The sequence below is a fragment of the Zalophus californianus genome, chromosome 4, assembly GCF_009762305.2.
Source record: "Zalophus californianus isolate mZalCal1 chromosome 4, mZalCal1.pri.v2, whole genome shotgun sequence".
NCBI lineage: Eukaryota > Metazoa > Chordata > Mammalia > Carnivora > Otariidae > Zalophus > Zalophus californianus.
The window spans coordinates 14,890,502-14,960,663 of NC_045598.1; the positions used below are offsets into that span (position 1 = coordinate 14,890,502).

General features: G+C 52.0%; 2 protein-coding genes and 1 long non-coding RNA gene across 4 annotated transcripts; all 3 read right to left on the minus strand.

The window, feature by feature from the left end:
• Positions 1 to 22,588: 22,588 nt before the first annotated feature.
• LOC113914118 lies at positions 22,589 to 25,545 on the minus strand. Its single transcript, XR_003517384.1, has 3 exons — positions 25,070 to 25,545; positions 23,671 to 23,747; positions 22,589 to 22,913 (listed from the first exon to the last, which is right to left on the minus strand). It is a non-coding gene; the product is annotated as an uncharacterized LOC113914118 (long non-coding RNA).
• A 1,063-nt stretch (positions 25,546 to 26,608) lies between these two features.
• Positions 26,609 to 30,608, minus strand: CAMK2N1 (calcium/calmodulin dependent protein kinase II inhibitor 1). Its single transcript, XM_027578999.2, has 2 exons — positions 29,478 to 30,608; positions 26,609 to 27,922 (listed from the first exon to the last, which is right to left on the minus strand). Exons 1-2 carry the CDS (start codon positions 29,641 to 29,643, stop codon positions 27,852 to 27,854), a joined length of 237 nt encoding a protein of 78 aa, XP_027434800.1. The 5' UTR covers positions 29,644 to 30,608; the 3' UTR covers positions 26,609 to 27,851.
• Positions 30,609 to 42,638: 12,030 nt separating this feature from the next.
• MUL1 (mitochondrial E3 ubiquitin protein ligase 1) lies at positions 42,639 to 51,978 on the minus strand. Of its 2 annotated transcripts, none has more exons than XM_027573692.2 (4): positions 51,676 to 51,978; positions 47,210 to 47,297; positions 46,464 to 46,584; positions 42,639 to 44,992 (listed from the first exon to the last, which is right to left on the minus strand). In XM_027573692.2, the coding sequence occupies exons 1-4, from the start codon at positions 51,793 to 51,795 to the stop codon at positions 44,263 to 44,265; spliced, it is 1,059 nt and encodes a 352-aa protein (XP_027429493.2). In that variant the 5' UTR covers positions 51,796 to 51,978; the 3' UTR covers positions 42,639 to 44,262. The 2 variants fall into 2 exon arrangements, with proteins under 2 accessions (XP_027429493.2, XP_027429501.2); XM_027573700.2 differs by lacking the exon at positions 51,676 to 51,978 and adding an exon at positions 51,228 to 51,624.
• Positions 51,979 to 70,162: the final 18,184 nt, after the last annotated feature.

Here is a 70,162-nt window from a genome sequence, read left to right on the forward strand (position 1 = left end):
GCTCCTGGGCAGGGCCAGAAACTGGAGCGGAACTACATGTGGCATTCCACCCCAAGGCCAGAGAGTGGAAACCCCCAACATCACTGATGGCCACCTCGTCCCCTCAGTTGGAATGCTTCCTCCCCATGCACAGGACGGCCCACCCCTGCCCTGCCGTGGTATCAACAGGCAGGACAGCTCCAGACCAGAGAATAGAGGAGTCCCTAACACAGAGGCCTCCAAACCCACACTCACACTTCCCTGCCTCCACACCTGAGCGCCCTCTTTCCTGCCAGGCAGTCGGAAAGGTGGGGGTACTGGCCCCACCCCTAATATTTCCTGGGCCCAGGGCAAGCATACCAATGGAGGTCATGTCAGGAGCTCCCCCCACCACACCTCCTCTCTTCCCAACACCGATTCCATCTCACTCTGCATAGGGCCTCAGATACGCATGAGGCCTCATGTGAATAGGGCCAAGCACCATCCACAGGTCCGACGAGTGGCCACCCCTTGGACTTAGGGATGCACACACCAGAAGTGTGGTCCAACTGCCAGAAGATGACCCAGGGAAGAGTCCCGGGCAGACACTGGAAGCAAACCTGGGGCCATTCAGCAGGGAATTTGGGGCCCAGACCCCAAAGCACAGTCCAGAGGAGGAGGTGTGGCTTCTGGGTGGACATGTCCCCTTGGCCTTACAGACTGGTTGCCCCATGGGGATGGGCCTGGCCAGAGGAAAGCCAGAGTGGGACCTTCTTTTTTTTTTTTTGAGATTTTATTTTATTATTTATTTGAGAGAGAGAGCACGCACATGTATGCACATGAACAGAGGGGAGGGGCAGAACACAGACAGAAAAGCAGACTCCCCACTGGGCAGAGAGCCCCATGCAGGACTTGACCCCAGGACCCTGGGATCATGACCTGAGGGTAGATGCTTAACCCACTGAGCCACCCAGGTGCCCCCAGAGCAGGACCTTCTAAACCACAGGCCCAGGGCAGGGGCCCCAGTCACCCAGTTCTGAGGGCTAAGGGTAGTATTGGGAGGTGGTGATTCTGGGATCAGGTGACAAGAGGTTTCGAATGCCAGGCTAAAGAGCTCAGCCCGCAATTCTGAAGGAAATGAACACCCACTGATGAGTTTTGGGGGCACAAGAGAGTCAGGAGCAGATCTGGATTTTGGAAAGATTCATTGAATGCGCATTTGTGGAACATCTACCATGTTCCAGGGCCTGGGTCAGAAGCTGGGGGTATGAACATGACCCCAGTGTGACTGTCAAGGAACCAGCCACACCGGAAGGGTAAAGAGAGAGTGCTTGATGGGAAAGGGGAAAGGGAGCACATGGGCTGAGCACCTGTTCTGCAGCGGGCTCAGTACTCAGCATTTTAGCAAAATTACCTGGGTTAATCCCCAATTTACAGATGAGGAAAGTTTGTTGCCCGAGGTCACACAGTTGAAAAGTTGAGTTTGATTGGAAACAGGGTCTGACTCCAAACCCAGGTTTTTGTCTGCTTCCACGGAAAACGAGGCTCCTGGGGGGAGTGAGGACTGGAAGACGGTAATGCCCCGCGGGACAAGGGGCTGATTGCCCGCCAAGGACCAGGCAGCCCACAGCCCAGCCAGCCAGAGGCATTACCTGCCTTGTTGAGAAAGAATGAACAACCCAGCAGAGCACTTGATTCCAGTGGGAATAGCCGCCCGATTTCCCTACGATTCCATCCCTCTTGCCTTCCTCCTGCCCCTCCCTGGCTGGATTTATTTAGAAGGATTGGATTGGAACTGGCCAAGGAACACCCAAAAAGAAGATTTCTCAGGATTTACTTATGTGAAGACCCTAGCCAGAGCGCCAGGAAATCTTCTCCAAGGACCACAACTCACAGGAATGTCTGTGTATATCCGTGCGTGTGTCTAGGTGTGTAGGTGTGCATTGTGTGCATGTACCTGTTTATCTGTATGTGTCTGTATGTCTTTGTGTGCGCCCGTGTCTGTCTGTGTTATCTGGGGGGTGGGGGGGGTGCGTGTCTGTGTGTGACTGTGTATGTGTGTGTCCGTGTGTGCATCTGTGTGTCCGGCTGGGTAGGTGAGCATCTAATGACTACAGGAAGTGCAAAGGCTCTATGTCAGTCCTCGGCCCTTGTGCTGTCTCTGCAGCTCACTGGCTGTGGGACCCCTCACCAAGTTGCCAAATCCCTTGGGTCTCCCTCCCTCTCCCGTGAAATGGGGAGAAGGCTGCTCTTGTCAGCTAAGTTTCAGGGAAGAGGGATTGAGTGATGTATCATGTGCATTGTTCCAGATACAAACTGAATGTTTGATAGGGTAGATTTTTTACACCGCTTGGCCCTTTATCTCCTACCTACTTCTTTCTGATACCACTTTCATTCATTCATTCAACCCCCATTACATGCCAGGGGCTCTGTTTTTAGGCAGTAAATACCCTCTCTCAGAGGTTATAAAAAAAGAATAGAAACCAGACTCAAATCATCCTGGTTTAAGTTTTTTTGGGTTTTGTTGTTGTTGTTGTTGTTGAGATTTTATCATTTTTTTTAAGATTTTATCTTTAAGTAATCTTTACACCCAACGTGGGGCTCGAACCTACAACCCCAAGAACAAGAGTCACATGCTTGGTCGACTAAGCCAGCCAGGTGCCCCATCCTGGTTTAAGTTCTTATTAATTCTTCCATTCAGTATTTCCGACGTCCCTTTCTAGCTGTGTGACCTCAGGCAAGTGATTTTCCTCACTAAGTCTCCATTTCTTAAGCAGTAAACAGGGCATGGAAATAATGCCTACATACCTTGTTTAAGCACTGGAAAGATGAACTGAAAACAATAGGCCTTTTTCATAAACACTGCACAAATACTGGTTGTCACTAATATAAGCAGCTGCACAGCCATTTACGGTACAAAGTTTTATGCGCGCCACTGGAGGAAAGCTTGGGTTATAAATGATATACCCGGTGGTAGTTCATAGGTGCCCCGAGGAACCGCATCATCCGGCTTGCAGGAATTTCGTACGAGGCTCTCCAGGTGGCGGGCTCTTCCTGACTCCGGGCCCACCCTGGCCCAGGTGGCTCTGCTTTCTCTGGGCTTCTAGGTTCTTCGTTCCTTGAGATGTTCTCCTCTTGGGTTGCTCCCACTTCTCAGATCTTTCTAATTATTTAGCCTCTGGCCAACTTACACTCTAGAAAGCATCAGTGGTTTTTGCCACCAGGATGCAGCCACTCCCTTTCTCCAGGCCCGCATTCCCAAGCAGCTGTCCCCCCGACCTGTTACCCTCAGGGGCAACAACACATCCCCCTCAACAGAAACTCTTCAAGAATCTGGGTCACCCAGGCTTACCTTCGAAAACATTTTTGGTTTACCAGTTGTCCAGCCTGGAATACTACCTTCTACCCCCTCTATATGCCATGGACACGCACCCCAAATTCTAGCAAAGCAGAAGCAGCTCAGGGTGTACCCTACCCAGCTCTACCTCTAATAACTGTGCATCTTGGTAAGCTGCTTCACTGCTATTCCTTCATCTGTAACATAGGAAGAATAATAGTACCTACCTCATAGAGTTTCTGAGAGAATTCAATTAGAATGTGTGAATTGCTTAGAATAGTGCCTAGCACATAGTCTGCACTCAGTAAATGTTAGTTATTACTCCATCCTACATGGCTCAAGTCAAGAAGCCTCCCCAGGACAGCCAATTTCTCCCTCTGAGCGATTGTCAACACTCATGTGGGTATTGACTTTTTCCTAGCTTCATCCCTTTCACAAGCGTGCACTGAGTTCCCACAGAGATCAACAAAGCAGGGCCCTGGCCCCAAGGCTCTCCAACCTAATGGGGAGGAGGAAGAAACAGGTCATCAAATCCTGAGTGCAAGGACGGAGAGAGTGAGGGGCAGGGGTGGGGAGGGCTGGAGAAGCCCAGGGGTCAGCTGGGTTTGGTCAAGAAGACTTCCTAGAAGAAGAGCTAACTGAACACAGTCTTAAAACATGAATAAGTATTTGGCCAAGAAAGGGAATAGGGACTCCTCAGACAGAGGAGACAGCCTGTGCTAAGGCTCTGGAGGAAGAAAAGGCCTGGCCCTTTGAGGAATTGCAAGTGATTCCGGGTGGCTTGAGCACAAAGGGGTAGGGTGAGGGGCTAGAGATAGGCTTGGAGGTAAACAGAAGACAGATCACAAAAGGCTTTCAATGCCCTGTTTAAAAGCTAGGACTTCTCAGTGCAACCTAGTATCCTGGACCATAGCCCGGAGCGGGAAAAGGACAATACTAGAAGAACTGGTGAAATCCGAATGAAGTCTGTAATTTAGCTAATGGTGTCATACAATGCTAATTCCTTGGTTTTAACAAACATACAGTGGTTATGTGAGACTAACATTAGAGGAAGCTGAGTATAGGATATATGGGAGTTCTCTGCAATATCTTTACAACTCTTCCGTAAATCAAAAATTATTTCAAAATGAACGTTTGGGGTTTTTTGGTTTTTTTTTTTTTTTTTTTTGAAAGGCTAGGACTTTATCTTGGGAATAATGGGAAAACCACTGAAGGGTTTATAGCATGGAATAAGCATAAGCTCAAATATGAGCACTCTGGCTACAGCGAGAGGTTGAAGGGGGCAAACCTGAACCCAGAGAGAGACTCACCCATAATCCAGGAGGTTCTGAGGTTGGAGAGGAGTGAGCACCTCATCAGAATGTGGAGTTTAAGAAATTTGGTTTTTGGATACCTGGGTGGCTTATTCAGTTAAGCGTCTGCCTTTGGCTCAGGTCATGATCCCAGGATCCTGGGATGGAGCCCTGGGATGGGCTCCCTGCTCAGCGGGGCATCTGCTTCTTCCTCTTCCTCTGCCCCTCCCCCTGCTCATGTGCTCAGTGGGGAGCCTGCTTCTCCCTCTGTCTGCAACTCCCCCTACTTGTGCTCTCTCATGCTGTCTCTCTGACAAATAAATAAAATCTTAAAAAGAAAAGAAATTTGGTTTTGATTGGATGAGAAGGTAAGGGGGTTGCTGAACCAAGACACTTGAGTTGCTGGTTTGCACAATGTGATCACCAGGATTCTTTGACTGCAAGTGACAGAAACACTGTAAGAGAAGAGGGCAAATGTATTAGCCACCCACTCACCCCTGCCCTGAAAACAAACTAAAGGGAAGCCAGAGGTGGAGCTGACTTCAGGAACAATTGGAACCTGGCCTCAGGCAACTTCAGGACACCCTCTTCCTCCTGGTGTCTTGGTGTCTATCCAATTGCAAAGAGCTCAGGACTCATATCTTTAAAGCCTTGTAACCTGCCAGGAAGGCATCAGGCTCAGGAAGAGTCCTCCCTGGGAACCCCATTTGGCTTCCTATAAACTTGGAACATCCAACCTTCCTTCCCCCAAAGCCCCAAGGGCTTCTGAGGCCTAATGCTCTTAGCATTGATTGGCCCTCCTGGCCCTCCTGGACACACTGACTCATCACCACCCACTCACAACAGAGTTGCACACCTCTTCTGCTCCAACCCTCCCCAGAGGAGGGAATGTAAGAAGAAGACTTTGGGCTGCCTCTGCAGGGTTTTCTTCTTCCTCATCTCAGACCTGGCCCAGATGGAATGTCCACTCAGGCCTTCTCTGACTCTCTCCCCTTCCCCAGGAGTTACAACGAGGGGATAGGACAGGGATGTGGTCGGAGATAGAGAAGATGAGGATTGGGGATGAGAAATGTTAGGTTGTTGGGGGACATGTGTACAGGTCAGCTTAAATCATTCCTCAGAGATATCTCCCATCACAGTGAAGCAAAAGATACAGGCTCTGGAGTCAGACACACAGCCCTAAATCTCACTGACATTCACCAGCCATGCGACCTTGGGAAAGTTGCTAAAACTCTGTCCATCTTACTTTCCTCATCTGAAATGTGGTCATAGTAATCCTACCTGGAGTCTTGGGAGATTTTAGTTTCATTTACTCAATTAGTTAACTTAGCACAGTCGATGAGCACTGGGAAAAGGGAAAATGAACTTGTAGTTCATTCTGTTTGGCTTATTTGTGCAACTTTCTTGGTTTTGAAAGAATGGATGAGGTTGCATGGGTGAATAGATGGATGGATGGATGGATGGATGGATGGATGGATGGATGGATGACGGATAGATGGATGATTACACAAATGAATGATTATAGAGATGGTTGGATGGATGGATGGTTGGTGGTTGGATAGATGGATCATGTATGGTTGCATGGGTGTTTGGTGGTTGGATGGATGAATGGATAGGTGTTGAATGTATAGGTGGATGATGAATAGAGGGGAGGATGAATGGATGGATGGATAGATTGATGGATAGATGGTTGGATGGATGGATGGATGGATGGATGGTTGGATGGACAGATGAATGTTTGGTGGTTGGATGAATGGATAGGTGTTGGATGGATAGGCAGATGATGGATGGATGGAAGGATGGATGGTGGGTTAGATGGATGTTTACTTTGTTAGATGGATAAGTGGTTGCATGAGATACTGAAATGTGTAATATATATAGTCCTTGTCCTCACTAGGCTCACAGTTCCATGGAAAACAAAGAGACAGAAACAGATTATTACAACAGAGAGAGGCAGAAAATCCAGCCAGGGGAGTGCAGGGGTAGGGGCAACCAGGAGTTAGCCTGTCAGAAGAAGAGGAGAAATAATGATGGTAGCTCCTGCCCTCACGGAACTCACAATCTAATTAAATAATTAGCCACTTCAGATTCTTTTTTGAAACTGAGCCAGGTATAAATAAATCTCCAAACAGAACAGTTAAGTAAACAAGGTGCTCTTTAAAAGGCAGTGAGCTCCGATGTATAATAAATCCTGATTCAAAATATCATTTTCTCCTTGGAACAACCTCAGAGTTAATTCCCCAAATTTGCCAGAGCACACACATTTCTTTGTCCCTGCTGCTCAGCCTCACCTTCTCTCTGGTCCGCCTGCGCTACTGTGATAGGAAAATAAATACCCAAAGCGCTCTCCACCCAGTCAGCCTGCCTGCCGCAGTGTGTTTCAAGGGGAAACAGATCCAATCCTCACCCTGAGAACTCTGCACGCCTCCCCAGAACAGGCCATCAGAAACAGGGATCAAAGGGCCACAAGCTTGTTTTCCCATTAGTGCTTTAGGTTTTAGTCCTAAATGGGAACTAGTTCATGGCATGAAATTTGAAAAATACCTGACCAAGAGTAATTGAAGGAGCCCCAGACTCAGCCCTGGTTCCAGCTCTGTCCATGGTCATTGTTCAGGCCACAGGGGGTGGTGGCAGGGGGGGCTGGTGAATGAGGTCCCCATCTGTCAAACAAAAAGATCCAACAGAATGATTTCTGAGCTCTCAGTTCTGCTATTTTATGTATATATATATAGTAATATATAGTATATAGTATATTATTTATAATATTATATTAATATTAATTAATAATTAATATACTATATTATATAAGTATATATAATATATATAATTATATATATATTACTATATATATAATAAACATTATATATATATTTTTTGTAGGTAAAAAATGAGGGGGTTTCAAGAGTTTTCAAAAGGGGCAAGCTCCTCCCTCTGTACTTAGCAACCCGACCCAGGAAGGTGACCGTGCAGCTCACAGCAGTGCTGCGGGGTTCAGATGTGAGCCCGTCCATGTGGACATTGACAAACTGTAAAGCTCTACACCAGTGAATGGGAAGATCCCTTCTTTCTGGACATTCAGAGGTATGAGCTGGGAAGAAGAAGCAAAAGTCACATGAGGCATCCACATGGAGGTGAACGCTGTCACACTAAGTCTGAAGGGCCTTAGATGTCCATTCCCCACCTTTGGGTGGGGAACCGACACCCAGAGAAGCACGGGGACCCCGCCTGGAACTAGAGCCAGGTCTCCTGGTGACCAAGACACTGCTTATCACAGGTGAAGGCCTGGCCAGAGTCTTAGGCCTCCAGGGTTTCAGATCTCAGGGTAAGGCAAGAGCAGATTCCAGACCTCTTCCAGCAGCTTCCCCAGGGGCATCTGCCACAGGGCATGAGGCCTGAGGTTTGCACAGGTGAGGACACCCACCTCCCTCGAGCTGGTAACAATGGTGTTCCATCAGCAGCTGGGGAGTGGGTGGCCCGGGAAGGTGTTGCTTTCCACTGTGTGGTACTGGCACGCAGGGGAGGCTCCCGAGTTTTCCCAGCAAGGCAGGGAGAGGGAATGGGTGTGGGGTCTTAGAGCCAACGGCAGTGGTCCAGAGTCACCCTCAACCACACTCTCAGGGCACAGAGCCAGGCTCCAGAGAGTACTTACGAGCTGGGTTGTGAAGCCAGGCGCCCGGTGCTCAAACCAAGTCCTGCCTCTTCCGTCCTACCTGTATGGCTGCAGAGATTTAATCTCCTTACACCACGGCTCCCTTGTATGTCAAAATGGCTTAATCGTGGTGTCTCCTTCAAAGGGCTGTTGGGGGGATTACATGAGACAGGGGACAGAGGGTTGTCCTACCTCAGACTCCAAGATGAAGATTTGGACACAGGAGCTGTGTCAGGGAGGCCTCTGGGGAAAGCCCCTCGAGGGGTGTGGGAGGCAGGGCCGGGCAGAGAGAGGGGTTGGCCTGCTCTGCAGCTTCTGAGGCAGGGATCGCCCCGCCCCCCGCCCCCCCCCGCCCCCCCCCGCCCCCCCCACCCGAGTCCTCCCACACTGAGGCCAGGGGGCTACACCCAGGAAGGGCGGTTAGGCTGAGAACAATTCCAAGAGGCACCCAGCAGTGAGCTTTTAGCAGGCAACACTCCTGGAAAACTGGGTATGAGGGCCTCGGTCCTGAAGGGGGACCTCAACAGTGCACTGCATCATCCCACTTAAAAGGGTTTAGGACTCAGTAAATATTAGCTCTTAATATCCTCCTCATCATCATCACCACCTTGTTTAAACCCTCAAAACCACCCTGGGAATTAATATCACTTTACACCTAAGGAAACTGGGGCTCAGAAATGTTAACTGACTTACCCAAAGATGCACAGCTTATGCATGACAGAGCCAATACTGGAAAACCAGATCGGTCTGTGATGAGTGCTCATGACTCTTGACTCCAAGATGAGGGGCTGCACGTCCCAGTCACCCTTCCTTTCAGAGCTGGACAGATGGCCACCCAGCTAGTCCATGAGCAGGAGTGGACGCCCACCAGGGCACCCAGATCCAGCACTGAGACCCCGTGATGGGGCTAAAGTCTGTCTCATCTCTCCAAAGCTTTTACTCATTCAGGTACTAGATCCTAAAATAGTCTAGCTCCCCATCACACATATTTCACCCATAACTGTCCACTTCCAGGGTGAGAGAAGGGAGCCCCAGAGGTGGGGCCTTACAAGACCTAAGTCTCAGAAAGACACCCACAGCCCTGAAATGCTCTTGGCCAGATGCCTTCCCAGAGAGATGCTGCTCAGAGCCCGCCATGGGTCCCATGACCTCAAGACGAAGCCTGACCCCACCGCTGACTTACCCCTTCCCACTTTAGGCCTCCTTTCCATCATGCTGGCATGTTCCAATCCCTCCACACACCGTGTTTGTTCCCGCCTGCACCTCTGCATAGACTCTCTCCTCCTCTTGATGCTGGCCTTCCCTGAGTCCTCCCCAGGCTTCCTCCTATTCACCCCTGGAGACCCAGCTTAGATGTCAGCTTCCCCCACGAAGCCTTTGACCTCCAAAGCCCAGGTTAGGGGCCTTTCCTCAGTGTCCCCAGCACCCTGTGTTTGCCCCTCCCCCACCACCTTGGAACCTTGTAAGGTCAGGGACCCTGTCTTGTTCACTGCACCCAGCACAGCACTGGGCATGTAGCCTGTGATGAATAAATATTAAGTGAAAGAATGAATGAATGAATGAATGAATGAATGAATGAATGACATGATGGTATAATTCAACCCAGGCCCCCAGAGATGACCCAAAAAAGGAGAAAGCCCTTACCCCAAGTCTCATCCTGCCCCTCTGCCCCACATTACTCCAAAATCTGACATCCCTCTAGTGAACCCTCCCTAGCCCGACATAGTGAGAGCCAAATTGGCTCCCAGACAGGCACGTTGCCTTTGTCCTAAAATCATAGCCACGAAGGTCCTTAAAAACATATCGAAGCCAGATGAGGAAACTGAGACCCTGAGAGGCGACATAAGCTATCCCCACAGCTAGCTGATAGCCCAGCCTCACGGGCTGCCCCGGTCACCCATCCCTCCCGCGGCCTCAGTAAATGCACTCGGCTCTTTTTCACCATTGGGCTAACCCTGCAGCCCCGTTGGCCCCTCTCTCTGGGGGCAGCAAGTGGAGGACACATTTCTCCTCCCTGTCCCTGCCGCCAGCAGGACACTTGGAAGTTCTCCGGAGCAAGCAGGTCCCTTCCTCCCCCCTGCCCCTCTTGCCTCCCTGGCCACCAAGCTCTGCAGGGGCGGGACTTTGGGAGGCTAGCACCAGGGAGGCTGCAGGTTGGAAATAAATTCTAATCAAAGACAGAATCATTCTGCCTTCTCCCTCTGCTCCGAGGACAGCATTTTTGCTGGGTATTACTCATGTTCGGAGAGAAATCTTCTGAGGTTTCTCAGAGCCAGAGGGGAACTTGCAGGGTTGGGAGGATAAAAATCTTTTCTCTTTCCCCCCAGGCTGGTTCTTGCTTTTATTATCTTCTCTCTCTGCCTCTCATTCCGGGCAGGACTTTGAGGGGACAGATTTCATTGGGCCCTTCTCCCCTGGTCTTAAAGGCACAGGACCCGGGGTGCTGACAGCTGACTGGAGGCCAGGGGCAGGGAGCTGCCACGGGGGTATGGAGGTGGTGGCCCCATGTGTTGGGAGGGGGAGACAGGAGGGGGCCCAGGGGATGGATTCTCCCATGCATTGAGGCCAGGGGCCACTAGCAAGGAAGGCACTAGAGAAAGGATAGCTTTTCCCAGAAGCAAGGATCAAAGCAGCTCAGAATCAGTGTTATTCTTGAGGACCTTAATTCCTGCCCATCCTTCATCACAAGCGCACCTCGGTCCTATCCCTGTCCCCAGATGCACCCACAATCCAACCACCCCTCTCTCTTCTCACAGCTGAGAAGCACCTCTGTTCTGGCAGACATTGTCTCCTCCTCAGATCACCATGGTGGCCCCCCCTCCCAGCACCGCCCCCGCCCCGCTTCCAGTCTTTCCCACCCTACCCCAGTCCCCTCTTCCACCCAGCATGAGCTGGGCCACATCACTGCCCCTCTTTCCACTGAGACCAGAGTCGAACCCCAGCCACGGCCAACGGGGGCTCCTGTGCCCTCTCAGACCACCCCGGCTTTCTCCCTGTCCCTGGACCATGGCAGCTCTCCTCCATAGGTCTTGTCACAAACGCCATTTCCTCAGAGGGGCTTTCCCCATCCACCCCCCACCCCCGTCACCCCTGCCACGTGATCCCCCCTTCATCTCTGGGCTAACCACTTTGTCTCGGAGCTGATGTGGTGCAACCGAAGCCCAAACGACTTCTCCCCGAGCTCCCTCCCCTGGCAGGAGCTGGGGAAAAAGATACCTCTCACGTGAGATTTGGAAGCCAGGAGTGAAGCAGCAGCTTCTTTGTGTGTATTACGCTCTGAAGGCCAGGGGCAGGGTGCACCCTGGTCCCCCATCTCCTGCCCACCCTGTTAGCAAGGGGTAGCACCCGGACCCTGCAGCCACTCCAGCTCTCCCAGATCTCCCCTCAGCCTCTCTGAGTCCCGGGTGGGTATGTGCTCCGCCCTGTGGTGAAAGGGGCCGGCTTGTCCGGGAGCTCACCCCAGCATAGGTTGGAGGTGGGAGGAGTCCCATGAGGGTCCTAGTTCATCCCTCCCCAAGCCCGCACGCAGCTCTCCTTCCCACCTGCCAGCCTGACCAGCCTAGAGCGATTCACACCTAAGCCCAGATGGGGGGGCTGCAGCCTGCCCACCAGGCCCCACACTTGCACGAGGTCTAACCCCTATAGTAAAGCCTTCTTCTGTACCATTCGTAATGATGCTGCTTGATGAAATGATGAAAGCCCGAAGGACATTATCTCCATTTTAGCCCTGTCAGTGCTGAAGTTTAGTTTAGTTATAATATGTTCCTTTCTTTCTCACCACACTACCCGGAAAGATTCTGGAAGGCTGGGATCCTGTTCATCTTTTCACGGCAGCTGCATCCACAGTGCCTGGAACAGAATCTGGCACATAGCAGATGCTCAGTGGTTACTGAGGGGTGGACTAGCTACCATTAGCTGGCAGGACTTGGGGAGTAAGAAGGTGCTATAGACATAAAAGGATGAGGGGCCAGTAAACACCTAGTGTATGCCCAGCACCAAGGGGACCCTTCCCTTCCTCCTCAAACTGCATCCCACCCAAAGCTCTCTCCCACCCCAACAGCACCCCTCCCCCTCACCGCCCACCTTCTCCAAAGAATGGCCAAGGCCCGCCACCTCTTTACTTTTTTAAAAAGTATTTATTTATTTACCAGAGAGAGCAAGCACAAGAGAGAGAATACAAGCAGAGGGAGAAGTAGGCTCCCCACTGAGCAGGAGCCCGATGCGGGACTCGATCTCAGGACCCTGGAATCATGACCTGAGCTGAAGGCAGAGGCTTAAACAACTGAGCCACCCAGGTGTCTCTCCACCTTGTGCTCACAGACGTAGCCATACCCGAGGCCACCGGTGCCAGGGGACCACCAAGCCTTGGATCTCCTCTGATGCTACTGACCACCGTCCTTTCCTGGTCTGGTCCCTGCCGGTTCTGCTCCCACCTCTCAGAGCATGCCCGGTCTTCCCATGGGCTGCTGCCTGGATTCTGTCCTCTCTCTTCTCTTCCTCACCCCACGTGTCTGTGGCCCCAGCCCCTCGCCCCAGCCCAGGCAAGAACATCATCTGACCCATCACCACCAAAGTCATAACCTCAAACCCACAAGTCCCAGTTCAGGAAGTGCCCTGATGCCCCCATGTCCAATGGCCTGGGAGAGTTGTGACATACTGACACGGCACTTGGACCCAGAAACACCAAAGTGGGAGTGGCCAATTGTTAAGTGTATGCTTTTTATCAAGTACCAGTCCCAGCCCGCCTTGCTGACTCAGAGCCCACGTGACCGAGCCACGCGAACAGACCCTCGGGGGGAGGTGGGGAATGCCTAAAACCATGCACCGGATGTGTCCACTGAGCACAAGTCACCCACAGCACCCTGCTTCAAGCACAGGCCTCAGCACATGGGTAGGACTTAATAAACACGTGCTGAATTAGTGCATGGGTGGATTGGGGTGGGGGGAGGGTAAGCGCTGATTCAAAACCCAAGCAAGGGGGTTGGAGTCCTTGATGGGAGGCCAAAGCACCCCTTCAGGAGAGGAACACAGGGATGCAGGGGTGGATGACACAAATCTGCGAGGAGGGGCAACCAGGGATGGTAGCTGAGACTCTGGAGGACACTGGTGTGGGCAAAATCTTCACCCTCACCTTATAAGATTCTCTGTAAGGCCCTGTGTAATTAGGCCCCGGGAAGGACGAACCAGTCTCAGGCCCCTCTGACACCGAGTCACGGCCAGCCCACTCTGAATGCTCGCTGGATCTCCAGCCACCTGCACCTCTGCCTCTGCAGGGGGAACGTCTGCCGAGCTGTAGAGCCCCTGGCGTGACTCTCACACCTACATGGCGTCTGACAGTTTGCAATGACCTAGTGTACATCATCCAGGTAGGTACTCCTATCTCCATTTCACAGATAAGGAAACTGAGTCTCAGAGAGGTTAAGTGACTTGCCCAAGAGCTAACAAGAGGTTTGGTGTGATCTGAACCCAGGCCCATCTGGCTGGAACCTCACCCTCCCCACTCCAGCCTGCTATCTTTTGAAGACAGCTGGCCCCAGACTTGGCCCCAGTTGCAGTGCACCCCAGAAGTGCACAGGAGAGACTGGAAAATGCAGTCGATGCACACATCCGGTGTCCCGCACCCGGGACATCTGGGCAGGATTGGTGTTGAATCATGCAGTCAATAGGGCACCGTGAATGCGCTTATCAGATGCATGATGGTGATGATAAATGTTGCCAGGTTGGTGGGGGTTGTCACAGGAACATGTTAACACCCATCAGCCCATTTACACAAGCTGGATTTTCAACCCAATTAGTTGCCATCCAGCAAGAATCAGGGCTCTGGAAACAGATGGATTTGACAGGTAGGGAGTAGGGCTGGAGGAATCAGGGAAGAGCAGGGAGCAGAGCCAGGAAAGGCAGCAGAGTAGAAATAGGGGCTGGGGACGGGGGAGGGCCAGTGTGCCGGGAAGGAGGAGGCATGCCAGGAACCAGCCAAAGTTTACGAGCCAGTGATTCCCATTTGACTGAGGCCCCACCACTGGTCAAAGGAATCTCAGGGGTGATGATAATGGCCATAGTGGTACCCAGTGTGCAGCCCCTCACCCCCAAGGCTCCAGTTCGGTGCCAGACCCCTCCTCTCTGTAGCCACAGAGGTCTGAACTCACCTGCCACCTCAGTGTTTGGTTACCTGTCTGCCTCCCAGACCACAAAGTGATTTAAAACCAGGCAGTCTGACCCCAAAGGTCTAATTACTTACCCACTATTATACTGCTTGACAGTGGATGGTTGGATGAACGGATGCTTAGACGGCTGGATGGATGGATGGATGGATAGATCATGGATGGATAGATGGATGGAGGGAGGGATGGAAGGATGGATGGATAGATAGACCATGGATGGATGGATGGATGGATGGATGGATCATGGATGAATGGATAGAGGGATGGAGGGAAGGATAGATCGTGGATGGATAGATGGATGGAGGGATGGATGGATGGATAGATGATAGAGGGATAGATGGACAGATGGAGGGATGGTGGATGGATGGATTTAAAAAATAGGAGGTGAGAGGTGGTAAGATGTTGCAATGATGGCAGTTATGGTCATTTAAAGTCATATCCCAAGAGGGATTAGGAGAAAACTGAATCAAGGTCTAGCATAGACCCTTGGGTCTATGACCAAAAGCCCAGAACTCATGCCATCCTCAGTAGAAGGGCCTGAAGGGATCTATGGGTCTTTGCTCTCTAAAGGCGAAGACATCCTTTAGCACCCCTGGTCTACACCAGGACACAGGACAGTGCCCAGATAGAGCCGTGCACATCAGCCAGACCTCACAAAACTCCAACCAAATTTGACAAGGAGTAATATTTGAACACCTACTGTGTGCTCGGCACAGTCTTCTGCTGACCAGCTGGCCAGGTGGTTGGCTCCCTCCTTCTGGCTAGCTGGCAGCCTGGGCTTGGCCAGGCAGCTCACAGAGCCCATATCAGCTTACACAGCAGTTGGTGTTTCCTTCACTGTAAATGCCCTTGTCTCCCTGGATGGAGGGAGAGTGTGATGATGACCGGGGTGGTCAGAATGATTTAGTTTCAGCTCTGATGAGCCCTGCCTGGGGAATTCTCATTGTCATCAGGTGGTGACAGTTTATGGTTGTGGGTATTTGAATAGCTCAGCTCCTTGTTTCGCTAGGCATCATAAAAAATTATTAACCAAGCAGATGAGAGACAAAAGGGACAGCCTGATCTGTTTGGGGAAAGCTTACCTGGGAACTGCTGACCCAGGCAGAGGAAAAAATATTGACATGAGTGTGTTCTCAGGGCATCCCAGTTTTGTTAACTATGGAGGTGACGCCCTATGGTCACCCCTCTTGAATCCAAAAAGAAAGGGTTCCTGAGTCTGTCCCCCAACTATTGTGGTTTTGGGGGAAAGAGCTTATCCTCTAGTGATAATAAAAGTAGTGCACCCTCATTGTAAAATATTTAGAGAATTCGAGGAAGTAGACAAAAGGGAAGTAAAAGTCCTCCATCAAGCCTCATCCCAAAGAAAACAGCATTTATCTTTTCTTCCATCTTTTTATTTTTCTTCTGCATATTTGCAATAGCTGAGATGCTCATAATATAATAACCATAGTTATATCTTAATATATGACAGGTGTTGTTCTAAGCGCTTTATGTGTATTAATTCATCTAATCCTCTCAACGGTTCTCCGAGGTAGGACTATTAGTAAAGACCTGATTTACAGACGAGGCACCTGAGGCACCAAGAGGCTAGCTCGCCTGAGCTCACAGCCACTAAGGGGCAGAGCTGGTTTCAAACAGTTCCACAACACTGTTCTATTGTGGGTCCAATCTATATTCTCCTTTTTGCCTTGAGCATTATGACCAACGTGCTTTCCCATGTCAGCACACAAACTGCAGAAACATCGTTTTTAATGGTTGCTAAATATTCCAAGTGGATGGACTACAGTTTACTTAGTCACCCTCCTATTTTGGATCTCTCTTTCTGAATGGCGGAGGTCCCTACGGCATCAGCAGCACCGTGAAGAACGCCACTGCATCCGCTTCGAGAATGGACTCACACACCCACCCCATGGCCATCACACAAAGCTGGCCCTGACTCCGCACTGAGGACTTAACAGCAGGCACTCCTAGCCCCCGGCTCCCCATCCCACTCCACCCCCCGACGGAAAGTCTGGAATCGGAACTCTGAGGTGGCTCCCACCCTGGACCAAATATATCACAAATATATTCACGCCTGCCAGACGGAGTGGGCAGCGCACCTGTCCTGCCGGCCACCTGGGCTATACACCTCATCTCTTCCAGCCTGCTTTCTGCCTTATAAAACAGAAACACCAATGTCAACCCTGCCTACCTCGAATGACAAATTCTCTGCAAGAATCAGATGACATAATTGCCATAAAAAGGCTTTGGAAACTGAAAAAGAGCTTTACATATTCAAGAGATTGTTATTATTATAACATTAATTCAACGACATTCCCTGGGGAGCTGCTACATGCCAGGCATTTGTGTGATGCCCTGGGGAAACAGGAGAGCCCCCAGTGCCACCCAAGAGGGAAACACGATCTGACGGAGGAGGACAGACCAGCAATAACACACAGAAGGACAAGTGATTGAACAGAGGGAAGCATGGGCACTGCAGGAGCCTAAGTGAGGGAGCTAATTCAGGGGGAGGAGTCTCAGGGAAGGCTTCCTGGAGGAGGTGCCATCTCAGCTGAAACCTGGAGGATGAGCAGGATTTGGCTGGACAGAAAGGGGTGGCAGACTGAGAGAACAGCGTATGCAAAAGTGCGGAGGCATAAAAAGCATGACATTCTGGAAGGAAAGCATGACCAGGGCATAGCAGGTTTATAGAGAAGTGGAAAGAAGGGCAGCTTACGGTGTAGGCACACCCCCATCTGCTCTTTTAACTGCCAGTGATTCCCTAGTTATTTAGGGAATGAGGAGGGGGCACACACCCCCTCCCCAGGAAGGCAACCTCGGCAGGCACGCTCAAGGCTGACAGAGCAGCTTCGCCCACTTTACAGCCTAAGGGCAGCACGGCATTATGGGAAGGAACCCGGGAAATGGGTGGGTGGGGTTGTGCTTCATAGACCCAGGGCAGTCTTTAAAGGCTAGCCCCTAAGCCTCTGCCCACCCTTGGCCCTGCTTCCTTCCTCCTGCTGAGGGAGGAGGGAACTGAAGCACGAGAAGTCAAGTGACTTGCCCACCGTCTCCTTCTGGTTAGTGGAAAAGGCTCTTAAACAGACTCCAATTCAGGATTCCTCCACCCCAGCACATTTGGGGCTGGATAATTCTTTTTTTTTTTTTTTAAAGATTTTATTTATTTATTTGAGATAGAGAGAATGAGAGATAGAGACACGAGAGGGAAGAGGGTCAGAGGGAGAAACAGACTCCCTGGCGAGCAGGGAACCCGATGTGGGACTCGATCCCGGGACTCCAGGATCATGACCTGAGCCGAAGGCAGTCGCTTAACCAACTGAGCCACCCAGGCGCCCAAGGGGCTGGATAATTCTGTGTTGCAGGGGCTGACCTGGGCCCTATTCAGCAGCATCCCAGGCCTCCACCCACCAGATGCCAGGAGGAGGAAGGCTCCCTTGCACCCCACCAGGGCTACCCCAAAGCTCAGACTCGATGGATCCCCAGGAAGCTCAGGGAAAGAACCTACTAGGTTCTCGATATTCTACCTTTGTCATCACCTTTAAATCTTCCCAGCGATCCTCTGAAGCCTGGATTCATGGTCCCATTTCACAGATGACGGTCAGAGAAGTGAAGGGATAGGCCCAAGCCACTTGCGGAAAGTGTGCTTGGGGCTCAGGTTAATGTCAGCATTGGAGAGGCTAGGTTGGAATAACTGGTCTGCAACCTCCCCACTGGTTCCCTGGGACGGATTTCTACTTCTTTAACTCTCCATTTTACACCTGTCCGTACAGTAAGAACTGTTCCACTAGCTTTGAGGGTTGCCATGAGGCCTGGCTGAGATGCATTCTGAAAGCATGTAGTGTGTAGACAGAACAGCCGCTACGGTAGTTCCCAAACACTGTGTCTGACGCTCCCACATGTCCTGCAGGCACCCATGTCCCTGAGGCCAGGACTAGGGTCGAGTTAAATTTGAAATCTCTCCGCATTCATCAGAGGAGTAGATAAGCCCTATCCCAGGCACTAGACACACTGCTGAGCTGACAGACTGCCAGGTTTGGTCACAGTCCAAGATGCAGTCCTTTCCAGCTCAGATGGCACTCCGGGGAGACCCGTGACCCTCAGAGCATCTCCGAAAAACCTCAGGGTCCCTTTCTGCAGTGGTAGGAACCTAGTGAGGTTCCAGTTGCCCAAAGAAACCACCCAGGGGCTTTCCTGGGGCCTCAGCCAGAAAGCAAGGAGGTGAAGGTCCTGCTGTGTGTTTCCAAACAAGACCCTCAACCTTTCTGTGCCCCAGTGTCTTCCCAGTTGCAGGAGGCTTAAGGGAGCCCACCAAAGTCCATGGAGTGTCTACGTATTTCCTTCTCCACAAACATTTATTTTGACATTGCTCTAGACGTTGGGGAGACAGCTGAAAGCAAGACATTGCCCTCGGGAAGCTTCCGCCCTCTCTTTCATCCTATTTCTCTGTTAAATGGAGATCATAATAGTGCCCACCTCATGGAGTTGTGAGGATTCAATAAATTCATATATGTAGAGAGCTTAGTACAGGGCCTGGCACTTAGGAAGTGCCCCCACAAGGGGCGCCTGGGTGGCTCAGTCGGTTAAGCATCCGACTTCGGCTCAGGTCATGATCCCAGGATCCTGAGATCCAGCACGGTGTGCACAGGACACCCCCCCCCACCACCACCACCACACGACTCCCTGCTCAGTGTGGAGCCTGCTTCCCTCTCTCCTCCTCTGCCCCTCCCTGCCCCTCTCATGCTCTCTCTTGCTCTCTTTCAAATAAATAAATAAAATCTTAAAAAAAGAAGTGCCCCACAAACCCTGTTATTAGCAGCAGTTATCTGCGCCTGGGTTTTAACGATTGGACGAGCTACTGTAAGTACAGCATTTATGGTGACATGGGCAGGCAGCAAGTATGAAAATAACAACAGCTATTTCCTCAAATGTGAGCCGGTATCATCAGCCCATTTTAGGGAGGAGGGAACTGAAGCACGAGAAGTCAGGTGACTTGCCCACCGTCTCCTTCTGGTTAGTGGAAAGGGCTCTTAAACAGACTCCAATTCAGGATTCCTCGACCCCAGCACATTTGGGGCTGGATAATTCTGTGTTGCGGGGGCTGACCTGGGCCCTGTTCAGCAGCATCCCAGGCCTCCACCCACCAGATGCTAGGAGCTCTACCCTCCTCCCGCGTCTGGACAACCAGAACTGTCTCCAGACAGAGCCAAATGTAGCCTGGAAGGCAAAGTTAGCCCCTGTGGGGAAGCTACTCTAAAGCAACCATTGAGCTCAGATGCAAGGACTTTCAGGATCGGACTCGAAGCCCCCTCTGCAACCCTGCCGGCACCACCAGAAATGCCTTGTTCAGCCACTACCCAGAGGCCAGACCCTCTCTCAAGCAAACCCCCAGCTTGCTACCCTCTGTCCTTCTGCTCCGTCCTCCCTACACCCAGACTGCCTTTCCCATCCCCACCTCCACCTCCAAGGCCCTGCCCAAGCCCACCGGCTCCCTGAATGGCCCCCCAGCCTAGAACTCGCTGTTTCCCCCGCCTAGCTCTCCACCTGGTATCTTAACCAGTCACGAGCCGGTCTGTCTGACCTTGCCTGCTTCCGGTCCCCGCGCCCCACCCTCAGCTCCAGACAGAAGAAACCTGAGGGCAGGGGCTGTGCCTGACTCACCCCTGTGTCCCCAGCACCCCGAACGGGGGTGGGGGGCGGCACACCAGGCTGGCTCCCTGCCCTGTGCCCCAGCCGACTCCGCGTGCTGGGAAAACGCCCTCGGCCTGGGGAGGCAACTTGGCATCCCACTCCGGACGGGTTAAGGATTAAGAGTGTGAGCCACACTGGGGCTGTTTCCACCTCCGCTCCTTCTGAGGACGGACTGAGGACAGGTCCCGCAAACCCTGCAGCCGTCGGTGTCTCCATAGGTAAAATGGGGGATGATTTCCAGTGACCCCGATCGATAGGATTGCTGGGAGCACTCCTCATCCAGTGCTCTCCCTGGTTCCAGGACAAAGATTTCCCGGGGGAAGGTGGGAGAAGGTGGGAAGCTCCTGCCCCGAGCCCCTGGGAGGCCTGACATTTGAACTTCTCGGGATCGGGAGGGCAGGGGCTCCTCCCAACCGGGATATGGAGAGGTCGCGGGGCCCCGGAGGGCGGAGGCGGGCGGGAGGCCGCCGGGGAGGCCTCCAGACGCAGTAAATAATTCATACAGATGAACTGGAGATAAGTGCGGCTTCGCCGGGGATCGAGTTCAGGTCGGAGGAAGCGCAGACGGCGGCGGGGGGTCTGTGGTCCCCCCAGTCCGCGAGGGGAGCGCGAACGCGGCCCCAGGTGCCGGCTCCGGCGGCTGCCCGCGGCGGGCGGGACCTCCCCGGAACTGCCCGGCTGGGCACCCAGCCCCGCCCGCCGCCTCCGCCCCGCCGTCCCCATGGCAACCGCTGGCCACGTCCAGGGTTCACGGCCCCGCGGGATCCTCAGCCTCCCCACCCCCCCTCCCCACTGCGCGCCGGGCGCGGGCCTAGCCCGACCCCCTCCTTATCCAGGAGCGGTTGAAAGCTGGGACTCTTGGGGTCGGCGCCCCTAGGGCTCAGTCCCAGCTCCATGACTTTCTGGCTGTGCCACTGCAGGCAGAAGACGCCAGGGCTCTGTGCCTCGGTTTCCCTTATCTGTAAAATGGGGATAATAATCATAGTAACTATCTCCTTGGGTTGTGAACATTAAATGAATTAAATGCGAAGAGTGTGGAACGGTTACTGGTGCACAGTGAGCACCTCATAAATACTGTTTTCCACATGGGGAAAGGGAGCCCCAGAGGGGCAAAAGACCTGCCCACGGTGAGGGTCTCATGTGGCACATTTGGGATTGGAACGCAGTCATCAGTCCTTTCTCAGACACCCACCACGTGTGCTGGGCGCCTGCTTTGGGGGTTCCCCAAGGGTTTCCTAAGCTTCCTGTGACACCACCGCCCCCCTTCCCAACTTCTTGAAGCTGTGCTGTCCTCAAAGGGTCATTGACCAGACAGTGAGGTCCCTGAAGGCCAGAGGACGCCTTGCGCTGGCCAGCCCTGCCTCCCCAGTGCCAGCCAAGCCCAATACCCACCCCACCCCACCCCCATCCCTGGCTGATGAGTCCTTAAAGGAACAGGGATTTAGTTCATTAATTAGGTCATTTCCTCTGCCCCAACACCCTCCCAGACTGAGCCCCTTAAGGCCTTGGCCACCAGCTCTCTGCTTTCCAGGACACCCCTTTCCCTGACAACTTCCTGCCAACCCCGCCTGACCCCCATCTGCCCAGCCCCCATTGCCATTCTGTTAGGATTTCCCATGGCACATTTCCCAGATCCTTCTCCTCCCTTTGGCCGTCCTCCCTGACCTCCCTTTCCCTCTCGTGACCCTTTGTCCTCAAACAGCTGTTTCTGGGTCAAGGACCTTCCTCCAGGCCCGTGGGCGTGCAGAGCCCCGGGTTAAGGACAAACCCTCCAATGTGAGAGGTGACAAGATAAATCAAGTCTTCCTCCCAGAGTGAGGGGGTGGTGGGGCCCGAGGTGGGGCTGTCTGTCCAGGACTTTGGCTTGCGCTGGAGAAGGGTTTGGGGCCCATAGGCATGGGCTCTCCGGTCCCTAGAGGCCACCCCACCAGGTCCAGCACAGCTGCCAGGTTTCCCCGGATACAGGCCCGGTCCTCGGATTTATTTTTGCATATGGTTTGGGAGAATCTCTGTTGCTGGAATAACGACAACCGTTTTTTTTTTTTCCTTCTGCTTCCCTCCAATAGGCAGATTTTATAAACCAGAGCAGCTGCCTGAGGTTTCCAAGAGAAAATTCTGCACAGTTTCTAACCAGGGTGACAGTTCCCCTCCACAGGAAGTTGCTTTTATTAAGGTTGTTGGGTTTTTTGTGTGCGTTTTTTTTAATCTATTTTTTTTGTAAGGCTCCATCTATCGGTCATCAGGCAGCACCTTGGGCCTTGTGGGCATTTTGGTTTTTTTCCCATTTGCCTGGAATTCATGATTACATCTAAACCACAGTGAGCTTGCCCAACACAGGGCAAAGTTGAACAGCAAAAAGTGGGTCATTCACATGACCTGAGCAGAAAAATCCCAAGTAATTTATGGAGATACTCCCCCACCAAAATAACTCCCCACACCCTTAAGTGGGCTACACATGATGGTTTCCTTCCAAAGAGGGACAGTATGAAAGAAGGTGGGGGAGTAACCTCGCAGTGGAGTCTCCTGACCAATGCCACCTCTGTCGAGTGCTCAAGGTCAGCAGCAACAGTGATAAGTCATGTTGATAGCATGTATTCTTGATATGATGTAATGAGAAGGGCAGTTTACCCCCACAGTCTTCCTCCCAAAACCCATAATCCCAGATGAACCATGAGAAAAACATGAGATAAACCCCAGCTGAGGGACCATCTACCAAATACCTGACCAGTACTCCATCAAAAACAAGGGAAGTCTGAGAAATTATCACGGCCCAGAGGAGCTTAAGGAGATTCGATGACTAATTGGAATGTGGTGTCCTGGATGGGATCCTGCAACAGAAAAGAGACATTAGGCAAACAAGGAATGAAATCCAAATGAGCTGTGGAGTTTCATTAATAGTGGTGTACCAGTGTTGGTTCCTTAATTGTGAAAAATGTACCATAGTGGGGTGCCTGGGTGGCTCAGTCAGTTAAGTGTCTGACTCTTGGTTTTGGCTCGGGTCATGATCTCAGGGCCCTGGGATCAAGCCCGGAGTTGGGCTCTGCACTCAGTGATCCTCTCTTCCTCTCCCTCCCCCTCTACCCCTCTCCTTGCTCTTGCAGGTGCTCTCTCTCTCTCTCTCTCTTAAATAAATAGATAAAATTTTAAAAAAGAAAAATGTACCATCATAGTAATATCAGATGTTAACAATAGGAGAAACTGAGTCAGAGGTACTGACAACTCCATGCTATTCGCACAACTTTTCTGTGAACCTAAAACTATTCTAAAGTAAAAATTTATTTTTTGAAAAGTGGGATTCAGGCAACCCCCAAAACCCAGTTCTCTTTGGTTCCCTCTTTTTGCCTCAACCACGGGTCCAAGCTGCTGACTTTGATGGTACCCCAGCCCAACCTCATTTCCACAGAACTGTCATCCTTTTCAAGCCCAAGGAAATCTCCCACTTCCTCATGGCTGTATACTCAGTGTCTGGCCCATAGCGGGTGCTAAGTTGGTATTTGTCAAATGAATGAAACTGGAGGACTAGTCAAAGGAGAAGATCCCAGCAGAGAGCCACGCTCTTCCCTTTCCAGGGCAAGAAGTCAGTACCTGCGAGTCCCCATCCGGAGAGGGAAGACTTCTGGCAATGTGGTTAGAAGTGGGTAGGAGACTTCTCTTAACAGGGCCTTTGGAATAAAAAAAAAAAAAAATTAAAAAAAAAAAAACAGGGCCTTTGGAGAACAAGCATTCAGATTTATCAGGGGTTTTGAGGAGCTGATGATGAAAATAGGCAAGAGGACTCCTCCAAGCCGCTCCCCATCCCCCCAACTCCCCAACCCCGCAGTGGTGCCTCCGTTGCCCCTCGGTACCCCCAGTGGGTACTTCTACAAAGACACTTCATGCAACAAGATCTGTTTGCTGAAAGTCCATTGCCAGGCACATAGTAGGCATTTCATACATGGTTCACTGATGGCTACCATTTATTATGCACCAGGCTCTAAGCAGGAGAGAGGAAGGAGTTCCTATTTAATCCTTTAATCCAGTGATGTTCAAGTCTCTTTCTTTTAAACTCAATTTGCCAATTTCCCCCTTAGAGGTGCTTTTTGATATTACTCCAGGCTGTCAACCTGGACAGGCCACGGAAGCAGAATCCAGGGAGATGGATGCTTATTACAAGCATTCAATTAGTGAAGTTTGAACAATGCAGCCCTGGCTGCTGGATCGATGCATGGAGCCTTACAGACAGCCTCCCCACGCCCCAGACTTGCAATGGCCTTTTCCATATTTATTGCCACCTAACCAGATACTTCAAACATATTCTGCACTTGGTATAATTTGATATCTGCCCAGTCCCCAAAGTGCCTTCTCAACAAATATTTACCCCCGATGTTGGCGTATATTTAAAAGATTGATATTCCCTTTTGCTGAATGGAGTCCTCGGGAAAGGCCGACTCTGTCTTCCCAGGCAGAGGATCCTGCCTTGGCTGACGGGGTGGCCTCTAGCAAGAACATTTGAATACATCACTTATTAAAATGGACCCCACAGCCTTGGCAGAGCGCCCCCGTGCTTCCCCCTTCCTAGCAGAGGGCAGCTCCCGGCCTTCGCTGACACATCCAAGCCCTGCCTCCTGACCGCTTCTGTTGTGTAGAGTGGCAGAGAGCATAACCTCCAAACAATGAACCAACTGAAGTGTCCTTAAGGCTGAAGGACAATGGCTGCAGCTGGGACTGAGCCTGGGTCTGGGGTCTGATGATTCTGCACCCCTCCACCCCCAACCCCCCCAGCCAGAGCACAGGCTCTGGGTTCTACTCCTGCCCAACTTACTAGCCCAGCGACCTTATGCAAGTTACTTCACATCCCTGGGCCCTGGTTTCTCCTGCACAGTCAGGATAAGAATAATACCCACTTCCTGGGGCTATTGTGAGCCTGGTGTACAGTAAAAGCTCAATTAATGTGGTTGTTTTGTGGTCCTTTTAGCCCTTCTGGGGCATCAATTTCTTCACCTACCGGAGAGTTGATCGTTGTAGGTTGCCAGGTCGATGATGCGGGAGAAGAGAAGGGCGGCACGGCATTGAGCAGGTAAGCGGTAGTTACTCCTGGTACGGACTGAGATGTGCCTTCGGAAAGAATCTTTTCATTCGGCTCCCACCCCTCCTGGCAGACTGAGGCCGAGCAGAAGGTGGGCCCTGCCCCTAACTCCCAGGGCGGCACACCTCCACGGTCTCATGGGAAAAGAACAGGGGGAAAGAGAGTTGGGAATCTGTGGTGCCTAAAGGCCCATCAGCTCCAAAACACTGGGATTCTCTGGGCTTGGCAGGACAGCGTCATGCGCCTAGGAAAATCAAGCTGCCATCCCATCCCCTATCATCCTGCTGGCACCACCAGCTCCCACTTGCCCACCATTCCTACTAATGGCTGATAGCATGTCCAGCCTCTCTGCTGGGCCCTCCTGAGGCTCAAGACCCCCACTGCCTGGGAAGGGGGATGAGACATGACCTCTTCCCCCACAGGCCTCTGGAGCCCGTCTTCCCTTCCCCCCCCCCCCCACCGCCACCACCCTGGGGCCTGTCTTACCTGATGTCTGAGTCACAATCAGGCTCCTGTCACTGTGAGTTGTGTTGTGACTCCCTGGCTGACAGTTTTACAACAAACACATTAAAAGCTCCCGGCACTGAGGCTCCTGGATGCAGAACAGCCACCAAGAAAACTTCTCCAGGCCCTTCTCCAGCCAAAACCCTTCTCCTGCCCCTCCCCCCACAGGGACCTGCTCCACCACCATTAACTGCCCCACGGGGGGTGGGGGGAGGGGCGCCTGATATTTTTTTTTTTATAATGAGCCTTTTCAAGTGGTGATTTCGGGAAGCCTGAGACCTACCAGGCTGCGGGCCCCAGAAGACAGGGCCCAACCCTCCTTATACAGTGACCTGTGAACTCTGCAATGGCCTGTGAATGCTGGAAGTTGAAGGTGCAGGGGAAAGGGTGTCGCTGCCCCTCAGCCTTGCCTTTGAGGACAGATGGCCCTTGGTGAAGCATTCTGTGGGCCTATGGAGGCCTAAGACCGAGTGGTACCTCCTGCTGGGTGTGGTGTTAAACCTCTCTCAACTCCAGGAGGCAGGTGCAGCATGATCCCCACCTTACAGATTTGGAAACTGAGGCTTCAAGTAGCAAGGCGACTTGCTCAAGTCCATACGGTTCGGAAGTGAAGGAGCTGGGATTTTAATCCAAGTCTGCCAGCCTCTAAACACTGCTCTTAACAAGACTGCCTGCCTCCCAACCCCCCGGGACCCCCTTCTCTCCACACCCCACAAGGGATGGCGGAAACCACAGGGAAGCAGGGAGAGCCCTAAGCAAGTCCAAATGGAATGAACTCTCCCTCGGGCAATGGCTCTGCCAGTCTACCGTCTTTCCTGCCACCTGAGCCCAACCCACAGGGCCCTCCACACCGCCTGGCTGCCTCGCAGACCAAAGCTATGGGTCCCTCTTTCCTATCTGCAGCCAGCAGACAAAAAGCAAGTCCCCTGAACCGAAGCAGAGACAAGAGAGGAGTGAGACACAGGGACAGTTCTTTTATTGTACATTTGGAGAAAGAGCCCTGTGTGCTGGTTACAGGTGCAACATCCAGAATATCGAATTAAGAAAAGAGGGAACAGGGAAGGGAAGAAACCTCTTGAGGTCCAAAGTTGCAAACAAAAAATGGTAAAAGATTTCCTCACGCAAGAGGCGGTTTTTTTTTTTTTTTTTTGCAAATACCATGCAAAACAGGCAGCTGGTGTGCCTTAAGAGAACCCCTATAAATAACAGAAAAGACACTCCAAGCATTCCTTTACGTGGACTCAGAGCACAGGGAAAAAGAAAAGAAACCAAAATGCCTTTTGGCATTTCAAGATATTTGGCACTCTTGTGATTACATTTTTTTACAGCCATTAAAGAGAATAAACTGACACAATATTAGAGAAAAAAAACAGGCTCCTCACACAACAGACTGCAGAAAGGTTAGAAAAAGCTCAAGCATTTTTTTTCTTTGTTTTTGTGGGGTTTTTTTCCTGACATATAAAATGTGTCCGTTTGCATTAACTTGGGCAAATAGCTTGCAGCAACAAAGAAACACAAGCTTTACAAGTCATTTTTAAATAAAACAAGGATTCTTCCTATGTATCATTCCTTAGAAAAGTTCTCTTCTTGTTTTAAATACATTCCTGATAACTTCAAATGATGACCAAACTAAAACAGAGTATCTATAGAGATCATTTGCTGATTTTCCGTACATCCAAGGATAACAACATAAAAAAATAAAACCGGACAGCTTTCACATCCAAGTGCACAGAATCATTTTTGCAAGATTAAATAATGTAAACATTGGGAACAGCCAAATCAGCGAAGAATGCCAACACCTCAAAACACCTGGTGTTGCCGCTTCATTATTTAAGTGGTTCAAAATCCAGATCTATAATTGCGCAATATTCACTGTGTATAAAAAGAAATGGATATTAATTTTGACAAATAGCTGCAACTGAGACTTCTTTATTTCTTTATATGTGTATATAGTGATTTTTAAATTTTAAAATTTTTTTTTTTAATTTTTATTTTTGCTGAGGAGCCCAGAGCCTTCTCCTCCTCCTTCTCACGCCTCGTCTGTCTCCCGGCCCGACACGAGATACAGGTTGGTGATTTCATCGTGGGTAGCAAGCTAGTAATACATTTCAAAGTGCTTTCTCTTTTCATGCTCTTTTTGCCAATAACTGTTACCAAGCCGTTCTTACTCTCCCTTAACTCATTGTCTTTGGGGGAGTTAGACACCAGGAGGTGCCTTGTCTGTCATATTTTTCAGCACGTCATCAATCCTATCATCTTCAATAACAACTGCAAAAAAAAAAAGGGGGGGAGAAAAGGAGACGTGAGCGCGCCTGGGCCTCGCCGGGGGTCTCCGACGTCGCCCGTTCCGCCCGGGGACTGGGAAATGCGGGAGGCGAGGGAGAGGTTGGGGGGGGTTCCCCGCGCGCGCTGACACAGCCCCCAACCTCTTCTGTCTCTGCGGGGGGACGCTGTGCTGCTTCCCTCTGAACCGCTCCCCCCCACCCCAGGCTGCGTCCGGGTTCGGTTCTGAGAAAAGGCAACGGAAAGGGCGCAAATCCCGCAGGCCCGGCCGCAGCCGAGACACGCACTGGCCGCGTCCTCACCCCACGGCACCTCCCCGAGCGCATTTATTTAGAAAGAAGGCTCCCCGGCAGAAGAGGGCGGGGAGGAGGTGCCAAGCTCTCCGGGTCGGGGACCCTCGGGGGTGCCCAGAGCGCGGCGCGGGTGGCCCAGGCTCTGGGTACGGAGGTTGCGCGGAGCAAGGGGGCACGCGGGGGCCCGGGGGCCGGGGGCCACGGCGCGCGGCGGGTCCGGGATCTGACCTCGGCCAGGGCGGGCGGCCCCCTCCTGCGCGCCCCCTCCGCGCAGCCCGCCGCCGCAGAGGTCAGAGTCTCCCCGCGCTGCCGGCCTCCCGCCAGCCCCCTCCGCCTCTCTCACCACCTCTACCTAGCTAGCCTCGTCTTCCTCAGTCCCGCCATCAGTCTCTCGGCGTGGCCGTCGCCTGTCGAGGTCTCTGGGTCTCCCCCCGTCTGGGGTGTCGGACTCCCTCATTGTTTCAGCTGCTTCTCTGTCCTTCTCCGACTGGGTGCCCGGCTTGCTGTCTCTCCCGCTCTGGCTCCCTCTCCCGAGCTTTGTCTCGGCCTCTGCCCCTCTCGGTCTCCCCCGATCCACCACCCGCCTCCCCCCACCAGCCCCCCATCTCTGCGTCTCAGTATCTCCGGGCGGCTCTCGGTCCCCCTCATTGTCCCCGCGCCTCTGGAGCTCCTCTCCTAGCCTCTCTGCGTCCCAGTCTCCCGCCGCTCCCCCCCCCCCGACCCGGCTTTTCCAGCTCCCGCGCCGCGCGCTCGGACTTGGCCAACCCCTCCCCTGCTAAGTAACAATGAGAAGCCCGTGCGCCCCGAAAGCCCCTCGTCTTCCCCGCGGGAGTGGGGTCCCCCCAGCAGTTCTCCACGCCGTCTCTTGGGGAGCCCTGGGGACCCCCTCCCCACCGGGTTATAGAGCGAGTGCAGCCGCGACTACACTGCGCAAAAGGGGAGGGGGGTAGAAATCGAAAAGCAAACTTTGGCGCGGGGTGGGGACCCGGGAATAACCTTCCAGCCCCCGCGGCAGCTCGAGGCCGCCACGCCCCCTGGGTGACCCCAACCGGAATCAGGCTGAGGGGGAGGGGTTTCCGCGGCCGGCCGGTGCCCGACCCGCAGTGCTGGATCCCCCCCCCCAGTTCCGCGCGATGGGATTCCATTCGGTCGGAACCGGCTCCCGGGTGCGGAAGAGCCCCACACACCTCGGCCAGGCCTCGGCGCCCAAGAAAAGGGGCGTCCGGGGAGGGGACCCGCGAACTCACCCCGCTTGCTCCGGCCGATCTGGCCCAGCTTGGGCGGCCGCTTGTTCTGCCCGGCGCCGAAGAAGTTGTTGGTGTCCTGCAGGCGGCAGGAGAAGATCTGGCCCACGTCGCCGCCGTCGCCGTAGGGGCTCAGCTTCTCGTCGCCGTAGGGCAGCACCTCCGACATGGTCGCGTCCGGGGGCTCCGCGGCGGCGCCTCCTCCGCCCGCGTCCCCGCCCGCGGCGGACAGGGTCAGCGGCGCTGGGGCCGGGGGCGGCCGGCCGGGGACGGCCCGCGGGCTGCTGCGGCGGTGGCGCCGGCGAGGGACCGGGGGGCACCGCTGGGGCGAGAGCGCGCCGCCCGCCCGAGCGACCCGGCGAGCGCCCGGCGCTGCGCTGCGCTGCGCTCCCGCTCGGCGCGCGAGTGGCTGCTGCTCCCGCACCGGCGAGCAGGACTCACATCCTCGGCGCGCCCGGGCGCTGGGCGGGGGCCGGGCCGGGCGGGGCGCGAGCCGGAGCGGGGGGGGGGTGTCCCGGCGAGCCCGCGGGGCGCGGGGCCGAGGAGGGCGCACCCCGGGGAGCCCGGCTGGCCGGTCCTGCGGCGAGTGCGGGCGGCGGCCGGCGCGGCTTCGGGGAGGCTGACTGGGGAGCGGCGAGCGGCGGGGCGCGGAGGGGCGGAGGGGGAGGGGAGCGAGGGAGGAGGGAGGGCACGGGGGTGGAGGGGAGAGGATGCCCGGAGGGAGGGAGGGGAGAGAGAAACCGGGAGGGAGACGGCGAGAAAAACAGAGGAGAAAGGGAGAGGGAGGCAGGGGGACCGGCAGGGAGAGACGGAGGGGAGGGAGAGAAGAAAGGGGAGGCAGCGACGGGTCCGGCTCGCCGCGGCCGAGGGAGGAGCGGAGAGGAGCGGGGCCGGGGGCCGGCGGGGAGAGAAAGAGGGTCGGGGAAGGAAGGCGGAGAGTGGGAGCGAGCGGAGGAGGAGTCCGGGACGGAGGAGCCAGCCCGCGAGCGAGCTGCGAGCGAGAAATGCCGGCCGCGGCGCGGAGGCGAGGCGCGGGGGAGGAGGGCGGGAGGAGGGCGGTGGACGAGGGGACCCGGGGGCCGCGGGGAGAGATCCCTGGAAGCCGCGCGACGTCACGGGGCCGCGCGGGCCGGCCCGGGCCGCGGCTCGCTTCCTGCCCCCGCCCCCCGGCCCCCGCCGGCCCGCCGGCGCCCAGGGGCCCCCCCGCGAGCCCCGCCCGGCCCGGCGGCCTCCCGGCGCCTCCTTCCCCCGCACCCCTCCCGCGGGGTGTTTACCCGGCCCTGAGCCGGTGCACGCCGGACCCGCCGCCCGCTCGGCCTCCCGCGGGGCGGGGCGGGGCGGGCGGGGGAGCCGGGAGCGGGGGGAGGGGGGGGGGGGCGAGGCGGGGGGGGGAGCGGACCAAAGACCACACGCCGGGAAGGACAGATGGACGCCGGTCTCCCCGGAGGCCAAAGGTCGGAGGAGGCGAGGGCGACCTGAGGACACAGCCTCCCCCTCCGGCCTCAAACCAGGGAGCCCCCTCCCCCACCACACTGGCGCCCCACTTCACACACCCGGGGCTCGGCCCCTTGGGCCTCACCCCCTCCTTCCCCCGCTGCGATCGCCCTGGAAGGCCCTGCTGCCCAGCCGAGGCTCAGAGGCTCAGGACTCGGGCTCCCGAGGGGCCTCCGGGTGGAGGCGGAAGGGGGGAGGGGGCAGCCCCGTCTCCCGGAGGAGAGGGGAGCACCTCATTACGCCGGGCTCGCCCGGGATGCCCGGCTCTGGGCGTCGCTGCCTCCTCCCCCGGGGACGCCCCAGGCCTGCAGCCCTCTGCCCTGGGGGACCTCCCTGCCAGCAACAGCCTCGAGCCCCTGGGGAGAGAATGTGGCTTCTGTGGCGAGGAGTGGGCTCCACGGTCCAGGAGGGAGGGAGACCGGGGCAGCCCCCAGAGGCCCTGGGAGGCACATCTGCCCAAGCAGATCCTAACTCCGAGGGGGCAAGTTGCGTGAGGAGGGCTCATTATCTTCGCCCAGAGCCAACAGCACCTGCACTCCCCCCTGGAGGACCGCCTTCACTCGGCAGAGCCAGCCTGACCAGAGAGAGGCAACCGTCCCAAGGTCGTGGAACCTGCTGAAGGCAGGTCTAGGGTGAAGTCTCAGCTGGGCTCAGTTGCTGCCCCTGCCATCTGGTCCCATCCTTAGTGACTCTCTCCTTTCATTCTAGAAACTCTGGGTCGGGGCAGGCTGGAGGGAAAGGGGTGTGGTTTTTTAGTGACATAACATCTGGTAAGGGGGGCTACCTGAGAGGAACCAGCCCAGCCCTCTCCCCCAACTACGCAAAAGGGTACCCTGCCCAGAGCCAGGCACCTGGGGGAGAGGGGAGGAAGGGGCCGAGAAAGGGGAGGCAGAGACGGTGGGACAGGTGGAATGGGTGTGGAGTGGGAGTCAGGCCTGGGTTTTGAGTCCCTACCTTGTCATGGGCTAGCTGTGTGACTTGGGACAAGTCACGTCCCCTCGCTGAACTTCCATAATCTCAGCTTTAAAATGGGGCATGTGGCTGGCTAGCTGCCTGGGTGCCTCACAGGGAACTCTTAGCAAAACAAAATGAAATCAAGCTCCTGGGTGCTTAATGAGAAAGAACACTAGCACTTCATCATTCCCACTTCAGAGCTCTCCGAGCCGGGAGGATCCGTGAGGATGATCCAGCCCAGCCTCCTCATTGACAAAGGGGGCGGACTGAGACCCTGAGAGAGAGGCTCAGGGGCTCGCCCCACATCCCCCCGCGTGTCCAGCTTGTCGGTGCAGGCCTGCAGTTTCCCTTTGCATCCCTCCACAAGCCGCCCCATTCATGAAGTCTCCACAGAGCGTCTGCTTTTGCTTTGAGGTTAGCACCAGGCCAAATGCTGGAAGAGAAAGCCGTAACAAGCAGGATGATCAAGTTACAACAAGAAGCTCTTACATTTGTATTCTGCTTTTCTGTTTTTCCCCCAACGCATTTCACCTCCATTATTGACCTTGCTCTCAAAATAAATACCTTCTGAGGTAAAAAGAGGAGACCTTGCATCCTCTAACTGATATTCGCAGAAAGGGGATAAGGGACTTGCCAAGGTCGCAGGCCCAGTGATGGAGCCAGGAGAAGCCACTCTTCCCAGTTGTGGTTCCAGATCCTTATAGGGGACACTCATGCAGGGCTGGGGACCACTGTAATCACCTGGTTCCCTCCGTGCTGCTGAGTTATGAAGCAATTTACACAATGAGCATCTAGCACAGTCCCCACTGTACAGAGGTGAGCACCGCAGCACCGGGAGGGCCGAGGAGCCCTGCACACACAGCAACCGAGAGGGAAGGAGATAAGCCGACTTCTACACCCCATCTGTTTTTTGGTTTTCCTTGCCCTGTTGCAAATAAGGTTAAAGGTGGAAGCATTGCACCTTCCCAACTCAGTACCCACCCCCTTCCTGAAGCACACACCCCCCCCCCACATGCACCCCAGACAGGGGGCACTGGACAGTCAGAAAAGCATTTCCATGACTATTACCTCCTTGGAGCCTTCCCTTAGCCTTTAGAAGCTGCAGGACTGAGACAGTCAGGCCCATTTTACAGATTAGGTACCTGAAGCTTGACTGGTGTCTCCAAGTTCACGCGGCAGTTCTGCAAGAGCAAGCGTGAATCAGTGTGACGTTCCTGTACCTCTACCCCTCCCAGCTGTCTCTGTTACAAAGGCCGCGCTCAATCCTCCCTTCTGGCCAGACTTCAGTGGGGGGCATCTCTTTATCTCCGGGGCGCTAGACCAGGATGCAGACACATCCTGGGGATCCCTGCGTTCTCTTCTAAAGCTGAGGGGCTGGCTCTGAGCCAGATGCCCAGGGCTGTGTTGAGGATGCCAGGGCCAGGTGGAGGCGTGGACCAAGTAAGACAGGAGTGGAAGCTGCCTTACCTACTACCCAGCAAGGGAAGACTGGTGGTACACGGTCTAGTGCAGTAGCCCCGGGGGGGGGGGGAGGGGGCAGCCTTCACTGGGGCTGCCACATTCAAATCCCTAACGTGGCATTTCCTAACTCTGTGATTATTTCACCTCATGGTGCCTCAGTTCTCTCATCTGTCGAATGGGGCTATAATATTCTTATTTGGTCAGGTTTGTTCCAGGAAAAGATATCATACAAGCATCATATGCCTGATACAGAGTAAGTCCTGGATGAACATAGTTTGCATCCTCAGCTATCGACTCTCTTTGTGGCCTTGAATAAGCTAGTTCTTGCCCCTCGGCCTCTGACTCCACATCACAAAATAGGAAACTTGAAGAAAAATCACATCTTTTTTTTCAGCTGCAAAATCAGCCAGTTCTCCCAAATCTAAAGTAGACAAAACCTCCTTGAGGCAAAAGTGGGGGGCTTCCCCCCAAACTTCATCCGAAAGCTCCTTCACGGGACCCTAGGACTCTCCGCAGAACTGAGGACCACAGGACTGGACCACGCCCACAGCCCCTTGGGCACAGACATTCCCCCCGGTTGAAGTGCTAGTCTTGGCAAGGTCCCCTGCTGTGCACTGAGCCCCTACACCAGGGTTGGGGGGGGACAAAGGGAAAGCCAGCCCAAGCAGTACCCAGCACAAAATCTGGCACACAGTGGTTCCCTTTGTGTCCTTCGCCTGTACTCCTACCCAGACGGGAACTGAGGCAAGAGCGGCCTGCAGCAGAGAGCAATGGCAAGACCTCAGAGAAGAGTGCAGCTGTGGGACACCCTCAGCGCCAGGTACCCTGCCACATAGGGGGAGGACAGGGAATGCCGAGCCTCAGGCAGGGCTGGCTCTGACCCTAGCCTTCTGTCAGCAGGGAAGGCCAGGACGCTGTCCGAGGGTCAGTGCCAGCTGGTCACCTCCAGAGAGGCTAAGTGGCCTCCCAGCAGGGCACCACCACTCTGAGCCAAGCCTGGATGCCATCCCGCGTCACCCCCACCCCTCTCGGCTCCTGGACGGAACCTGGGCGCGGCCAGGCAGGGCCTCGGCCCCCCAGCTCCCCACTCACGCACATACGCACGGACACACGCCGTGAGAGAGAGGCGTGTTAACTCACGCACGCGGTTTAGGCCTCGGAATCAAAGAACAATAAGAGAAGAATTCATGCATCTCTCACTCCTTCAGCGAATGTGTGTTGAGGACTTTGTGGCCGCACCGTACTTCCCCAGGACAGCTCAAGGACTCTTCTTCCTTCATCTGTCTGATCACCAAGACCCTTTCTTCAGAAAATATCTTACAAGAAACCTCAGTAAATAAAAAATAGATAAAGGGCCAGCTGCTGGGGAGTTGGGGCTCAAGACCCACACTTTGGGGGGTCCCCCCCATATTCCCCTGAAGGATCTCCAAAGAATGCCCAGAGCTTAGACAGCTCAGTGGGAAACCACCCGTAGAGTTTATCTGGTCCAGTCTCCTCCCATTACAGACGGGAAACTGGGCCCCCCCATGGGGCTTGCTGGAACCAAGGGCTCCCCCCTGCTCTTAGTGCTGCATCACTCAGCCCACCCAGAACTGTTATGGGGGCGGGCAGCTGCAGCAAACCCAGGATTAGTCAGAAAATAAAAGGGCTTTTCTCAACAAGGAAGTTTGCTGTATTTCAGATAAAATACATAAAAGGATCAGAGGGTAATTTTTTAAGTTTCTATTGTACCCACAGCCCACAAGGTAGGAGTCCCACAGGCTCTTCAGCAAAACCTAAGGAAGGGTGAGGACAGCAGGGAGGAGTTTAGGAGCCGATGTCACCAGAAAATGAAAAGGGGATATTCGGTAGTGTCCTGAATGTGCTCTCCCCCACCCTCCTCATTTCCGCATCCTCACAGGGAGGAGGGAGGAAGGGAGGGGTCCCGGAGCTCTACATCCCAGAGCCGCTCTGCCTACAGCCCCCAAACCAGATCGAGCGGCTGGGGTGCTGGGGCTCTGTGCCACCCTGGAAAACGATAGAGCCTCTAGGAGTGGGAAAAAAGATGGCCTCAGACAGGCCTAGTGCCATAGTGCTCTTGTGCATCCTCAGGACCCTAGGGGCAGACAAAGGCAGGTACACATTTAACCCTGCGGACACACGGGGGAGGCTCAGGAGCCTGGGAACTGTGGTCTGGCTCTGAAGCCTGGGCCCTGAATACTTTACCCACATGTCGGCCTTCGTCTGTCTAGAGCTCCCAAGAGGCCCAAAGGTCCGCTGATGAAAGAGCCCCTGACCCCACCAGAACAATGAGCTGAGCTAAAGGGGACGAAGAAGGAGCTGACCCCAGCAAGTTCAGAAAAGGCCACCACCACCTTCTGATCCAAAACTCCCACTGCCCAGTACTACTAAGAGCTTACCAGGCCCCAGATCATGCTAATGGCTACTCATGATTACCTTGGGAGTGACCGTGCTCTGTCTTATACCATCTGTAAGGGGTCTGCGGCCAAGGAAGTTGAGAGGTAAGCCAGAGCTGCAAGGAATGGCCCAGGAGAGGCAGCTGGTCTGACTCAAGGCTGAGCTCCCAACTGTTGGGCGACAGTGCCTCCCTGAGGACACCTGGGAGTCACCAAACCAGAGACAAGCCTCTTCCGGTCTCTACACCTCGGCCTACCCACAGATATGGAGGGGTTGTATATTAAAGAGTCCAGACCTCTTGCAGGCCAGGGACTCTTTGGAAATCTCATAAAAGAGATGGATTTCTCTTTCCCAGAAGCAGGAAATTGTGTACCCCGGTTCCCAGTGGACCTCTGAACCCCGTGGCCCCTTAGAAAAGAGGGTAGGACTAGATCCTACAAATGCCATTCCCCACCAGTCTCCTGTGACAACAGAAGGGCTTTTTACATCTGAAGCCCAGAGGCCCTCACTCCTGCCTCTCCCCCCAAACCTGGGTCAGACCTATGGTGGCTCAAGCCTGAGCAGAGGAATGTGGCCACTGACTTCATGAGCCCGCTGAGGGGCTGTGCGCAGCTCTGGACCCTTCCACCTCCACTGGCTGTTAGTCAAGCACTTGCCCATCCCCTGGATGCGATGTCATTTCAGGTCCCTGAGGACGAGTAAGGGTGGCAAGGCAGAGAAGAGGTACTTTCCCACTCCCCAGAGGGGGAAAGCCGGTTCCAAACAGGGAAGATGAGCTGCCCCGCCAGAGACAATGCTGGGACCAAGACCCCCAAGTCTCCCAGCACAGATCTGTTTACCCGGACCTGCTGAAGAGGCAAGTAAAAGAGGGTAAATCAGAAGACCCGTGCCAATCCCAGCTACACCCCTTCCTACACCCCTTCCTACACCATATCCACGGATGTGGATGCCGTCACTTCCCCCTCTGAGCCAAAATTCCTCTTAGCTCTGAAAGGGGGGTAACCAGATCAGCCTCAAAGGGAGATTTACGGATCAGATGAGGTGCTGTGGGGTCACTGCTGGGGACAGCCCCACGCCGTGAGTCCCGCCACCTAAAAGCCCTCCGGGGGTAGGACAGAAGGGCCCTTGCTCCCTAGGAAAGGAACTCCCTATGTGACAGGAAGGGGAGAAGAGGGAGGAGCAGCCACTGCATGGTCACAGAGCCCTCCCCATCCTGCCTTGGCCTGGGCAGGGGCTGGGGAGGGAGGAAATCCGATCTGCAAGCGCAGGGGCCAAGCACAGGTGAGAAAGATGGGAGGTGAGCCAGCCCCACGGAAGCAGCAGGAGACAGAAGCAGAGGACCTAAGAAAGCCTGGGGGCGGGGGGGGGGGGGGACTGGGAGGACAGATCCACACGCGGAGGAAGAAAACTCTTACACACCCTGGGAGGCAAGAGGCAAACAGGGCAGATTAAGAGGCAGGACTGCCGAGGAAAGTAGTTGACAAGAGGGAACAGGGCAGGGGGACAGAGGGGCTGGGCACTTTGACGAGGGGGACAGGAGAGACAAGAGCAGGACAGCAGGCCCCGGCTGAGAGAAGCTTCTTTCTTTCTCCTGCTGAGAAAAACGCTTCTTGTGCGAAGAATCAGAATCTATGCCATACAATTTTTTTTTAAGCATCCTTTACCAGTATGAAGTCATTTGAGTATTTAAAGAACATGTGATGCATTATGCATATCTCGTTTTTGTTGAAAGAAATCATGGTTAGTATATTTAAAGACGTGAATGCCTGGGAAATTATTGGGGGAGAAATGGGAGATTTTTTTTCCCCAGAATTTTCTGGGCTTCTCAAAACTTTCACATCTGCACCCAGCTTCCTGGTGAGTTGGGCAGAGAAAGGAAGGAACCAGAGAGAAAAATCCCTGCTTCTCCCCTTTCCAGGGCTGTTGCCCCGCGGGACCTGGAATCGGCAGTTCGAGATCCTCCCAGGTCTGTTCCCGCCCTTCAGAGGAGAGAATATCTTGCATAGACCTTTGGAAGAACAGTCTCTGGTTGCCTCCTGAGGCCTCAGACGGCCTCAACATGGGGGCACAGCGCCACCTGGAGGTCACTGGCAGAGCCTGCAGCAGTAGGAGGGATCCCAGGCAGAGTCCTGCGGGGGTGGGGGGGCGGGGGGAAGCGTAGGAAGAAATAGGACTATGGACCAACTTATTGCAAGCGTGTATGAAGCTCCACCCTACGAAGCACCTTCAAGGTGCTAGGAAAGGTGATGAGGGGCTGGGAGGCCTGCAGCTGGGGCAATTTGGACATTAATATTAATACGACCTGGATTTGGCCCTCCCTCCCCTCCCCCCCCCCCCCCCCCGAGCCTAGAAACATTCAGGTTACAGATCCAAGGTGCCTGGCACACTCGGTGCCTAATTAATGCTTGTTGAGTTCAGCTGTGGCCCTCCAGAGTCGTGGCCCAATCCGGAGGGAGCTGAATTTGAGGAACGTCACGAAAGGGAATCGGCTCTGTCAAGGACAGAGGGTAAAGGGCAGGACGGGGGGGGGGGGGGGGGGGGGGGGGGGCGCGCCCACGGCGCGGTCAGCCCCTCTAACCAAGGCCGGTGTCACTGCTGGGCCTCATGCGCCCCACCTCTTGGGGAAGGGAAATGCCAGGTCCCTTGGCTGGCATCTGGAAAACAATAAGGCAGCTGCAGGGGAAGGGACTAATGAGCACTCCAGGGAGCAATTCAGGACATCTTACATCGAAACCTTATCTCATTCAAAATTGATAAGTTAACACTATCTAATTAGAAATGTACTGATCTCCTTGGCTTTAGGGGAATGTGGTCCCGAAGCTGTGGCGGGCAGCTAGCCTGAAGAGGGCCCGGCTCTCATCTATCAGACTTGCAGCCCCAAAGAGGACCTCCACACTGCCCTCCTGGCTCCTCATCCACGCTTAGACATGCAAAATGTCACAGCTGGATGGAGGTTTGGAGGGCTTCGAATCCAACTTGCTCCATTTACAGACAGAGCTGAGGCCCAGGGAGGTCAAATCACTCCATTTAGATCACACAGCAACAGAGCCAGGTCCTGAGAGCAGGCCAGCCTTTGGGCTGCCAGTCCAGACTATTTCCCACCACACAATGACTTCGTCCCAACTTTCCTGTGCGGAGTCCTCAACATTAGGGTCAGCTCGCTGGTCAGTTCCTCTCATACAGTTTATCTACATTGGCTTGAGGCCCTAAGAGAGGCCCTTCCCTCACTCCTTACAACCAGGTCATGGCCCGCCTCTCTGGTCCAGTAACCGACTCCCACAAGCAGCCTCTCAGGACTGCTTACCCACGTCTAGTTCACTCGCTAGTCAACTTGCCCATTCCACGGACATTCACTGCTTAAGCTCTTGGGCTTGGAGTCAGACTGCGTGGGCTTAAATCTTGACTCTCTTGTGAGCTTGGCAAGACACCTGACCACTCTGGGCCTTGGTTTGCTTGCTTGCATTCATTCATTCATTCACTCATTTATTTATTTATTTATTTATTTATTTATTTATTTATTTATTTATTATTATTTTTATTTATTTATATTTTATCCATTTGAGAGAGAGAAAGCACAAGCAGGGTGGAGGGGGAGAGAAAGAAGCAGGCTCCCCGCTGAGCAGGGAGCCCAACGTGAGGCTCCAACCCAGGATCCTGGGATCGGGACCCTGAGCCGAAGGCAGACACTTAACCTACTGAGCCCGCCCGGTGCCCCGGTTTCCTTCTCTTTTAAAGGAAGAATAATACAAACACGTAACTCAGGGTGCAGATTAAATGACATGGATCATGGAGAGCACTTAGTGAGTACCCAGCAAAGATCAAGCCCTAACGTTAGCTCTAACTAGTGTAAAGTGATGACCCGAGAAAAAATAAGATGCAGGCAGGTCCTGCCCAAGGACAGGGGCAATTCGGTTAAGGGCAGGAGTGAGAAGACTGTATTATGGATTCTCAGGGGAGGGGCACCTAACCCCTCCAAGGCACCTAGGAATGGAGGGGACACCACCTAAAGCTGAGTTGGAAAGGTAAGTAGACGTTAGCAAGGTGAAGAGCCAGGATGCCAGGGGCAGGACACAGCATGGCATGTCTCAGGAACCTCACTGACTGTGCGGACAGGAGCCACAGACATGGGACGGAGGGATGCAGAAAGGCTTGGACAGCTGGGCTGGGTTACACAGGCCCTCAGATGCCAGGGAAGAGTCAGGGCCTAGGCCCTGGAGATGACAGGGGGCCTGGGGAAGTGCTTCAAGCAGAGGGGACACGGTCAGGATTAGGTCATTGTAGGCTCTGTGGGGTACGTCTTCTCTGCTTGGCTCCCCCTTCTGCAACGCTGGACTGCCCTTGGTCGGTTTATTTTGAATGGGAATCTGCTCTAACCAGGTCAATTTCAAAGGCTCATCCCAGCTACACTCTTCTGTGAACAGCAAATATGCCCAACAACTGAGGGTCATCACACACTGGCCGATACAGTTTACTGCCTTTAGAATAATGAGAGTATACTAAGACAACTCTGAGCCCTGCCGAGGGCAGAGATTGCGGTCTTACTCATTTTGCAACTCCAGGCACAGAGATTGCTAAATATACATTTAGCAAATGTTTGTTAGATGAATAAATGCCCCATCAGTGAACATGACCGGCTCTTCCTCTGAGCATTCCAGAGGCCCCTGCGGGATCATCAGCCTCAGACCCACCGTCCAGTTGGGATTTTCATGGTCTGGGACCAGGGTCGTAAGGGTGCCAGATTGGCCAAGTTTGTCGTGTTGTTGTTTGCTTTTTAATGTTCCACATATTGTTGCTTCTTAAATTTTTCTATCATAATTCTGAATGAGTTAGGATTCCAAAGGACCTGCCTCCCGGCTTCTGTTCCATCAAGGTAAGCTAGGGAAACCTCAAAGCCTCTCCCTGTGATACGTAAAACCAGGGTGTGACGGGTGATTGTTGAGGTGCTGACTGGCCAGGAAAACACTGGGTCTGCAACACCTCAGTGGTCTGTTGGACAACTTCCCTTCCCCTTTCAGGCTTAAAGTGATAAAAGACAGAAGATGGAGGCTTTCTAGTCAGGCCTTGGTAGCCTTGAGCACATCACATAACCTGCAAATTAGGGTAATACGGTCTCCCCTGCTCGTTTGCCCTAAGTCTTAGGAACGCTGCCTGTAAGGAACCTAACACGGGCTGGCTCACAATGATGATGGCTGGAGGCGAACACAGAGCCCTTCTGAGCCTCACTTGTAACGGTGGGGATACAATGTCCACTCTGTAGGACCCCCCCGTTGCCCCCTGCATTAATGCACATAAAGTGCCTAGCAGACCATTCATGACACCAGGAGCAGACATTCAAGAGGAATCCTCCTGAAGGTGTCTGTCTAGGATTAAAAAGTGACTGAGCATAGGGGTTGAGTTAGCAAAAAACTGAAACTCACAACTATCCCAAGGTCGGTTCAGCACTAACGTCCTATGGTCCTCCCCTCCCTGTCACTCCCACTCCTGGCATGGGCCCTGTCTGCCCAGGTAGGGTCCCGTTCAGCCCCCTCCTGGAGATGGGGCTCCCAAAATGGAAGGGTGGGAACTGCCACAGGGGCAGGAAGCTTAGACAGTGTCAGCCCCACCAGGGCTAGGACTCAGCTGGGACCCTCAAATCCAGAACCTGGGTACATGAGTGTTCCTGTTCCCGATGAGCTGTCACTTCCTAAGGAGGGGACTGTGTGCTGCGGATGTGTCTCCCAGGCTCGGCTTGGAGAACAGTTGAGGCAGATTTGGTCCGCCCAGATCGGAGTGGGGCTGGGGAAGAGCGGGTAGCCTTCCCTTTTCGGACTTACTCACGAAATCTGTGCCCGAGGGCTGAACTCTCGATAGATGGTCACATACACCGGCCACAGGGTCTCATTCATGCTCTACTGAAGCTGGGCCGGGAGCGCCTGGGTGGCTCAGTCAGTTAAGCGTCTGACTTCGGCTCAGGTCGTGGTCCCAGAGATGGAGCCCCGCATCGGGCTCGTTGCTTGGCATGGAGTCTGCTTGTCCCTCTCCCTCTGCCTCCCCCCACCCATTCATGCTAAGAAATAAAAATCTTAAAAAAAAATAATAAAATAAAAATAAACGAAAGCCGGACCTTCTGACAAAGTCAGGGCTGACGGACAAGGAAAAAGGGGCAGGAGCTTTCAAGGTGATCGGGCGCCCCCTCCCCTGCCCAGCCCCCAAGCCCTTTCCGCCTCACCAGACCGGACTCAGTACTGGCACGTGGCTTCTCACCTCCGCCTGTTCCACAGCGGGCCCCCTCCATGAACTCGGGAGCGAGGATCCTGTGGGGTAGTCCTGTACACACTGAGGAAATTAGCCACTGCCCGTGAGCAGGAGGGTCAGGGGCTTTGGAACAGCCTGGAGTTTTAATTCAGACCCACCACTTAGTAGCCAGAGGCTGCCAGGCCAGCGAACTTCCCCTCGTGGGTTATTTCCTTCTCTGAGATGCAGAGACCAGGAGAGCCTGCAGGTTTTGTGAGGATCAGCTCACCTTGAAATGAAAGCTCGGGGAAGCGTATAGTACAATACTCTAAATGTTCATCCTCCCTGCTGTCCCCCAGCATCCCACCCCGGCCCCATCGTGTCACTGCCTGTCTGCTCAGGACTTCTCAGTGAGGCCAGGGCCACCTAAGGGCTGCTCTCCAGGACACCCGCCCCCAGACCTCCGCCTCACCAAACTGCCGAACACCCCCTGTGGGAGCCCCACAGCATCTCTTTGCCCAGGAGGTGGGCACACAGAGAGGCTTCAAGGTCTCTAGATCATTCCACCACGGTGAGAGTCAGTCCCATTTCACGCAAGCCTCAGCCAAACCACCAAACTTTCGTTGACAAAGCAACAGGCTAACACTTGGTTGTAATGTGTTTAATTTGTGCTGTCCACACAGGACCCTGCATAGAACGGGTGTCAGCCCCCTGAGAGCCCCCACCTCCCCCACACAAAGGGGATAGTGGATGAATATTCAAAGTCATGGAAGGGAGAGAAGAGCTGTGTACGAGACCTCTGACTAGTCAGAGGAGGTGAGAGGGGTGCCCCCACTTCTTTCCACAAATTCAAGGAGGGGGCACGTGAGGGAGTGAACAGCAACCCAGGAAGGGGCAATGTGACTCCACCCACGGGATGCTAACTTCTCAATGTGAGGAGGCGGGACCCTGGAAGAGGCTCTGCTCAGGGTGCTGGCTGGCGACTTTGCCTCCGTGACAGCCCAGGAGGGAGGCTGACAGGGCCAGGAGGCCGGGGCAGCAGCAGCCTTATTGCTTCGTTCAGGCGGTGAGGCCTTTCGGGCTGACCCCAGGCAGAGAATGCCAGAGCCAGCCCTCGGGCCTCGGGCCTCGCGCACTCCCAGCCAGGGCTGGCGGTGCGCTCTGGTCCCGGAGACACCAGGAGGGCTGCAGCCAAGCTGCCACCTTCACCACTGGGGACGACAGGACAGCCTGACTGTCCCATATGGCAGCCCCTCAGCCTGCTGACCAGGGTTCCCAGCTTTTAGGCAGAAAGCAGATGGCGGGCGTTGCTCCCTTTTGTCCTGACACACATGTGCACACATTGAGAGGTAAGGAGGTGAGGGGAAAGGGACACAGTTCTCATGTCCAGTCTGGCCTTTTTCCTGGGGTGTAAGCAAAAGGAAGAAAGACTGTGACAGTCTTGTCAGAGGCGACTCTTCAGACAGCTCCGTGGGGCATACACCACCCAGAGCCTGACTTCGCCTCCCTGCTGGCTGAGTCACTCAAGGTGCAAGACCACAGGCACCAGCAAATTCCCAGAAAGGACCAGAAGAGCTGGAGATCACTGGCTTGGGAGTGACCTCAAGCGATGAGGTGCCATCTCACACACACACACACACACACACACACGCTAGGAGTGACCTCAAGCGATGAGGTGCACACACACACACACACGCTGGGAGTGACCTCAAGCGATGAGGTGCACACACACACGCGCGCGCACACTCCACCGGGAGTGACCTCAAGCGATGAGGTGCAGACACCACACACAACACACACACACATACACGCACCACTCCGCCAGGAGTGACCTCAAGCGATGAGGTGCAGACACACACACCACACACGTGCACTCCGCCGGGAGTGACCTCGAGCGATGAGGTGTAGACACGCACACACACATGCACTCCGCCGGGAGTGACCTCGAGCAATGAGGTGCAGGACACGCAGACACACACACACACACACACACACACACGCACATGCTCCGCCGGTTCCAGGAAGGCAGGCAAGGCCACCACCCCCACTCCAGGGTGGGGCTGTGAGTCTCAGCCGGTGGTAAAAGGGTCCCCTCTCTCCGTGGCAAGGCAACATCCTAGTGTTGGGGCTGTGAGGCTGGGATGGCTCCCCCAGTCTGCTCCCTCAGTCGCAGCTGGGATGACAGCTAGGCCTCAAGACAAAAACTCCTGAGAAAGGGGGTGGGGCCCCCCCCACCCGCCCCCCCCCGGGGCCACCCTGCACCCGTTAGCTATTGTACAAGGGAACCACCCGGACGATCGCCTGTCTGCAGACGGGGCACCGCTTGGGCTCGGGCAAGGCGCGGTAGCACTCGGCGCAGGAACACACGTGCCCCACACTCCAGGAAGACGCAGGACTTGAAGCTGCTCAGACACACAACACAGGCGCTCTTCAGACTCTCCCTGTCCTCGGGCTTGGCGCGGCTCAGCAGCTGGGCCCTCACGCTCCTGGAACTCCCTTCTCCATCTGCCTGAGGCGGCTGCCTTTCCTGGCGCTGCAGGTAGTGCTTGCGGAGGATGAAGAAGAGAACGGCGCAGGTGGTGAAGCGAAAGACCAGCGTCAGGACCTTCCAGAGTCGGACGCTGGACTCCTGCCTCTGCAGCAGGCTGTCAAAGTCCTGGCTGCTGAGGTAGTACTGCATGCCCTGCTTGGGGGGCTGCAGGCGCACGGAGCTGCTGTCCAGAACCAGCTCGCCGACGCCCGTGAGCGTGGCACCCACCTTCAGCATCTCCTCCGTCTCCTGGATGCCTTTGGGCCGCTCGCCGCTGATGTAGTGGCCGATGACATCGGTGAAGGACTGGATGGAGGGGTGGAACTTCTCGTACACGGTCTCCAGGCCCAGATCCTGGGCGTCCAGCGGCTTCAGCACTCGCACAGCCACGGCCACGCCGTCCTCGTGGGGGACCAGGTCGAAGGGCACTGTGTTGGTCCTCTGGTGAATGATCTTTGAGTAGTCGTTCCTAAAACGAGAGAACCCAAATAAAATACAGGACAGCAAACACCTCACGCCCAGGCAGAGAGAGGATGGCCTAAATGCCAGGCCAGGATAAAGTCCGAACTAGCTGGAAGAATATGCACAAATCACTGTTATCCTAGTGCCTCATGATAGGGAGGCTCCGTTTTTGAGGTTCTCGGGCCGTATCAGCGGGCAATAAGCACTGTCCTAGCTCAGCTCCACGTTTACCTCTCTTTGCCACTCTCAAATAAATATCCAGTTCCTTAAGAAATGAAAAACGGAACTATCGTATGATCTGGCAATCCCACTTCTCGGGGTGTACGTCCCAAAGAAGTGAGATCTGGGTCTCAAAGAGATATCTGCACTCCTGTGTTCACCGCAGCCCTGTTCACAAGAACCAAGACATGGAAACAACCTAGATGCCCATCAGCAGACGAGTGGAGAAAGAAAATGCGATACACACACAGACAATATTCAGCCACAAAAAGGAGGGAAACTCTGCCATATGTGACAGTGACAGCAGGGATGAGCCTGGGGTACATTATGCTAAGAGAAACCAAGCCACTGCACAGAAAAACAAATACTTACATGAGGGACCTAAAACAGTCACACTCAGGGGCGCATGGGTGGCTCAGTCAGTTGAGCGTTGGACTCTGGATTTTGGCTCAGGTCATGATCTCAGGGTCGTGAGATCAAGCCCCACGTCGTGCTCCGTGCTGAGCGTGGAGCCTGCTTAAGATTCTTTCTCCCCCTTCCCCTCTGCCCCCTCCCCCTGCTCACATGCGCATGCACACGTGTTCTCTCTTTCTCTCTCAAAAAAAAATAAAACAAATAGAAGTCATGCTCATGGAGACAGAGAGCAGAATGGTGGTTGCCATGGCCTGGGAGAGAAGAAAACGGGAGCTGCTGTTCAGTGGGTATCAAGTGTCAGTTATACAAGATGAATACATTCTAGAGATGTGCTGTACGACTTAGTGCCTGTAGCTAACAGTACCATATGCTCTAGTACTGTTAAAAGGGCAGATCTCATGGGGCGCCTGGGTGGCTCAGTCGGTTAAGCGTCTGCCTTCGGCCCAGGTCATGATCCTGCGGTCCTGGGATCGAGTCCAGCGTCGGGCTCCCTGCTCAGCAGGAAGCCTGCTTCTCCCTTTCCCTCTGCCCTTCCTCACCACCCTCTCCCCTCCACCCCCTCTCATGCCTCAGTCTCTCTCAAATAAATAAATAAAATCTTAAAAAAAAAAAAAGGGGGAGTGATCTCATGTGAAGCATTCTTACAATAAAAAATACAAAATACAAAACAAAAACCCACTAGGATTGGCTGGAAAAAACCGTTCTCCCACAAGAGTACCGTCAGCGTGAAGAAACTGGTCTAGGCCTTGTCTCAGGTGAACCAGAGGACACGGAAACAGTACCCAGGGTGCCAGCATGCGAGCCTACCAACCGGGAGGCTTGGCTAGAGGAGAAAGGACAGGTACCAAAGGTGGGTTGTCCGATTCCACACCATCCTGTGCTCCTGCAGTGTCAGCCGCTGAATCACGCCCTTGCAATTTTCCACAAACTGGCTGTTAAGCGTTTCTTTAACAGATCGAACAGCCCCTAAACGGAAACAAATTATTTTAGTTCTGAAGAACTCTTCTGCCCTTTCCTTTCAAGGTGATTTAAATACTGTTTTTAGGTTGAGTTGAATTCATCAAAATGATGCAAATGACACCATGGTAAGTTGTTTTGTCAGGGGCGCCTGGGGTGGCCTCAGCCGTTAGGCGTCTGCCTTCGGCTCAGGTCATGATCCTGGGGTCTCGGGATCGAGCCCCGCATCGGGCTCCCTGCTCCGCGGGAGAAGCCTGCTTCTCCCTCTCCCACTCCCCCTGCTTGTGTTCCCTCTCTCGCTGTGTCTCTCTCTGTCAAGTGGATGAATAAAATCTTTGGGGGAAAAAAAAAAAGTTGTTTCGTCAGCACTCTGTTAAGCACTTTACACGGATCCATCATTTCAGCTTTCCAACCACCTTGAAAGGTTGGAATTCTTGTTCAGATGGGGTAAGGGAGGTTCAGAAAGGTTGGGTAATTGCGCCAAGATCACACAGCAATAACCCAGGTCTTTCTGACCCCGAGGTCCAAGTTCTGGAACACTGCCCCATACAAAAGGCCCTTAAAATCAGCCAAGAAGATTTTTATTAAACTTCGAGAAGAGGAAATTTTTAATTTTGCCAATAAATAAACATACCTTCAATAACAGCATAAGGCACACATTTTCCTGGGGCTTCTGAGAGAATGTTCTTTAAGTCTTCACCCAAGTGGATTCTTTTAGCTCCCTAAATGGAAACAACACATTCAACTGGCTGCTGAATACTGCATGTTCTACCACACTTACAGGCCCAACGAGAAAAGGACTATTTACTTTTTTTATGTAATGAAAAGAGAATGAGGAAATCAGGCAGGAAGGAGGTTATGGAGAATCACATTCCCAAGCTGTGCCCCAGAAGTTTCACCACATAACCAGGCATCTGCCACCCTACAGATGGGGGGTGCCAGCGACATTCTTTCCCCAGTTAACAGAAACATACCCTCCTCTTCATTTTAACTTTTTTTAGTGAAAATATGAAAGGTCCTTATCTGTTTTCATGCCACAGACTGAACATAATTTAATCTCTTCTTGATGACACAGAACCACGCATTAGAGGGCTTCTGTGGAAAGTACCTAAGCCGGTGCCTAGGACATGGCAGGGGCTCGGGCAAGGGTAGGTGTTGCTCTCAGCGTGCCTGGGGCAATCCACGCTCTGCATTACACGGGACAGTACAGGGCTGCCTTCGCCGTGGGGGGCAAGGCTCTGTTCGCTGGCACTATTCTCCTACTTTCCAGTTCGTCCTTCTACCCCTCTGACGAGCAGGAGACCACGGTGACCTGCTGCTGCCACCCCCCTCCTTCTGCCACCCCCTCCGATTCAGTTTCCCCCCCTGCATGGGGACCAAGCCAGCTGGCACTGCTGCATCAAAAATAAAGAGAAGATTAATAAAACCAATGACCAGTTCCTGAGCATCCATGTGCCAGGCACTGGGCTGCGCACTGGGGATTCAGGGACGAATCAAGGACACTTCCCACTTGCAGGGAATTGCCATCAACAAATCTGAAGGATGCCAGGTACGTAAGCCCTCGAGGGGTGAAGAGGGATGGGTACTCTAGGTCACTGAGGTCACTCGAAGTTGAAGCTAGTGCTGCACAGTAAATGACAGGAGCCAGGTCAACCCAAACTTATGAACCACCTACACTGTGAGGACAGTACCAATAACAGCCCAGCAACTAACAGAGTCTGTTGACTCCTTTGTTCTGTGCCCCTCCCCTGGACTATTAAACTCGAGGACAGCTCGGACCTGGCTTGTCTTGTTCACTGCTGTCTCCCTGGTGCCAAGAACAGTGCCTGACCCATAGCAGGCACTCAATACGTATTTGATGAGTAAGTGAACGAATAATCACTTAGACTACAACTGGCCCTTGAACAATGCAGAGGTGAGGGGCGCGCCCCCCCCCCGCGCCCCGACGCCCCAACTCGGGCTCCCCCCAAACTCCTCCAAACTCGGGCCCCCCCTCCAAGTGACTCCAAAGCCCCCAAGTGCCCTCTTAGCATCTGCTCAGATGGCCACGCAGTCAAAAATCTGCATATAACTCTGACTCCCCCAAAACTTCACTACTCATAGCCTACTGTTGACCAGAAGCCTTACTGATAACATAAGCAGTCAATCGACACATACTTTGTAGGTTATATGTATTATATGCTGTGTTCCAATAATAAAGCAAGCTAGAGAAAAGAAAATACTTTTTTAAAAATTCATGAGAGAAGGGGGTGCCTGGGTGGCTCAGTCGTTAAGCGTCTGCCTTCGGCTCAGGCCATGATCCCAGGGTCCTGGGATCGAGCCCCACATCGGGCTCCCTGCTCAGCGGGAAGCCTGCTTCTCCCTCTCCCACTCCCCCTGCTTGTGTTACCTCTCTCGCTGTGTCTCTCTCTGTCAAAAATAAATAAAATCTTAAAAAAATAAAACAAAAATCATGAGAGAAAATACATTCATAGTACTGTATTTATTGAAAAAAAAATCTGCGTGTAAGTAGACCCAAAGAGTTCAAACCCGTTGTTCAAAGGTCAAGTGTATATATCAGGTACTATGCTAAACACTTTAAAAGCATAAATTCATGTAACGCTCCTACCATCCCTATACAGAAGGTATTATTATCCCCAATTACAGATCAGGAAACTGAGGCTCAGAGAGGTGAAGTGCTTTGCTCCAAGTCACACAGCTGGTAGAGTATCCACCAAAGGATAGCCAGTTAGAATTTTTTTAAAGGGCGGAGGGAATATGGTCAGAAAGACCTGAGGTTGAATCAAGCTTCAGTGCATCTATTATGACTTTGAGCAACTTAATTTACCTGAGTCTGTTTCCAAAGCTGTAGAAAATGGGAGAGAAAACTGCCACTGGATTTTTATGTTTATTAAATGATGGGAGGGCACCTGGGTGGTTCAGTCAGTTAAGCGTCTGCCTTCAGTTCAGGTCATGATCCCAGGGTCCTGGGATGGAGTCCCACATCGGGCTCCCTGCTCCGCGGGAAGCCTGCTTCTCCCTCTCCCTGCTGCTCGTGGTCTCTCTCGCTCTCTCTCTCTCTCAAATAAATAAAATCTTAAAAATAAAAATAAAAAATAAATGATGCATAAGGTTGGAAGAAATCTAGCCAGGGGCTGGCACATGTAGGCAAGCAATAAATATGCATTCCCATCACTAGGAGAGCTACACAAGGATAAGACTCAAACCTACTCTGGAAGTTTTGTAATCTGATCAAGAAAACTGAATCTAAAATATTAGGTATCCCAACTTTCCAGAAAGGGGCCATTTCATCCTCATTTGGGAACTGACTTGGCAAAAGGTCCCACATTCGGTCAGCCTGATGCCAACCTGATTTCAGACTTTCAGAGTCAGAAAGTGAAGTATCAGTTACACTTCTAGCCAATGACTTCAGCATAACTCGCTTATTTATAATCAGACAAACAACTGGGCAGCTGGAATCTCACTAGGACGTCACTTGCACCACAAATACAACTGCCTGGTAAGCTGGTTCATTCCGGATGGATTCCCAAACTCCCCTCCACGGCAGGGACTTCACACACTGGTTTCTAAGCCCTTACTGAAAACAATATGATGATAACGAACTAAGCCAGGTTTAGGAAGCCTTCTTCAAATACATGTCAAGTGAAGCCCTAACTGTGGTATTGTGACATTTCAGCCAAAAGGAATCCGCATTTACTGAGCATCTACCACTTGTCAAGCACTGAATTAGAACCTAGAAGGGGGAAGAGGGGAAAAAGGGATAAATAAGACCCTGTCTCTGACCTAAAGAGGTCCATCTCTCACGGGCCAGTCAGACATTCACAATAAAGCAATGTGGTCAATCAGGCGGGAAAAAAAAAAATCCTACACTTGGAATCAAAAGACTTAAGTTCCAACCCAAGTAGCTGAAAGACCTTTGCTCTGAGTCTCAACTTCCTGATTTGCAATCTGGAGATGATTGCCATTTTCCCCACCTCAAAAAAATCATTGTGAAGGGGGCGCCTGGGTGGCTCAGTCGTTAAGCGTCTGCCTTCGGCTCAGGTCATGATCCCAGGGTGCTGGGATCGGGCCCCGCATCGGGCCCCGCATCGGGCTCCCTGCTCTGCGGGAGGCCTGCTTCTCCCTCCCCCGCTCCCCCTGCTTGTGTTCCCTCTCTCGCTGTGTCTCTCTCTGTCGAATAAATAAAATCTTAAAACGCCTTCTTTCTTAGGCTGCCCTTTACAGCTTAGCACATTCTCTCATCTTGTTATTTTTTTCTTCACAATAATTTCTTTTTAAAGATTTTATTTATTTATTTGACAGAGAGAGACACACCGAGAGAGGGAACACAAGCAGGGGGAGGAGGGGAGGGAGAAGCAGGCCTCCCGCAGAGCAGGGAGCCCGATGCGGGGCCCGAAGCCAGGACCCCGGGATCATGACCTGAGCCGAAGGCAAGACGCTTAACGACTGAGCTACCCAGGCGCCCCAAGCGTTATTTTTAAAATAAACTAAAATATTAAAAAGGAAGAGTCTGTAGAAGCAAGAAGTGAGTGGTTACATAAACGGGCCAAGTCTAGAATTCCTGCACTGGCTGTTCCCTCCATCTGAACTGTTCTTCCCCTAGACACCTGCGTGGTCTCCCTCACCTCCTCCTGGACTCTGTTAAATGTCACCTTATTTAAAATAGCACACCACTGCATTTCCTCTTCCCCGCACGATTCTGTAGTATTTTTCTCCCCATCTGTCACACCATCTGAGGTACTTGTTTATGGCTGTACCAGAACGGAATCTCCATGAGGGCAGGGACTTTTGTCTCTTCTACCCAGGCGACAGCCCCAGTGCCTGGAGCAGAGCAGGCGGCCCTTAGTATTTGTCGAATAAAGAAATCAGGTCGAGATTCTGAGCAATGAGAGCGGCTGAGAAAAGGGGAAGTGCAGCGGTTATCACGAGACCCGAATTCTGATCCTAGTTCCTCCCGTGACTCAGCGGCGACGCCCCTCAAGGGCCGGTTTCCTCTTTGGGGCCGTTTCCGACGCTGGAGCAGCCCGAGGCGAACCGCGGGCTCACCATCACCGGGGGCAGGGGTGAGCCGGCGGAGGCCAGGCTGGCTCCAGCACTGACCTTGAGTTCTTGGGCGACCTGGGCCTTCTGCCGGTACACGGAATACAGGACGGCGGTGACGACAGAGCTGGTGCCCAGGAGGATGAACTGGCCCAGCGAGGGCCGCCCTCCGCTGTCCATGGCTGCGCAGAGCCCTGGCTGCCGGCGGCGACGCCGAGATCAGGCCGCGCGTCCCCCGCGCTCCGCGGCCCTCAGCCCTCCGCCCGGGACCGCGCCCCCACGCCGCCCTTCCGGAGGCCTGCTTCTGATCGCCCCGCGTTAGCGCGCCGCGCCGCGCCGGGGCCGGAAGTGGGCGGGCCGAGCAGACCGGAAGACGGCGTTGCCGGGGTGATCGCCCGGGGGCGACCGCCTCCACAGGGGCGGGGTCTTCCTCGCCGAGGGGAGGGGAGGGGAGGGGAGGGGAGGGGAGGGGAGGGGAGGGGAGGGGAGGGGAGGGGAGGGGAGGGGAGGGGAGGGGAGGGGAGGGGAGGGGAGGGGAGGGGAGGGGAGGGGAGGGGAGGGGAGGGGAGGGGAGGGGAGGGGAGGGGAGGGGAGGGGAGGGGAGGGGAGGGGAGGGGAGGGGAGGGGAGGGGAGGGGAGGGGAGGGGAGGGGAGGGGAGGGGAGGGGAGGGGAGGGGAGGGGGAGGGGAGGGGAGGGGAGGGAGGGGAGGGGAGGGGCGAGGTGGTTGCGGGGAAGTCAGAGATCGCGCGTCGCTCGTGACCCTTTGCCTTCGGACGCGCGGCCACCGGCGGCGATGAACAAGCTCGTGTCGCCCTGGTCTCGATCCCTCTGGTTTCCTGGGGTTATCGGGTTTTTCGATGGGTTCTTGATGGCTCCAGTCAGTAGATTGGGAGGAAAGAAGAGAACTAGTGTGTAGCAAGCAGTTGGGAGTATTGCACGTTTAAGATCAGGGCAAACCTTGAGCCTTGGATTTTATTCTTCCACTTTCCAGATGTGAAAACTGAGGCCGGGGAGGTTAGGGGATGTGCTCAAAGTCGCACTGCTCATGAGTGCTAGAGAGGAATTTATCGGGCGCCAGAACCCTTACTGCGAAAGGGCAGATTTTATCACCTAAATAGCCCCTTAATCTGTCATCAACGCATATAACAGCCTATTGTTTGTTAGCCTATTGTTTGTTAATAACTACCGCTACTTTATTGAGTGCCTGTTATGTATCGGGTATTGTGACAAAAGTTTTGCAGACATCCTATTTAATCCTCGTAACACGACCGTGGAGCAGATTTCAGACTATCTTCTGACCTCTTTAGTCATCCCCTTACTAAAATAATCAGAAGATACAAAATCTTACCCAAAACATCAAAGTGTTCATCAAGTTGGCTCCTCCCGGTTACGCTTTAAATTCTTGAAAGTGTAAGAATGCACCCACTGGTCGAAATCAATGCATGTAAAATGCATCTAAAATCTGTAAATTGCTTCACAAAAGTAAAATCTCTTTATTAAAGAAATTGGTTATCCATGACATTTTTCTATCATATTCCTTAATTATCCTTGGAGTCAAACAATTACTTTTCCGCGAACCTGGGGTCAGAATCTCCAGACTGTTAACACCCCCAGATACTTTTGATGATTTTCAACCCAAGAGGTGATCATGAATTTGTTACACCCCCCACACACACACACACACTGAAAATTAAATCTAATTTTATTTTTTTTAAATGGAACTTGTCCAAAAGTTAATAACACATCGTGTTGGCAACGGTGCAGGGACAGAGACTCCCATATATTGCTGATGGGTGTGAAACTGGACATTCTTTACAGAGAACAATTAGGCAGTGATGATCAAGATTAAAAGTACCCATACCTATTGGCCTAGCAATTCCACCTCCAGAAATTCTTCCTACGTAAATTACATCTGAACATGGCGAATATACAAGATTATTCATTGCAGCATTGTTTTTAATAACAAAAGAATGAAAACCACTGAAACATTATCAATAGTTAATTGGTTAAATAAGTTTTAAAAATATGTGTATATGAGCATAGTAAAGTGAAAAGGCAAAGTGCAAAACTGTTTAAGTATGATCCCATTTATTTTAAAAAGGAGGAAGAAAAATATGTTTATATATGTCTAGAAGGATTCATAAGAAGCTGATAATATTGGTTATTCACATAGAACGGAATCTGGTGGCTAGAGAACGGAGTGACTTTTCACTCTTATACTTTTTAGTGAGAATGTATGGCATACTTTGAATTAATAAAACTTGATTTTAAAAGAACAAGAAGAGGGACGCCTTGGTGGCTCAGTCAGGTAAATGTCTGCCTTCGGCTCAGGTCATGATCCCAGGGTCCTAGGATGGAGCCCTGTATCGAGCTCCCTGCTTCTCCCTCTGCCCCTGCCCCCCTGCTCCTGCTCTGGCTCTCGATCTCTCTCCCTCTTTCATGCTCTCTTCTCTCTTTCAAATAAATATACAAAATCTTTAAAAAAATAAAATAAAAGAACAAGAACACGCCACTCCACAACCCACGATTATGAGAGTCTCCTGCATCCGGGGCTCTGGCTAGGCACTAGAAGATACAACCATATACCGCCAGGCTCTGCCCTCTGGCTGCTTAGGATCTTGGGGAGAAGCAGAAATGGACGGTTTTCTATTATCCAGACCCAGTGAAATTAGGGCAAGCAAAGTACCCCTGGCGTAGGGAGGTGTGGTTTATTTTCCTCACTAGGGAAGGAATTTGAGTTCTGTAAACAGAACGGAGGGTGGAGTGGATAGATGGAAATAGGAAAGACTTTTCATGCAGAGGGTACAGGATGAGCGCAAGTGCAAAGCTGCCAAGAGCTGGCTGGCATAGTCCAAGCCCAGGACATGTGATGACAGAGAACAGGGAGCAAGTAATTAAAAAGGAAGGTTGCAAGCAGATCCTGTAGGCTCCTAAAAACCAAACCAAAAATTTAAACTCCTCACTTTGGGGATGTAATCTAGTAAAGCTGTTTGAGAACCAGCAGAACATGATCTAATCTGTTTTCTTACCATCAAAATTCCTCTATCCTTGGCACACAGCAAGGGAAAGAACAAAGAAGGGGCCATAAAAATGAAAACAGGGGTTGTGTCTCCACTACTAGGGGTCCTTGTTTATGGCTTCTGACTCTTGGGAGCCCTCTTGCTTTATTCTGCAGACCCTTCCATGGGTTCCTTGGGAGCTCGTTAAAAGACCATCACTCCTCAACGAAACAGTTCAGTTTTAAGTAACCCTGCCATTTCTTTGCCAAATGCTGAAATCCTTCATTAGCCATGCTGAGCGCGGTCCTATTGGAACATTTTGAAAGGTAAATCATGTGGCCCTTGTTAGGAAGGATGAGAGATGGGCAGTTTCGGCTGCAGCCAGATGTCCCTAGGTAGCCATTCCCGGCTCTGAATGGCTGTCCTCACTGAGTCACAAGGTAAAGATGAGCCTCCGATTTCAAGAAAATGAGGTAAGTTCCTAAGGCACCAGGCAGAGACTCTGGGGGTGCCAAACCTGGGAGAGATGTGCTACGAAGGACAATGCCACTACTGGAAACACAGAGTACCAGACTTAGGACACTGATTTCCTCTCGGAGGAGCAACAACTCCCCGTGAGTCACTGGGCAGGTGCCCTCTGCGGCTGTCCATCCAGCGAGACACTTAGCGGCTCCAGGCACCAAAAAGATACAAAAGCAGGCACCTTAGCACCTGCACTGACGTTACCAGACAGGTGCCACGGGAGATAGAAAATAAAAAAGATGCACATCCGTTGTCACTCAGTGTCCCTACAGAACTTCCCCTCGGGAGAGCCTCTGACACAATAAGTATTAGGAATTATATAATGTATTCAACATACTTTTAATGAGCATTTTCCCATGCAATGTACTCTCCCAGATATGGTGGGACTCAAGGACGATGTACAGGACATGCCCTCGACCTCTCGCATTTCTTTTTACAACGGTTGAAGCCCCATCTATTTGTGAAAAGAAACTGAGGTGACTTCCTAAGATGGAACATACCATAGAACAGATATATTACAAATAAATATAGAAATCAATCAATAGGGACACCTGGGTGGCTCAGTCGGTTAAGCATCTGCCTTCGGCTCAGGTCATAATCTCAGAGTCCTAGGATCGAGCCCCGCATCGGGGTCCCTGCTCAGCTGGGAGCCCGCTCCTCCCTCTCCCTCTGCCCCCGACCTTGTGCTCTCTAGCTTGCTCTGTCATGCTCTCTGTCTCAAATAAATAAATAAAATCTGTTGTAAAAAAAAAGAGAGAGAGAGAGAGAGATCAATCAATAACAAAAACCAGCTGAAAGGAGCAAGAAATTAACTGGTACGAGGCACCTAGAATGAGTTAACCATTACAGTCAGACACCATCCTTGACTGTGAGCTTCCCAACAGCCATGGCAAAAAGGAAATGTGTTAGGGTACAATCTTGTAGAAAAGATGGGGCAAGCATCTGAAAAATCAATTCAAGGCAGCTGGCAAAAAGTCCGATGAAGAGGGAGGGACCAAGTTGTCTACAGGTCGGTGAGTTGATTCACAGTCCATCCCTGAGGATGCTGCTGTCAGAAGCTCATGGAAGGATGTAGGCTTTGAGGATTTCCCAAAAGGGGGTGCAGCCAGGGTGGGGGCGGAGGGGGGAGTCTACGCCCAGTGGGTTCACTTTCTCTCTCAGTCTTATTTGGGCCCATGGCACCTACTTACCATTGACTGACCGAAGGTTCCAACACACAGATGGGAAGTCTTGTGGAAGGCAAAATGGCCTGTGAGGACGGGGTGGTGGACCTTGGCCTCACCAGCACTGCAAACCACCGGAGAAGTACCATCCCCTAGATGGGGACTGACCTGTCACTACTTCACTTTGAAACTCCTCAACACAGTATGTCATCAACCAAGCACGATAATTTTCTTTTTTTTTTAACAGCTTTATTGACATACAATAAGCAGCACATATCTAAAGTGTACAATTTGATAAGTTTTGACATGTGTATAGACCCATGAAACCATTAGCACAATTAAGATAGTGAACATATCCATCACCCCCCAAATTTTCCTGGTATCCCTTGGCGATCCCTCTCTTCTGCCCTTCATCCCCAGGAAGCCTCTGATCCGCCTTCTGTCATATAAATTAGTTTGCATGTTCTGAAATCTTCTATAAATGGAATCACACAACATGTACTCTCCTTCTCTGGCTTCTTACGCTCAGAATCAGCATTTTGAGATTCACTCACCTCGTTGCGTGTATCAATGATAGTGTATCCCTTTCTTATTGCCAAATCACATTCCATTGTGTAAACACACCACAATCTGTTTATCCATTGACCCGTTGATGGACATTTGGGCTGTTTCTAGTTTTCAACTACTACAGATAAAGCTGCTTTGAACATTCATGTTCAAGTATTTTTATGGACATAAGCTTTCATTGCTCTGGGGTAAATTCCAGCACCGGAATGCTGGGTCGTACAATAGATGTACGTTCAACGTCTTAAGAAATTTCTAAACAGTTCCCCAAAATGGTTGTACCATTTTACATTCCCACCAGTGGTGTATGCGAGTTCCAGATCTTCCAAACCCTCACCAACATTTGGAACAATCAGCCTTTTAATTTTAAACATTCTAATAGGTGCACAGTGGCATTTCATCATGGCTAAAATTTGTATTTCTCTAATGACTAATGATGCTGAAGATTTTTATATGCTTATTTGCCACTCATCTATGTTCATGGGTGAAGTGTCTGCTCTAATCTTTCTCGCATTTTTTTGTTGGATTGTACTGTTGTCTAATTATTGAGAGTCCTTTATATATTTTGGATACAAGTCCTTCATCAAATATGTGATTTGTAGGGGACGCCTGGGTGGCTCAGTCATTAAGCGTCTGCCTTCGGCTCAGGTCGTGATCCTGGGGTCCTGGGATCGAGTCCCACATCGGGCTCCTTGCTCAGTGAGGAGCCTGCTTCTCCCTCTCCCTCTACTGCTCCCCCTGCTTGTGCTCTCTCTCTCTCTCTCTCTCTCTGACAAATAAATAAATAAAAATCTTAAAAAAAATCTGTGATTTGTAAATATTTTCTTCGATATCATGTCTTAACTTCTTCTCTTAAATTGTCTTTGGAGAGCATAAGTAGTTGATTTTTATGAAGTCCAATTTATCAATTTTTTTCTTCTCTGGACCATACTCTCCGGGTTGCATCTAAGAGATCTTTAGCTAACCTAAGATCACAAATATTTTCTTCTGTTTTCTCCCCCAGAGTTTTATAGTTTTCGGTTTTACATTTAGGTCTACAATCTGTTCTGCATATGTGGTGTGCCAGGCACTGGGATTTCTGTGCACCATCTCATGCCATCCTCACGTTTCCCTACAAAGTGGTTAGGTACTATTTTCCTGCACATTTTCAGAGGCTGGAACTGAGGCTCGGTGAGGTGAAGTTGTAGGGTTTACCACACTTCATCTACCTCTGGATCTATATGCCTCAGCACTAACCTATACCAATTCTTATTTCTTTCATGTTGTTGACCCTAAAAACAACTCAGTGACTGATCGGTCATTTTCTACCCTGAACCCCACAAGCTACTCCTGTTCAAAGATTGAGTAAATGACAGCCCATTTGGGGAAATGGTCTGGAAACCAGGACTCCCGAGCTCTAATCCTGACTCAGGTTGGTTTTACCACTGTGGGGAAAAATGGAAATTATTTGTAAAACGATCTCCAAAGGTCCTTCAATTTCTACATTCCATGATTTCTCGGGGATTTTCCCAGGAGCAGGTGCAGCGGATACTTTTAGCCACAAGGGGGCGCAAGGCGCACAAGAAGCCGTGAGCAAACGCAGGAGGCTAAAAGGGACTGGGGCCTAGGCAGGGAAGATGACAGAAAGGGGAGGGAGCGCTCAGGCTAACTGTGGCCCCAGCCTGGGCTGTCTCCAGGGGTCCCACTACGCCTCAGGCTCGCTATTTGCCGGCAGGTCCTGTGACCCTCGCCTGTTGCTACTTTTGCCACCAGCCTCACCTGGGAAATACAGGAGCCCCCTTAGTTATGAACAGCACCCCTTGGCCAGTTGGAAGGACCAGCACCTTGGGGGTATTGGGAAAGGAGGAATTAGGCAGGCCTGGAGTCCTAGGCTCTGCCATTTACTAGCAATGTGGTCTTTGGCAAGTCCTGGGTCTGCTTCTCATCTGTAAAATGGGTAAATAGAAGTAGATGGTCCCCAGATTATCCTCCAGCTGGGATTCTGCTACTTAAAAATTAGAGAAAGAAACATTCTCCTCCCCAGGTAGTGGACAAACCATTTCCCCGTTCTGAGCCTTTGTTTTCTTAGCCGGAAAGGTGGGTAATGTCCCCTGTCTTCCATACAGGACTGCTGTCAGCCCACATAAGCTGATGTGTGGGAAGCTGCTATGGACATGTTAGGAATTGTTCTCCCTTTGGGGCACCTGGGTGGCTCAGTCGTTAAGCATCTGCCTTCGGCTCAGGGTCCTGGGATCGGGCTCCCTGCTCAGCGGGAGGCCTGCTTCTCCCTCCCCCACTCCCCCTGCTTGTGTTGCCTCTCTCGCTGTGCCTCTCTCTGTCAAACAAATAAATAAAATCTTAAAAAAAAAAAAAAAAGGAATTGTTCTCCTTTTCATTATTGTTTGTGTTCTTGGCTTGCAAAACATAGGCAAGGAGGTTGATAAATTTGAACAATTCTAGTTTTTTAACTAGTTGAATCTCTTCGGCATCATTTGGTAGGTTAATATTGTAGTTTCTGGGGAAAAAAATGTACTGTAGTCACAAGATAAATTAAGACTTTAATAATAAAATCAAAATGTGGCCAAATGGCAAATGGGTAACACAGAGACACAGATGACACAGAGGTTCAGAGGAGGAAGACACTGCCAGAGGGCTTCTATGGTTGGGGAAGAGCAATAGGAGTAACATTTACTGAACACCTACCATGTGCCAGGCCCTCAGCTAAGGAGCGTACATACAGAATCATCAATCTGGCATTCAAAAGGGACTCTGGAGCTCACCTATCATCTGCAACTGTATATTTACATGTATAATGATTCATTTATGGTCCACCTCCCTGCTAAATTCTAAGCTGAATGAGCCCAGGAGCTGTAACTCGCTTGTTACCTGCTGCATTCGCAGTATCTAGCCCAGGAGCTGGTATACAGTAGGTGCTCAATAAATACTTGTTGCATAAATAAATGAAAGAGCAAACCAGTCCAAATTCACTCCCAGTAGAAGCCCTTCTACGCTGACTCAGAAAGAGTCATCCAGCTGTTACCTGAATAATTCCCTTGGTGGAGAACTCACTACCTCACAGGAGTCTATTGGCAGCCATCCGTATCTCTGGCACTTCACCTCCTTGGCCCTGGTCCTGCCATCCCGAGGCTTTGACCATCCCGAGGAAGAGGCTGAATATTGAGCCCGTCTGCACACCTCAGAAACTTCCTTTGAGTTCTGCCAACCGGGCGCCCACCTAACTCTAATGGAAGGAAGCAGAGAAACATGATGGCTGCTAGAAAGAGCACAAGATGGTGGGGCGCCTGGGTGGCTCAGTCAGTGAGGGGTCAGCCTTCAGCTGAGGTCATGATCCCAGAGTTCTCTGATTCGAGCCCCAGGTCAGGCTCCGTACTCAGAGGGGAGTCTGCTTCTCCCTCTGCCCCTCCCCTTGCTTGTGCTCTCTCTCCCTCCCTCTCTCTCCCTCAAATAAATCAATAAAATCTTTACAAAGAAAAAGAAAGAGAGAGTACAAGATGGGAGGAAGTTATCTATGCGTGAAGCAGATGGGATGGACCCTGAAGAGGAAACACACTGTAAACACTGGAGAGGAAGGGATAAACGTAGGACCCTCTGTGGGACCATATGTTGCAGGAGGAGGGCCTTGGCCTCAGCCTCAGCCAATCATAGCAGCCCCGGCCCCCTTGCCAGGGATTGGCTTAGGAATGAGCACGTGGCCCAGTTCTAGCCAATAAGCTGGAGGGAAGGTCTGGTGAGGGCCTTCGGGAAAGCCTTCTCTTAAGAAGCTGGGACTGAAAGAGATGGTCCCTTTTCTACCTCTGACCAATGGATCTGGCTGTGATGCAACTGCTGAAGCCCTCTTGCTGCCACCAAGACCAATACATGGAGAAGGGAAAATGCAAGCGAATCATAGAGAAGTGGAGCCAGAACCTTGATCAAACTGTGTCTGATGGTGCTCCATCCCTGAACTTCTTGTCAATGGAGTAATAAACCCTATGGTGTAATCCCAGTGAACTGGCCATTGATAAGCACTACCACCAAGAGCATCCTAACAGGTACACAGATAAAGAGACAGCTGCATTAATGAGGGTTTTTTCAGGGACAAGTGCAGAAGCTCAACTTTAACATGCTTAGGCAAAAAACAGAATGTCCTAGTTCGGAAACTAAAACATGCAGGGTTGGTTGGATCCAGGACTCAAGGCATGTTATCAGGACTCATTTTCTCTCTCTCTCTCTCTCTCCTCTGTTCCATTCTCAGGCAGGCAGTCCCCAGGTCATAAAATGGTCACGGGGAGCCCTAGGCCCATATCCTCACAGCTTTGCAGCCCCAGTGGAAGGGGACTTCCCTTTCTCGACAGTTTCAACAAAGTTCCTGGAATTTGAGTCCCATGAACTGCCTTGGGTTATATATCCATTCCTGGGCTAATCACTGAGGTCAGGGAAGGAAAACACTGACTAGCCAGGAAGGAGAATGGCATAGCCACTATTGGATGCATTATGACATGAGGATTGGCCAGAGATCAGAGTGCTGTTTAGTCCAATCCAATAAATATTTATTGAATGTCTTCTATACAACAAACACTGTCCTAGGCGCTGTAAGCCAAAGAAAGGGAGACGAATTCGTGTCCATTCCGCCAGCCATAGGACATGCCAGAGCAACAAGAACTCAGAAATGTACAATGACAACTGACCACATTATAACCAACACAGCTATGTTCTTGATGTAATAGCTTGTGCTATAGCCTAGCCAGTCACTGGCAGTTGTGAAATGGGCTACAGTTCACTTCCTTAGCCTAGATACCCACTAGCTTTGATCCAGTCGTCTATGTTCTACAGGATGCACTCATTAATATTTAGATGTATTTGGCCAATTTGATCAACCAATATGTTTTTAACTTGCGATTACAAAATATAAATAGAATTTTTATTGGCCAAAAATTCATTGAGTCACAAGTTAGTGAAACTCAATGGAGGGCCAAGACGAAGGTGAGCCAGTGAGCGCTCTAGGATGCAAATTTAAGGAGGCACTCACTCTCAGGTTTGTACAAACAAGCTTGCCTTGCTCCAGTCCCAGCCCTGGCCCAGCTCAAACCAGCTGAAGCCAAAGAGGAAAAATTATTTACAAAACAATGTTCTAACTAGGAAAGGTACAGTGGTGAAGCTGGCCTATAGGGCACATGGATCCAGGACTCAAAGGCACCCCTATTTATTCATTCTCTTCTCTTCTCCCCTTCCCCTCCCCCCCTCCTCCTTTCTCCTTTGCCTTTTTGCTTCCATCTCTCCTACCACTATTCATCTTTCTCCTTACAATTACATCATCATTGCAAGCAGCACTGGGTTAAGCTCTTTGTCTTGCAAGCAAAATGCAAGGGGGGACTGGGAGAGTTTCCCAGTAGTTGCATTCAGGAAAAGTCTTAGGGAAGACCTCACATTGGTTATCTTAGGTCACATGCCCATCCCTGGACCAATCACTGTGACCAAGGGCTGGGATAATATGGTGGTGTCATCTGGGACATGTATTTGTTCCCGTGGTCCAGGGGCTGCAGGTTGAGACCAGGTAAGGGTCTGATGAGCAAAGACAACTCCTAGTGTTCTAAGTCTGAAATAGCCTCGCCCTTGTTTGTTTGTTTTTTCCATTGAAACAATTATTTTTATTTTTATTTTTATTTTAAAGATTTTATTTATTTATTCATGGGAGACAGAGAGAGAGAGGCAGAGGGAGAAGCAGGCTCCCAAGGAGCAGGGAGCCCGATGCAGGACTCCATCCCAGGACCCTGGGATCATGACCTGAGCCGAAGGCAGACGCTGAACCATCTGAGCCACCCAGGCGCCCAGAAACAATTATTTTTAAATAACGGTTTGATAACCTGAGGTTCCTAAAAAAATGCAACAATTGAGTTACAAAAGAAGAGATTCCACCTGAGCCAGGGAGTGGGGAGGTCCTGGAGAAAGAGGCTGAAAAAAACAGAGTCGAGTCAGATCAATGAGGTCCTTTGATTACTTTAATAAACTTGTATCAAAGCCTACTGAATGGTGAAGTCCACACTGTATTCAGGAAGCAAGGAGCTTTTGAGCAGAGCTGAGGCATGCCAGAGTGAGAGAAACCACTCTGAAAAGCCACCAACCTGTGTGGCCAACACTTCTCAGGCCGGAAGGAGAGGTAACAAGGCCCATGTGCTGGAGAGGACTGCAGTCTGCAGAAGCTGGTAGCCCGCACGCACTGAGCACGTTCTCCAGGCCCCACCTCCTATGGCATTGTGTGGGGCACGGTCCCCTCGAACCCAGAGGACTTCCGCAGAGTCATCCCTGTCACATCCTCACCCCCATATGACTCCCTGTTCTTTCCCAGGCAGACCCACTCAGTGTCCACCAGACAGGATCCACCACCATTCTGTTCTGCAGCCATGGGGCAGTCACTTTTAGACCCTTGAGTTCCCGTCTACGCAATGTTTACCACGCACAAATAGCTCCCAAGCACATATGCATTGAGAAAACTGTGCACTGAAATCTAGCTAATATTTACCAAGTGCTTATTCTATGCCAAATCCTTTGTACGCATTATCTAATCAAATCTATGTAATGTGTAGCAGAGACAGCTAATTGCACCCCAATATTCATCCCATCCATTCTTGCCTTGTCATAGAAGCTCTCGGTTTCAGCTGGACACATAAAAACTGCATTTCCCAGCCTTCCTTCCAACAGTATAACCTTCTCAGCAACAAAGTTCTGGACAAAGGAGAGGAAAGGGAAGGGTCACATTCTACAGAATGTTCTTAACAACACATCAATTAAGAGTAGGGAAAGAAACACTTCTCAATAAATATATACATTGATCATAAGACACAACCTGGTTTTATAAAGAGGCACAACCTCCTGCACTCCCACCTTTCCTCCTGCTGGCCGGAATATAGTCAAGATAGCTGGAGCTCCAGCAGCCGTCCTGGATCATGAGGGAGAAGCCAGGTGTTGAGGATGGCAGAGCAATAAGATAAATGGGTCCTGGATCCTTAGTGGCTATAAAGTCACCCTGGACTTCCTATATCTATCAAAGAGAAGTGAACTTTTGTCTTTTTTTTTTTTAAGCCACCATCGTTTTGGCTTTTTTGTTACTCCCAATTGAACCTAATCACAACTGCTAACCCTAACTGTTCTGCACTAGCTGTCCCCACCCACTTCCCTGCTTCATTTTTCTGCAGAGCACTTACTACCATCTAATGTACTATATTTTCATAATCTGTGTGCTTATCATGGGTCTGTCCCAATAGAATGTAAGCTTACAAAGGCAGAGAGTTTATATTCTGTCCACTTCTGGCATTGTGTGGGGCATGGTCCCCTCGAACTCAGAGGAGTTCTTCAGTAGTGCCTGACACATAGTAGATGTTCAATCAAAATTTGCTGAATGGACAAACGGAAAGATAAAGTTACATAATATAATGATCTTACAGATGAGGGTCAGAGAGGGTCTCACAGCTAGGAGTCTGGACATGAAGTGAACCCAGGCCATCTGGCTCTTAAACACTAACTAAGCTGCCACCCAATGCAGGGGAGTCCCTCGAAATCCTTCTAAATGGAACCATACCTTGTTTCTTTCTTTTTTTTATTTTTTTTAAATTTTATTTGTCTATTTATTTGAGAGAGAGAGAGAGAGAGAGAGAGAGCCGCGCACAAGCTGGGGGAGGAACAGACGGGGAGGGAGAAGGGGACTTCCTGCTGAGCGTGGAGCCCTGACTCAGGGCTTGACTTGGGATTCGATCCCAGGACCCTGAGATCATAACCTGAGCTGAAGGGAGACACTTAACCAACTGAGCCACCCAGGCGCCCCTCACACCTTATTTCTAATGGGAAAGGCAACACCTCTTCAGGGAGAAAATATGAGCAAGAATCTGAGGCCGAGAAGATTCTCTGAGGTTTCAGGCTTAGTTACTAGTGAATATTGGGAACACTGTTTTCTTGATTCTAAGACACAACTGGTTATAAGACACACTATCAATTTTATTGGGAGTAGGGAGAGAAACTCTTCATTAAGCAGATGCATTGATCATAAGACCTCTTGATTTCAGAAACATTATAATGGGGAAAACGTGCATCTTCACTGGAGGCAGCGGAGAGGCCAAAATGCCTTTGAGAAAGCTGTTAGAGGTATTTTCTTAAGTCTTCCAAGAATGAGTAGAGCTTGGCCAATTTTTTCCACAAAAGAAGCTAAAACAAGGCTGGGTTCTTTGATTTCCACCCCCTACCTACATCTACGCCCGAGTTAAGCGCCCCCCTTCCTCCCCATGCCTTATGTACGCCGCTTTCTTTCAAGCCACTGTGTAATTGGTGTTTCCTTATCTCCTCTGTAAGGTTCGGGGCCGGGGAATGAGGGTCACCGAATCCTGTCCTCCTCGGCAGCGCCAGCCCAGGGTCTGGCCCATAGGAAGGTCTTAGTGAATGTTTACTGAGGAAATGCATGAATGAAGCGCGAGCAAATAAACAGAACAATGGGTGAAGGGTTATGCCTCCACCTGTCAGATCCTCAGCCCGTGGGGGGTGGGGGCACGGGGGCTCCCATGTACGCGCCCAGCAGAAGCCAAGCAAGGCCCCGGGGATTTGAACAGCATCCAAGAAGGGAGGGGCAGGAGCCAGATCTCCTTCCCCTGGGGCGGGCGGAGATCCTGCTTACGTGACCTTGTGGAAAAGAGCTGCTTTTACACTGGGGGAGGGGGTCCCCTAACCCAAACCCTCTGGGTCTCATCAATCCTGGAAGGAAACCTGGTGCTGCTGAGCTCACCTTCCCCCTCAACTCACAGGCAGGAAGAAGGCAAGACACATTTTCTCCCCGAAATATGCAGAACGGTGGTTGCCATGAGCACTGGGATCCGCATGTTGCTTGACATCCGTTTTTTTAGAAGTTCGGTTGCCATGGTAACAAAATACCATTTGTGAGACTGAAGATGAATCTCTGGCTGGAAGCTGAGGGAGACGGAGGCTCTTTCTAGACATCTCCTGGCGTGGCGGGGCGGGACTGAGCCTTCCACCTCGAGACTCAAAAAACATCAAAGAATTAAATTGAATTGCATCGAAGCAGCTTAGGAAAAAATGGAAGGGGACTGAGGCTCGCATCAGCCTGGCTGGGTTGGGGGGCTGCCCAATGCCCTCCTGGAAACCACCCTAGGTACTGTCAACACTGCCTGCCGCATAGGTGACAGGTGCTTTCAAACAGGAGTCATTGTTGCTGGTGGCACATACGCCAAGAACAGGCAAACACAGCCACAGCCAAAATCACAGGGGTTTATGCCACAAAAGTACTTATTGAGCATCTACTATTAACCGTGGATACTCCTAGGCACTGGGGATACAGACAAAAAAAAAAAAAAAAAACCCTCAAAGGGTCTAAGTCCTGCCCTCAAGAAGATGGATGAGAAACAAATGCAGAAGGAAAATATAGTTTTTCAGAAGGTAGAGTAGGTTGACTAATGCCCCCCCTCCCAAAGATGTCCTAATCCCTGTGAATCTGTGAATATTTCACCCTAAGTGGCAAAAGGGATTTTGCAGATGTGATTAAGTTAAGGATCTGGAGGGGAGGGTCTTATCCTGGATTATCCAAGTGGGCCCAAGAATAAACAAGATGCTATGCTACTGGCTTTGAAGATGGAGGAAGGGGCCACAAGCCTAGGAGTTTAGGCAGCTTCTAGAAGGTGGAAAAGGGAAGGAAACACATTATCCCCCAAGCCTCCAAAAGTAATATAGCCCGATGGAGTTCTGATCTCCAGAATTGTATGATAATAAATTTGTGTTGTTTTAAGCTACTGTTTGTAGTCATTCGTCACACTGACAACAGGAAACTGGGGAGGAAAATACAGCAGAGAATGAGGGCAGAGAGTAGGGTAGGGGCAGTGGGTGTGGTGGGAAGCGGTCAGACCTCAGATGTTCTTGAAGGAAGAGCCGAGGTAAAGGGGAAGGACTGGCTGAGGGTGTGAAGGAAAGAGAGGAGTCGAGATGGATGCTAAATTCTTGCCCAGGAACTGGTTTGGGTCATTTTCGTTTTGAGAAGTTTATTTGACCTGCAAGTCTAGGATAGGAAAGAGTTTGGAGTTCAGAGGAGAGGTCCAGGCTACAGATAGAATTTGGAGGTTGTTGGCTTATAAAATGGTATTTCAGGCTGAGAGCCCAGATGAGATCACCAAGGGAGTGGGGGCACTCCAGCACCCGAAGGTCAAGGAGATGAAGAGAGCCCGGCAGAGGAGCTTGAGAGAGTGGCCATGGAGAGACAAGGACACCACAGAGGATGTAAAGACGCGTGTTCTAGAGGGAGGGCTGGCCAGATGTATCAAATGCTGCCGCAAGCTCAGTAAGGTGAGCACTGAAAATCGACACTGATTTAGCAGCTTGGCAGTTGGCGGTGACCTTGAGAAGCACAGTGGAAGCCAAGGCCGGATATGAATGGATCCGAGCGAGTGGGAGGGAAGGAACTGGACCCAAGAAGCAGAAAGCACTTTTTCAGGTTTCGCTGCAAAGAACAGTAGGGAAGTAAAGTAGGCACTGGCTGGAGACAGGATGTCAGATCAAGAGAGGGTTTTATTTTGTTTTTGTTTTGTATGGGATTGAAAAATGATAGCATGTTTGTATGCTGATGGAAAAATTATCCAAAAGGGGGGGGGGCATTGAGAACACAGAAGAAAGCATAGGGGCTCTCTGGAGTGAAGACCCTGAGGAAGTGAGTGGAGTGGGCTGTGGGCTCAGTCCCTGCAGTGGAGGACCGGCTCTAGGCAGCCCCTCCACAGCAGCGAGAAGGAAGCAGTGTGTGAGCACAGATGCAGGTGGGCGGGTAGATGCGCTGCTGAGTCTGAGGAAGTTCTCTTCCTATTGCCCCAATTTTCTTTGTGAAGTAGGAAGCAAGAGCTGCAGCCGAGAGTGAGGACAAGGAAGGAGGCGTGGGGGTCTGGAGTGAGAGGAGGTGTGAAGTCATCACGGGGAGAGGGAGAGTGAATGGACTGGGGACATATAGTAGAACTGGCTGGCTGGCTGAGGTCTATTTGAGATGAGTGGTCGTGAATGGAGCCCGAGCTGCGGTTTCTGTGTTGGTCCAGCCAGGCTGAGATGCCCGGGTGCAGACACAGAGTAGGTGGACAGTTGGATGAAGCGAGACTTGGGATTCTGCTCGGGTTAGTCACTAACATAAGCTGGGGGAAGAGCAAAGCACTTGAGGGGCCCCAAAGATATGCACATCCTCATCTCTGGAATCTCTGCATATGTTAGATTACATGGCAAAAAGGAATCCGAGTTAAGGCTGCAGATAGAATTAAGACTGGCATGGGCGCCTGGGTGGCTCCGTTGGTTAAGCGGCTGCCTTCGGCTCAGGTTATGATCCTGGAGTCCTGGGATCGAGTCCCACATCGGGCTCCTGGCTCAGCGGGGAGCTTGCTTCTCCCTCTGACCCTCTCCCCTCTCATGCTGTTTCTCTCTCGCTCGCTCTCTGTGAAATAAAAAAAAAAAAAAAGAATTAAGACTGGCAATCAGTTGACCATGAAATGGAGAGATTATCCTGTATTATCCAGACAGGCCAAATGTGATCCCAGGGGGTCTTTGTAAGTGGAAGAGGAAGACAGAAAAGAGGCAACCAGAAAAATGGTCAGATGAGACTCAGCCCAACATTGCTGATGGTGGAAGGGGCAAGAATGTGGGTGGGCCCTAAAAGCTAGAAAAGGCAGGGAAACGGAGTCCTCCCTAGAGCCTCCCAATGGCTTAGTGTTAGCCCAGTGAGACCCATTTCAGATTTCAGACCTCTAGAACTGTGAGAGAAAAAATTTGTGTTGTTTTCAGCCCCATGGTATTCTGTAAGAGCAGCAGTGAGAAACGAAATTGGGGATATGCCAGGAAGTCACGGCATCTGAGCTGAGTGAGGAGCAAAATGAGCTATGAGCAGGGTATAAAGGTAGTAAGATCAATGAATGAGAGGACCAGGTAGGGTCCAAGAATTGCTGGAGATGATGCACTAGAAGGTAAAATCTTGCACTATGGGATGCTTTGAATTGACATTATGACGGGATTGCAGCTTTTGATAATGGCAAGGTCAAGCGTATGATAATGTGAATGAGTGCTAAGACGGGGCAGAATACAGGATCCTCAGAGGAGGACATGGGGGCTGAAATGGTGAGGGATCATGTTTGTGGATAGAGCAGAGTACAATGAGCCAGGACTTAACATCTTTAGGGAAGAAGGCCCCTGGGGTTGGTAAATGGCCACAGCATGGGGGTGGTGTGGTCCAGTGACTTGGGAGATTTTAGGGGGGGAGAAAGGGATTTTGATTTGTGAGCAGCAACGGGAAGCAGCAAGGACATGTACCCCGCTGCAGGTCCAGTGGTTTGAGTGATGTGGGGCGGGACTCACCCAACCATTGCAAGGGCTCCAGGAAAACACTGTATGGGAGTGCCATTGCTTAACCCCTGTTGACCTATCATTTGTAACTAGCCTCTAAAATGCCTCCCAAGGGTCCAAGTTCCCAGCACACACAACCTGATATAGTCCCTCTCAGCCTGGAAAAGGACTGGTTCTGTGTGACTAATAGAACATGGCAGAGAAACACTCTGTGACTTTAGAGACTAATCATAAAGGGCTTTGCAGCTTCCGTGTTGTACTCTTGGCTCATTCTCTCTGGGGAAAAGTCAGCCACCATGCCACCAGAACACACAAGCAGTCCCATGAAGAGAAACTAAGCCCTCGGCCAACAGCAGTGCCATCTTGCCAGGTACAAGGGTGAGCCATGTTGGAGTGGACCCTCCAGCCCCAGTTGACCCTTCAGATGATGGCAGCCCTAGCCAGTGTCTGACTGAGATCTCAAGAGAGATCTGGAGGACTGGCCAGTGGAGCTGCTCCCAAATTCCTGGCCCACAGAAACCTGAGAGGTAATCAAATGATTATTGTTGTTGTAAGCCACTAAGTTTTAGGGGGATTTGTTACGTACATAATTAATAAACCTGTGTGCTTTTTTTTTTAAGATTTTATTTATTTATTTGAGAGAGAGAGAGAGTGCACATGAGCAGGGGGAGGGGCAGAGGGAGAGGGAAAAGCAGGCTCCCTGCTGAGCAGGAAGCCCGATGAGGGACTCGATCCCAGGACCATGAGAACATGATCTGAGCCGAAGACAGATGCTTAACCGATGGAGCTACCCAGGCGCCCCAAACCTAGTGCTTTTTTAATAGTCTCTCCTCTGGCAACACCTCTAAGTTTCAAATGAAATGACTTCCTCAGGCAGGTGGCCCCTGACCCCCTTTCAGAGCACTCCGTCCTTCTCACCACAGAATTAAATAATGATTTGTGTGTAATAGTTCATTTAATGGACC

What these genes read in the sequence shown, in the direction of transcription:
- CAMK2N1 (XM_027578999.2), bottom strand. Translation starts at nt 29,643, where the DNA reads ATGTCGGAGGTGCTGCCCTACGGCGACGAGAAGCTGAGCCCCTACGGC. An exon ending in GATCGGCCGGAGCAAGCGGG is followed by an intron (nt 27,923 to 29,477) that starts GTGAGTTCGCGG and finishes TTTTTTTTGCAG; the next exon opens with TTGTTATTGAAGATGATAGG.
- MUL1 (XM_027573692.2), bottom strand. Translation starts at nt 51,795, where the DNA reads ATGGACAGCGGAGGGCGGCCCTCGCTGGGCCAGTTCATCCTCCTGGGC. An exon ending in AGGTCGCCCAAGAACTCAAG is followed by an intron (nt 47,298 to 51,675) that starts GTCAGTGCTGGA and finishes GTTTCCATTTAG; the next exon opens with GGAGCTAAAAGAATCCACTT. An exon ending in GCCTTATGCTGTTATTGAAG is followed by an intron (nt 46,585 to 47,209) that starts GTATGTTTATTT and finishes GTTTCCGTTTAG; the next exon opens with GGGCTGTTCGATCTGTTAAA.